Here is a 68,943-nt window from a genome sequence, read left to right as displayed (position 1 = left end):
CCGTTGTGCGATTGCGCAACGCAATAATTTACAAACTCTTCAACTACAGCCCTAAGTGAGAATAAGTGAGAAATGAATTCAACTTATGTTAGACAGCTATCATACTGAATACATATTTACTGTGAATGTATGCAAAAATGTATGGCATATGACTGTCTAACAGAAGTTAAATCAATTTCTCACTTATTCTGACAATGTACTTAACCCCAAATAAAAGAACCCCATAAAAACAGTTGTTAAATAATAGTGAAGTCACGTTGTAATAACAATAACTCATCTCTCTCGAGTTTTATTTTTCAGCTTTGCCAAAAGCAACTGTGTGAAGTGTCCTTCTTGGGTTGCCGTCCGGAGTTCTCCAATATGGCAGACCATCTCTTACATGCGCATGGAAGAGATGGAAAATAGCTCGAAATAAGGTTTGTGGTTGACACACATTTAAGAGAGGGATCACGTTTTGTTCAGCCGGATAATCTCCACATGTCATCCCTACTTTTATAATTTTTTAATCATAAATCTAGTCGCCAGAAGCAAAAGGCTAACGTTATGCTATAGACGAACTACAAGCCAGTACAGCAGCAGGGTCGCACGACTTCAACGTCACGCCAACTTAAGATCGTTTCAACTGACTTGCACTGAAACTGCATTTTGAACACTTTAAATATATTAACATTTTAAATTGTATACCCCGGTTATCTAGGCCCTTTTTGTTTTGTTTAATGTATACCACGTTTATCTAGGCCCTTTTTGTTTTGTTTTATGTATACATGTCACACTGTGGGAAACGATATTTCGATATTTCTGGATGTATAACACATGTATAATTTTTGACAATAAAGCTGACTTTGACTTTCGCGCGCTTGCATATTTTAACAAAGCTTTTCATTTTAGCCAAACTGAATTTAACTAGAAGTCATGGCTGTGTCAATTACCAGTCTGATATCGTTTTACAAAGATGACAAGAAGAGTGTAGATAGGAGAGAACCACTACAAGTCAGGACACGTAAAACAGTGAAGCCTAGATGAAGGTGTGCTTACCGGTGTTGTCAGGGCTAGCATGAGGGACAAGATTTATAGTGTCGGTGAGTAGTGATAGCAAGAGTACCGTTAACCTAGAGTTAATTTATTCACATTAATTCCCATCAACAAATCCATTTTATGTGTCACATGAAATCTTTATTTATTAGGCAAGGCAAGGCAAGTTTATTTATATAGCACTTTTCAACACAAGGCAATTCAAAGTGCTTTACAAAAAAAATGAAAGACATTAAGAAAATGGCATTTAAAATCAGTCATTAAAAAGAAAAGCTAATGAAAGAAACATTAAAAGAAAAAATTCATGGATAAAAGTTACAGTGCAGTTTAAGATATGAATAGTTCAATTAAAAGCAGCGACAAAAAGAAAAGTCTTCAGCCTGGATTTAAAAGTAGTAACAGTTGCAGCGGACCTGCAGGTTTCTGGGAGTTTGTTCCAGATGTTTGGAGCATAATAACTAAACGCTGCTTCTCCATGTTTAGTTCTGACTCTGGGGACAGAAAGCTGACCAGTCCCTGAAGACCTGAGAGACCTGGATGGTTCATAATTTAGCAGGAGGTCAGAAATGTATTTTGGCCCTAAACAATTCAGTGCTTTATAAACCAGCAGCAGTATTTTTGAAATCTATTCTTTGACACACAGGAAGCCAGTGTAAGGACTTCAGAAAAGGAGTGATGCGATCTACTTTCTTAGTGTTAGAAAGGACTCGAGCAGCGGCGTTCTGAATCAGCTGCAGCTTTCTAATAGATTTTTTAGTGAGACCTGTAAAGACACCATTACAGTAGTCCAGTCTACTGAAGATAAAAGCATGGACAAGTTTTTCCAAATCCTGCTGTGACGTTAGTCCTTTAATCCTAGATATGTTCTTTAGGTTATAGTAAGCTGATTTAGTAACTGTTTTAATGTGACTGTTGAAACTCAGGTCAGAGTCCATGACTACACCTAGATTTCTGGCTTTATCTGTTGTTTTGAACATTGCAGACTGAAGCTCAGCGCTAACTTTTAAACGTCCTGTCTTGGCACCGAAAACCATTACCTCAGTTTTATCTTTGTTTAATTGGAGAAAGTTCTGACACATCCAGTCATTGATTTGTTCAATGCACTTATTCAGTGTTTGAATTGGAGCATAGTCTCCTGGTGAAATGGTTTTGTAAATTTGTGTGTCATCCGCATAGCTATGGTAACTTATTTTGTTGTTCTTCATTATCTGAGCCAGTGGTAGCATGTAGACGTTAAAGAGAAGAGGCCCCAAGATTACAAATATTACACACCAGAAAACACAGAAATATCCATTAAATAAACATACAGTAGGCTATAAACAATTAAAGGGATAATTGGGAAGGCATTACAAATGTAAATATATTTTAAATAATAAAACAATCCCACCACCACAGGTATCTACAGGAGAAGAGGGAATTCTCTCCACAAAATGTGAATAACAATGTGGAGAATGCAGTCATGCGGCTGCATTAGCCATCTTTGCCATCCACAATTTCGGCTGCATTGACCCCCCCTGTCAGTGGACGAAGCCAAAGGCAGCTAAACGTATGCATTCAGTGGAGGAGCTATTTCCTCCAACCAATAACTAATTTAACCCGCTGACAAGAGAGCCCACCTCCGAAGATCGTGACTGGCTGAGGGACAGACTCGGGGGCAGGTTCTCAGGAATTTCTTGGCTTCTCTCCCCCGAGCCAGAAGAGGAACACTACAGCTTGGAAACACTTACTGTTCCTGAAATTATCAAATCTGTTGGGCATCAGGGACCTGAGGCAATTGTGGCAAGCATGGCATTGTCTGAAGAGCAACAGAGGGCAATTCAGGTGGCTACCACTGGTCAGCGAACCAACCCAAACTGGCATTTGTTCAGGAAAGGAAGGTTGACTGCCAGCAACTTTGGAGCTGTCCTAAGGTCAAAGCGTGTGACTGCTTCCCTTATTGCCAGGGTGCTAGGGCAACAACAGGCCCTTGATGGTGTTTTGTCTGTACAGTGGGGGACTATGAATGAATGTGAGGGCGTCAGGGCATTCACCACTGCAACCCAGATGCAGGTCCATGAGTCAGATTTGTGGCTCTCCCAATCAGGATTGTTGGGGGCATCTCCAGATGGTCTGGTAGGGTCTTCCGCTGTGCTGGAGGTAAAGTGTCCCTACGGAGTCAGGGAAATGACAATTAGTGAAGCATTGCAAATCAAGGGCTTCTGTGTCAGTAAGGAAGGAGAAACATTCAGCCTGCGTGAGGAACATCCTTACTGGCACCAAGTGCAAGGTCAGCTTCACCTCACTGCAAGGAAGAAGAAATACAAAAATTGTGAATTGTTTTTAATTTACATTTACTCGCCTTTGCAATGTTGTGGTTGTTAGAGTGTTAGGTTTCCTGTCCGCTCGTCTGTTGGGAAGATATCAAATATTAGTTTCATGGAAGTCACCCCGTCACATATAAGAGCATTAAGACATACAGTACATAGGCTAAAACAAAACATCTAAAGATATAACCTTGCACTTTGATAAGTCTCGTGAACATTTTCACTATTTTGAGATTTTTATAGATCAAAATTGAACTAAAGAAATAAATGGTAGATTAATCCATTTTGAAAATAGGTGTCAGCTGCTACACTAATTACAATAGTTATATTTCTTAATTAATTAAGATAAGATATTACTGTATTGATCCCAATTTGGGAAATGTTTGTGTTGCAGCAGCATAACAAGAAAAACTAAATATAAGTTATTATATATACAAAAGTATGTGAGGGATGGGATATTAAATTGAATATAAATGTAAAATGCACATGTGATTTTACGTCCAAGAGAAGCTATGGAGCCGAGAGTTCTCTGCCAGCCAGAGGTGATTTGTTATTTGTTCAATATGTCAAACTGATTTCCCTGAATACAATCTTTAGTTACATGGTGAAACGTTATGCTGCTTGTACTAATAAGACTTATCATATAAGCCACACAGGTTTTAATAGGATGTATTAATTATCTTTACTTATGTTGCGGTCTTTTCAGCAGCGCCATCTCTAAAACGGCGATACAGTCACAACCCATCATTTACATTTCACCGTGACATGGACAAAAATGTAACGTCAGCTTACCTCATGACACAAATCCAGACTCTCCTTTGGAAAACATTGGCCGGGAAACGATAGAACAACCATGTTTCATGCGAAGACCTGTGGCTGCAACCCGGAGCAAAGCAACAAACCATTGCGTAGCTAACTAGTAGCGCTAGCTTTAGCTAACGTAACGAACTGCCGAGTAAAATTGGAAAACACTTAATTAATTATTCTATAATTTGTAAAACTACGGAGTTAAAAACGACAATTTCAAAAATACTGATTCTAATGGTCAGATATAGATATACAGATACTAAGGATAGGCATGTACTTGCTTTCAAGCAGAACACAGGGGAAAACAAACTTAGCGGGAGTGTTTACGTATTAGGCGTAATGACGTACAACGGCCTCGACAATTTCTGTAGTCCTATTCAGCCACTCTGTAACAACCATCGTTTTTCAGACACGTAAACTCTTCAAAAAATCACCAGTGGGGTCACTGCTGATGTATTTAATGTCGTATAACAAAACGTGATTTATCTCTTAAATTTGTGTCAACCACAGACCTTATTTCGAGCTATTTTCCAAAACCCTATGGAAAAAATGCATTGCTTTTTGACGAAGGAACCGGAAGTGCTAAAAATGCTAACTTACTTCCGGGTTTTTGGACGCGTCACTGCGGTTCTCTATTGAGTGGTGCAGTGATGCGTCCTAAAACCCGGAAGTAAGCTGCACATTGGTTCCCTCCACAAAAAAGCAATGGGATTTCTCCATAGGATTCCACATGTCTACCCTACTTTTATAATTTTCTCATCATAAATCTAATCGATAGATTTATGATCGATATATTTATGATTAGAAAATTATGAAAGTAGGGTAGACATGTTGATATTATCCGGCTGAAAAAAACGTGCATTTATCAAATAGGTTTGTTTCCCACAGATCTTATTTCGAGTTATTTTTCAAAATCTTATGGAGAAATCCCATTGCTTTTTTGATCGAAAATAAATAATGAGTCAACTAAATAGCAAGAAAGAGTAATATTTAGATTTAGAATATATGCATATATATATATATATATATATATATATATATATGCAAAATCTATTCTTGGAATATTAAAAAGGAATAAAGTAATATCTCTTCTTAAAAAAGACAAAGCTGATGTGGTCTTCTTTCAAGAAACCTTTCTCTCAGATACTGAACATCTTAAATTGAAAAGAGATTGGATAGGTCAGGTGTATTTTTCATCATATAAAACCCATAGTAGAGGGACAGCTATTGTGATAAACAAAACTTGCCCATTCGAATTAGAAAAATTTGTTACGGACCCAAATGGTCGGTTTGTTTTGGTTGTCGGTACTATTTTTGGAACCCCAATCACCTTTTTAAATATCTATGCTCCCAATATAGATGAACCAATGTTCATGTCTGACATGGTGCTGTTCTTCAATACAAATTGTAAAGGATTAGGACTGATGGGTGGCGATTTTAACTGCACTCTTAACCCTACATTAGATAAATCTAACCAGTCCAAGAGCCACAATCTTAAATCCTCAAAGGTCCTTCAGGGGCTTTGTGCAGAATGTGGCCTTATTGACGTATGGCGTCAACTAAATCAAGATGTCAAAGATTACACTTTCTTTTCAAATGTCCACAACTCTTATTCTAGAATAGATCATTTTTGTATTCCCTCAAAATATATGCATAGGGTAAAAGAATGTAAAATTGATTCCATTAATATTTCAGATCCTGCAAGAGTTCATTTAACTATTCACTTGGAGAGTGGAGAATTTGTATCCAGGCGCTGGAAATTTGATAACTCCTTACTTAGAGACGAAAAATTCTAATTAAAAAAGCGAATGTGGATAAGGTACTATATAAAAGAAAACAATGACCCCTCTATAGATCCGAATATTATTTGGGAAGCTGCAAAAGCTACTTTAAGAGGACTTATTATCTCATACACATCTTTTAAAAAATGTGAAAAAATTAGGCTCAGACAAGAACTTGAAAGAGAAGTAGACAGATGTGAAGTACTTCATAAATCAACAGATGAAAACTGGAAACAATTAAACACAGCCAGAGCTAAATTAAATATTGACTACTTAACAAATGAAATCATAACACAAATGAATCTTATCAGACAAAAGAATTATGAATTCGGCAATAAACAAAGTAAACTACTTGCCTATTAAAGAAGGAGCATGCAGAAAGGGCTATAAAAGCAATTCGTCTGAAAAACAACAAGATAACCTACCACCCAAAACAGATTAACCAGACTTTTAATGAATTTTATAATAAATTATACAAATCTCAATGCGATTACTCACAAGATGACCTGGACAATTATCTCCATAACATTAATTTACCTACATTATCTGATTTAGATCAAGAGTATCTAAACTCATCAATTACAGAAGTAGAAGTTTTGGCTGCAATTAAATCTATGCCTATAAATAAAAGCCCAGGGCCAGATGGCTCCTCGGCAGAATTTTATAAAGACTTTTGGACTGAACTTCAACCTATATTTATGACAATGGTGAACAACTTCTCTCACAACAGAACACTTCCTCAATCAATGAATCTTGCATATATTACTGTACTACATTAAGATGGAAAAGACCCTTGAATTGTTCTTCATTTAGGCCTATAAGCCTCTTGGATCATGATTATAAGATTATCACCAAATTATTAGCAAAACGACTGGAAATTATTTTACCTAAACTAATTAGTCCTGATCAAACAGGTTTTGTCAAGGGCAGATATTCTTCTGATAATATAAGGAGACTTTTGAATATTATAAACCATTTGGACACCTGTCAGAAGCCATCTCTGCTTCTTTCTTTAGATGCCGAGAAGGCTTTTGACAGGGTTGAGTGGAATTTTCTTGTTTCTTACATATGACGCCAACAGCAAATTTGGAAAAGTCTTGTTCTTTTAATTTGTCACCAGGTGGCTTTAAATACTTAGAAATAAATATAACACCACACATGGATAATCTGTTTAAAGAGAATTACAATCCGCCCATTGACAAAATCAAACAGGATTTATCTAAATGGTCCACATTACCAATATCACTGCTAGGAAGAATCAATGTCATAAAAATGAATATTCTACCGAGATGTATTTTTCTTTTTCAAATGTTACCATGTTATTTATCCGCTGATTATTTTAAATCTCTCAATAGACACATCTCAAAATGTATCTGGTGTAATAAAAAAACCAAGAATCAAGTTATTTACTCTTATGAAAACAGAAACTATGGGGGGTCTTGGTCTTCCCAACTTTCAACACTACTTTTGGCCAGCTTTAAGAAATGTACTATCTTGGTCTCTGGGAAGAAAGGATTCACTATGGGTTCAGATAGAAGCCAATATATTTGACCCGTTGCCAGTGGAAACTCTTATATTTGTTCAAGATTTCAATAAGGTGAAAAATATGGCCAAATGTTTTACATTGGTCAATACACTTTTAGCCTGGAGGGACTGTTCAAAAAAAGCTCATGTTAACTCAGGTATTTCAATCTTTTCTCCTATTTTGAACAATCCTGATCTTAGCAAATATTTGTTGTCAATCTGTTAAGATCTCAGACACTTAGGATGTAGGACCCAATTGCAAGACCCGGGAGACAGAGGTAAAGTATTTGTTGGATACTTTATTTTCCAAAACAGCATTGAATAACAAAAAAGGTAACTATCAAATCTCTAGCCGAGATGACAAAAATAGAGAACAAAAAATGAAAGTGCTCACGTAGTGATGAATCACACTTTTCAAAAGCACAAGGAGCATAGACCTGACCATAGCAAGAGACAATAGCACACAGACCTGCACATGACAAGAGACGAAAACGAACTGACACTGAACACTGGGAGACAGGGGAATTTAAACACAGGGTAACAAGACACAGGTGGGAATAATCAGCGGCGGGACTGACGCTGATTAGCACACGAGACACCGAAGGGGTGACAGGTGAAAATAATCAGGAAATTAGACACACCATGGAAAACTAACGACAGACAGGAAAACACAGGGAAAAAAAGACCAGACAATATACAGGGAGGAAAACATGACAAGGAGAACAGAAAAACACCCGACCTATCGGGACCCTTAGCTCGAGGCAGGTGGCAACACTGGACTGTAACTGGATGAGAGATGGCAGAGGGAAGTGACGGGGCAGGAAGCGAGTTAGGAGACATGGAGGGAGTAGGCGGGAGTTATGGAAATGGAGAATGGGATATAGTGAGGAGGAATAAACGTAAAAAGCAAGGAAATACTAATTCGGATGAGAGTAATAGTAAGGGTGAAAGGAGAGAAAGAGTAGTCGGAAATAGGCAACAGGAGTTCATGGTGGTTGTGAAACTTGCGAAAGAGGGAGCTTCGTTTGGCGAGTGGAACCCTATACGGTTAACTAAATCGATTAGTAAAGAAATCGGGGAGGTAATGAGTGCCAAAGTATTGAGGGATGGATCAATGTTGATCAAATGTAGGGATAGAGAGCAACAGGGGAGGGCAATACAGATGAGTACCGTGGAGGGTAAGAAAGTGGAGTGTTCACTGTTTAGTGGTAAAAAGCTAGTCAGGGGAGTGGTGACAGGAATCCCCGTCAGAATTACAGCGGATGATGTGAAACAGAATATAACAAATGCAAAAATAAGTGATGTCAAACGCATGAAAGCAAACCGCAATGGGGTTAAAGAAGATAGTCTTTCGGTTCTGATCCCCTTTGATGAGAAAAGGCTTCCGGAAAAAATACTTATTGGATATATGTGTTATTATGTGAGACCGTATGTTCCACCACCAATAAGATGTTTTAAATGTCAGAGATTTGGACATGTGGCGGCAGTGTGCAGAGGGAAACAAAGGTGTGGCAGATGTGGTGGAGATCATGAATACGGCAAATGTGAAGAAGGGGTAAAGCTGAAATGTTGCAATTGCGGAGGGGAGCATAGTTCAGCGTACCGTGGATGTGAGGTTAGCAAGAAAGCAGAAGAGGTGCAGCGAGTCAGGGTGACGCAGGGAGTAAGCTATGCAGGGGCAGCAAAGACAGTTTCAGGAGGAACGCAGGTTACAATGGAAAACAAGAATAAGAGCAAAGAAACAGAAAAAGTCCACAACTGTGTTAAGTTGAAGGAGGACACTCTGATAGTGAGTAAAACAGAGTTTTTATTGTTTATGGCAGAGATTATCAACTGTTCAGCGCAGACTAAAAGCCGGAATGAAAGAATTTAAATAATTGTCAGATCAGCTGAAAAGTTCCTTGATGTGAAAGGGATGCAGTGGGAAAGTGTGAAAGATATACTAAATGATGATGTTCAACAATCTCAGACATGCAGTGGATCAACTTGATGGTGTTAGTTGTACTGCAGTGGAATGCCAGAAGTTTAATTGCAAATGGACAAGAGTTAAACAAATATAATGACAATCTGGGAGAGAAACCTAATGTAATTTGTATTCAGGAAACATGGCTGAAACCACAACTGGATTTTATTGTGAAGGGATATACTGCAGTTAGAAGAGATAGGGACTCTGGCAGAGGGGGAGGAGTTGCAACATTCATACAGAGTGGTGTAAGTTACAAAGTTATGCATGTAAGTATAGATCATGAAGCAATAGTTATAAGGGTATGGAATGATAGAGGACCTATAGATATTGTAAATTATCATAATCCGTGTGGGAAATTAGATCAAAGTATATTAGAGGATGTTGGGGGTTTACTGCAAGGAAAAATCATATGGTGTGGGGATTTTAATTCACATAACTCACTATGGGGTAGCAGGAGCACAGATGCAAATGGTGCAGTAGTTGAGGAATTTATAGATGACCACGGGCTAGTGTGTATTAACACTGGGGAAGGAACAAGATATAATTGTACAAAGAATATAGAAACAGTACTCGATCTGACATTTGTGTCTAGTGATATAGCAGGTATAAGTACATGGAGTGTGGTAAAGCATACTACAGTGGGCAGTGATCATTATCCTGTAATGACTAAAGTTGGGACCAACATACGTTTTGAAAAGGAGAAGAAAATTCCTAGATGGAAATTGGGAAAGGCTAATTGGGATGCTTTCCAAGTTGTAAGTACGAATAGATGTAAAACACTTCAAGAGGAAAATGATGATGATATAAATAAATTGAATGAGGAGCTCGTTAAGGTTATCATACATTCAGCTAAAGAAACAATTCCGGAAGTTGAAGGAGTTAGGCGCACCAAGAGTGTACCCTGGTGGAATGGTGAATGTAACAAATCCATTAAAGACAGAAATAAAGCATTCAGACAACTCAAACAACTCCATTCTCAGGAAGCTTTGAATCAGTATAAAAGGGCCCAGGCTATAGTAAGGGCGACGATACGAACGCAAAAACGCACTTTTTGGAGGCAATATTGCAATAGCATTGGAAGAGAAGTACAGCTTGCAGATGTTTGGGGCATGATTAGGAGAATGGGGGGAGTTCGAAGGAATTATGAGTTGCCAGTTTTGAGCAGAGGGGACATAATATCTGTCACAAACTTAGGAAAGGCGGAACTTCTAGCTCAGACATTTAAGAAAGTTCATAGTTCAGATAACCTTACAGAGGAAGCCAGGCAGTGCAGAGATAATACATTAATGGAAAACCCGAGAATATTGGATAGAGTAGAAGTGTTGGGGGATCAGGTGGACCTGCATTTTAGTATGTTTGAGTTGAGGAAAGCAATTATTAGTGCTCGTCAAACCACTCCTGGGAAAGATGGTGTTTGCTATAAAATGTTGGAATATATGACGGATAACTCTCTAGTCATTGTGTTAAGATTGTTTAATAGGGTGTGGGATTCTGGCCAACTTCCTTCGGTTTGGAAACAAGCGATAATAGTGCCCATACTAAAGCCAGGGAAAGACCCTTCAGATCCATCTAGCTACAGACCTATTGCCCTGACATCGCATTTATGCAAAATCATGGAAAGAATGGTTACAGAAAGGTTGACATATATCTTAGAAAGTAAAGCTCTGTTGTCCCCATATCAATGTGGGTTCCGTAGGGGTCGGAATACAATGGATTCTATATTGTGCTTAGAATCAGACATCAGGAAAGAACAGACCAACAAGGAAGTAGTGATTGCAGTCTTCTTTGATATTGAAAAGGCTTATGACATGCTCTGGAAGGAAGGACTACTAATCAAGTTAAAATCATTGGGAATTGGTGGTAAAGCATATAATTGGGTTATGAATTTTTTACAGGCCAGGAAAATACAAGTAAGAGTAGGTGCAGAATATTCAAGTGTGTATGATGTGGGAAATGGTACTCCGCAAGGTAGTGTGTGTAGTCCGTTGTTGTTCAATATAATGATACATGACATTTTTAATCAAGTTCATCCAAGTGTGGGAAAATCTTTGTATGCAGATGATGGGGCTTTGTGGGAAAAAGGCCGCAATGTAGCACATGTTGGAAAGAAAATACAAGCTGCAATAGTTGAAGTGGAGAAATGGTCAAATAAATGGGGATTCAAACTGTCAGTAGCTAAGACGCAAGTCATTTGTTTTACAAAACGGCATAAAATTGCTCCTGTATCATTACAATTGTATGAGCAACCTCTTGAACAGGTAAATACAATAAGATTTCTTGGTGTGTGGTTTGATGGAAAGCTAACATGGAGCAATCATATAGGAAAAGTTCAAAGTAAATGTAAAAAGGTCAACAATGTACTTCGGTGTTTGGTGGGACAGGAGTGGGGAGCGAGTAGGTCATCACTACTGAACATATATTGGGCACTCATGAGACCTGTATTCTATTATGGGTGTATAGCGTTCATGGCAGCAGCAGAATCAAACCTTAAAAAGCTGGATGTCCTACAAGCTCAGGCCCTGAGGATTTGTAGTGGAGCTTTTAAAACATCTCCAGTATCAGCAATACAGGTAGAAATGGGAGAAATGCCTTTAAGGATAAGAAGAGTAAAGTTAATGTTGGCATACTGGGTAAACCTTCAGGGGCATGGTGATAGTCATCCAGCGAAAAGTATTTTGAAAGACTGCTGGGAGCACAATGAGTCACATTTAACAAGTTTCGGATGGATTGTTGATGTTAAAGCGGCAAGTATACGATTGAATCAAAATACAGTATTGCCCCACAGTTGCAATCTCGTCCATTCCACCCTGGTTATTCCCATTGCCAAGTGTAGACCTCAATATACAAAAAGAGTTGAAGGAAAAGAAAGAAATACCAGTATGGCGCATAGTCCAGAATTATTTTGCAAGATATCACTCAGACTCAACAATCATATTTACAGATGGCTCCAAAGATCCAGAGACAGGGCGTGCTGGGGCAGCAGTTTATATCCCAGTGAGTAATTCACATATAAAGAAAAGGGTAACAGACCATGTGTCAGTATACACCACAGAGTTGATGGCATTGGTATTGGCATTGGAATGGATAGAGGAGAAAGGAATACATAATACTGTAATTGCATCTGACAGCTATTCAGCTTTATCGAGTATACGATCAGGCAGATCTTCATTTAGAATGGACATAATAAATGAAATATTTCTAATTTTGTATAAAATGCAAATCAAAGGAATAGCAACTCGTTTCATCTGGGTTCCTGCTCATGTTGGTGTGGAGGGTAATGAACAGGTGGATATTCTGGCCAAACAAACACTCAGAATTACGAATATAGACATTGAAGTTCCGCTCAGCAAAGCGGAGGTTAAAACATTCATACATATATATGCGCAAACAACATGGCAAGATCATTGGGACCTTAGAGACACAGGAAGACATCTTTATAACATTCAAAGGTATGTGGGTGATGGAAGGAAGGTGGGGTTTAAAAGAAGGGAGGAAAACGTAATTTCTCGGATGAGAATAGGTCACACAGGTCTCAATCATACATTAAGTATAATAGGAAAGCATCCAACCGGAAAGTGTACACACTGTAGCCAGCCAGAAACGGTTGAACATGTTTTGCTGCATTGCAGGAAAAATACTATTCAGAGAAATGTGCTTTTCCAAACACTGGAGAAAGCAAAATACATTGACTTTTCGCTATCAGGGCTGTTAGGGAAAACATCAGGCAATATGTATTGTGAGCTTATTACGTTTCTTAGAGAAATTGATAAATTTAAAATAATCTAGAGTTTTGGTTTTATTTATTTTGTTGTTTTTTGTTTGTTTTATTTTGTTTATTGTTTTCTGCATAGTCGCTTGTCCATACTCCAGTCCAGTTGGTGGCGGTAATGCACCTCAAATTTGGTTTGCCAACCGCCAATAAACACTAAAGAAGAAGAAGAAGAAGGAAAAACACCCACTACCAGACACACACACTTAAAACCGTGACACAATCAATATAAACAAATGGACGAAATCTGGTATAAAGCAATTGAAACATTTGTTTCACAAATATATAACATTGAAATCATTTAATGATTTAAGAGCAGAATATGACATTTCAAATAAGGATTTTTTCAGATACCTGCAAATCAGGAACGTATCCAATCAATTATTAAAAACAATAAATTGAGATCGGGATTGTTGGAAGAGGAGGAGCTATTGATGTCATCGAGCACGATCAAAGGTAAAATTAGAGAATTTAATGCAGTTTTTTCTAAAAGAGCTCAGTCGTCCTTTCTAATTAAAAAAAAAAGATTTGGGTAAAGGACTTAGGGATACAGATAGATGAAACTACCTGGCTGAATATCTGTGAAAGAACACATTTTCCATTCACAAGCAATAAAATCAAAGAAGCAAACTTTAAATGTCTCAACAAATGTTACCTCACACCCATAAAGATGCATAACATTTCCAAAGAAAACTCTCCAAAATGTCCAAGATGTAAAGTAAAAGAAGGAACATTTATGCATCTGTTTTGGGACTGTGATCTCTTGAAACATTTCTGGTATTTGATTCATGCTCTCACAAAAGCTGTTTTAGGCATCGAAATGAGCCTAAATCCATGTTTTTTCCTGTTAAATGACATGCCAAACTTGAAACGGAACCCCAAACATTACAGAATACATATTAACATATTTTGTCAAGAAATGTATACTTTTACTCTGGAAGAATGAACGTCCTCTAACATTTAAAGTTTTCATTGTGTACTGTGATATTACAATATAAATGAAATGGCATCGATTACTCTACACTATAATGAAATAAAAAGACTTGTAAAAAAAAAAAAAGAATATATGCATATATGCACATTCAGGACTCTGACTGGGCCTGGCTGAGAAGGCGTATTTTCTTCTGTTGAAGCCATTCTGTTGTTTATTTACTTCTGTGCTTTGGGTCGTTATCCTGTTGCATCAACCATTTTCTGTTGAGCTTCAATTGGTGGACAGATGGCCTTAAGTTCTCCAGCAAAATGTCTTGATAAACTTGAGAATTCATTTTTCCGTCGATGATGGCAATCTGTCCAGGCCCTGAGGCAGCAAAGCAGCCCCAAACCATGATGCTCCCTCCTCCATACTTCACAGTTGTTGGGATGAGGTTTTGATGTTGGTGTGCTGTGCCTTTTTTTCTCCACACATAGCGTTGTGTGTTCCTTCCAAACAACTCAACTTTGGTTTCATCTGTCCACAGAATATTTAGCCAGTAGTGCTGTGGAACATCCAGGTGCTCTTTTGCAAACTTCAAACGTGCAGCAATGTTTTTTCTGGACAGCAGTGGCTTCCTCTATTTTATGACCAATTTATGCAGAAATCCAGGTAATTCCAAAGGGTTCACATACTTTTTCTTGCAACTGTATATGAAAGTATTTTCAAAAACAAATAACCCGGTGATGGAGTGTTTCAACATACTGGATTTTCTTGGTTTTGTTTATTTATCCATTGTTTTCATTTTATCACACTTAATAATAAAAATTACTTACATTTATATAGCGCCTTTCATATACCTAAGGTCGCTTAAGGTACATATATCGATGAAGGTAACTTACACTGAACAAAAATATAAATGCAACACTTTTGTTTTTGCTCCCATTTTTCATGAGATGAACTCAAAGATCTAAAACATTTTATATATACACAAAATAACCATTTCTCTCAACTGTTGTTCACAAATCTGAAAAAATCTGTGATAGTGAGCACTTCTCCTTTGTCGAGATAATCCATCCCACCTCACAGGTGAGGCATATCAAGATGCTGATTAGACAGCATGATTATTGCACAGGTGTGCCTTAGGCTGGCCACAATAAAAGGCCACTCTGAAACGTGCAGTTTTGCTTTATTGGTGGGGTCTGGGGGGGTCTGAAAACCCGAGGGTTAAACCCTAGCCCTGACATGTCACCCATCTCCTTCGCATAGAGTTGATCAGGTTGTTGATTGTGGCCTGTGGAATGTTGGTCCACTCCTCTTCAATGGCTGTGCGAAGTTGCTGGATATTGGCAGGAACTGGAATACGCTGTCGTATACGCCGATCCAGAGCATCCCAAACATGCTCAATGGGTGACATGTTAGGGTTAGGGTTTAACCCTAGGGTTTTCGGACCCCCCCAGACCCCACCAATAAAGCAAAACTGCACGTTTCAGAGTGGCCTTTTATTGTGGCCAGCCTAAGGCACACTTGTGCAATAATCATGCAGTCTAATCAGCATCTTGATATGCCACACCTGTGAGGTGGGATGGATTATCTCGGCAAAGGAGAAGTGCTCACTATCAGAGATTTTTTCAGATTTGTGAACAATATTTGAGAGAAATTGTTATTTTGTGTATTTAGAAAATGTTTTAGATCTTTGAGTTCATCTCATGAAAAATGGGAACAATAACAAAAGAGTTGCATTGATATTTTTGTTCAGTGTACATAGATAATAATACATTTAAGTGGTTATTTACAGTTTCTTGTTGGAAGTGGAGGTGTGTTAAACAGTTGGTAATTGGTATATTAACAAAATGCCTTCATATTGAACATGAGTCAAAAGTAAAGTTAAAGCAATTAATAAAGCAATGAATACAAATATAACTGATGGTAATTATTGATAAAATATATATATTTGTTGCTCCTGAACACATCATCAGCACATCATTGGTTACAAATGTGACCTAGAAATGAGAGGATGATCACAGCGGTGCATGCTGTTCATATGGCTAACTGTTTATGTAAATGTCATTGCAGTAGATATCCTCTGATGCGGAGATGTTGCGGTACACAGAGTCTTGTTGGTCTTCACCTGCATACTCATTGCGTTGACAGGCACGCCGCTGTTTGGTGGGCAACTTTTCTGAGAGCACCAACTCTTGGTTTGCATAAATCTAAAAAAGAATCAACAAATATAAAAAGAGAATTTATACTCTGATCAAAATTCATATGATTATGCACATAAAAATAGTTATTTTTAAATGTGATCAGTAATTCAAGAATTCCTTCTATTTATGGGTTCAATTGAAGCGAAATGTGATATACATATTCATTGGCAGTTTTGCCAGTATTTAACCTCAGTATTGGACAAATTAAATTCTGACCTGATGATGGTGCTAGATGAAAACTCGGAAGGTCACCAAACTCAATAGGATGTAGCCTCTTGGGACCATATTACAACATTTCATGGCAGGAATCATTTTCATGAGTTCGGTCCCCACCTGACCTTTTCTCTGATGCCATAATCATACCACATTGTCCACTTGTTCCCAATAAATTTCTAAATCTTGAGAAGGTATCTTATTCTCAAATTCTCAAAACATAATCATGCTCCCAGGAGGACGAACACTTGTTGTCAGATCCATAACTTTTCTCAAACAGCCTTATAAATGATGTCTAAAAATCATAGAATATATTCTAGGCCAACTGCAGTGATATGCAATACATCCTTTTCATAACACCCAAAAACTATACTTTACATAATTATATTTAAGTTATCTTACATCTGCTTCACCCAGCACTTCCTCTATTGCTGCTTCATTGGTGTTGTCTCTGTTGACATTGGCTCTTGTTCCTGGAAACACACAACATAAGAAATGGTTACACAACTTGTCGATGTGGTTGCCTGTGTGTGTTCATGCTTTGTGAATCCTTCTGACATACCTCTCCGTTTGTCCATTCTGCATTTATAAACTATAACCAGGGCGAATGTCAGTGTGAGCAGCAGAGCAGGGATGATGTAGACCACTGGGTGAAAGAGAACTGCTTCAGGGGGAAAAAGCAGACGAGAGTCAAAAGATAAACCTCCTGAAAAAACTATAAATATACTTATTTTACAATAAATAAACTCTGAAAAATCTGCTTCACAATCACACTTACACATTCTGTTGATAGGTTTTCCAGTGATATTTGATCCAACAGTGCTGCTGGAGACCACAGTGATGGAAGAGACCACATTTCTGGTAGTCTGATGCTCAAACGCTGTAAGAGAACATTTTCTTATTACTACACTTAATAAATATTCTTATTTTTAGCATTGCTTAGTGTGGAACTTTAAGGATGGCATTTTTCGTTGGTCAGTTGGTCAGCCCACCAACTTGATCTGGACTGAAATATCTCAACAACTATTTAAAGAATTGACATGAGATTCTGTAAATACATTCACTTTCCCCAAAGGATGAACATTTACTGGATAAATTGGCTCAAAACTTTGGTTCAGGTGATGTATCCTGACACTTTCTTGACAGTGGTGTTCTCAAGTGACCTGGAAAAGACCTGGAAAGGGTTATTAACGCCTTTGTTACCTCGAGGTTGGACTACTGCAACGCTCTGTACGTGGGTATGGACCAGGCCTCAATTAAACGCCTGCAGCTAGTTCAGAACGCAGCTGCACGTCTACTCACTGGCCACAAAAAGCGTGACCACATCACCCCAATTCTGGCCTCACTACACTGGCTTCCAATTCGGTTCAGAATTGACTTTAAACTCCTTTTATTTGTTTTTAAAGCCCTAAATGGGCTGGCTCCGGCCTATATAGCTGAACTCCTCCAGCGCTACACCCCAGCCAGAGCCTTAAGGTCGGCTGACCAGCTGCTGCTGATAGTGCCTAAGGCCAGGCTCAAAACCCGAGGGCACCGAGCCTTCGCAGCAGCTGGCCCTCGGCTCTGGAACAGTCTGCTCCTCCATGTGAGGTCGGCCCAGACCCTAGGGGTTTTTAAATCTACGCTTAAAACACACTTCTTCTCTCTGGCCTTTTAGTCAGAGCGGAGCACGACTCCTGCCTTTTCCCTGTGTTTTCTATATATCTTTTGTAATTTATTGTCTTTTATTATGAATGTAGTAATGTGTTTTTAAGTGATTGTAGTATTTATTACATATACAGCACTTTGGCCCAAACAAAAATCGCTTTTAAATGTGTTTTATAAATAAACTTTGATTTGATTTGATTTGATTTGATTGAAGTGGATAACATGTAATAATTCTGGTGGTTCCCAGATTTGTATATACAGCAATCATCAGGTCCAATTTAAAATATGTCCAGTCCTATACTTTATGGTGAGTAATGATGTTTCTTCAGCACGTTTAATGTTAAGTGCTATTTAGCTAATATTAGCATGCTATCAAGATGTGCCAAACTCAATATCACTGGGGCTACGTTAGGGCATGGGAATCATACCATACCGTTTAATGATATGCTTTTATTTATATGAAAATCTAAAACAAAATCAAATATAATATTTGTAGCATGTCCCATGTAGTTATCTGACCAATACGTTCCCAAAAAGTTGAATACAAAAGTTTTTTAGTTTGTGTTAGATTTCTTGTAATAATGTATTCTGCTTATATTTTATAAGAAGGTGAACATTAAGCCAACTCAAAACAACCTGTTTCACAGGCCTGGAGAAGACAAGTCAATGGTTGCGTGGGGCACATTACAAAAAATAAATAAAATTCATATATCTTTGCTCTTGTACTTTACATTTTCTATACAGTCTAGCCTCCTGGCATGCAACTGGCTGCACACAAAAACCCTTGAAATTGCAAATAAACTTAGCAGTGATAATACAAACTCACATACAGTAAAGCCTATTTCCCAGATTTGTAAAAAATATGCATTAATAGCTTTATACAGCAGATTTCCAAACAGAGGAATTAAATCCAGTGCTAACTGTATCCTCGCGGCTGGTTTGTTCCCATCACAAGGTTGCTTAAGTATTACCTGCTGATAGTTGAATCTTGACGTAGTTTCCAACATTCCACTGTGAGTCTGATCCACACCAGTATGTCCCAGAATCCTCTGCTTTCAGCTCCGTGATCATCACAGAGAAAGAGCTGGAGGAAACATCATCTTGCAGCGTGAACCTGCTTTGAGTCTTCACCATCTCTCTACAGTTTTTACGGGTGTATCCCTTACAGAGAAACTTCCTGTTATCCCTGTTTTGTGGTGGGTAGGGGCAGTGCATGGTTACTGGATGTCCCACAATGCCTTTCAGCTTGTTTGTCTTGACACAGCACCACCCTGTGAAAAAATAGGAGGTGTAAGATAAAACTGCAGCTTCTGTTCAGCTCAGAAAATAAATGGATAAACAAATCACAAAAGTGTAAATTCAAAGATTTGGTTTTTAAATCTTTCATAATTCTGTTTACAAAATCCATGTGACAGAAAGTTGTTCTCTGGCTGATTAACATACATAACATAACATAAATAATGGTTAAGGAGGATGTCTCACCTTGGACTGCTAGCTCAAAAGCTTCAAACAAATCCAGATTGTTTTTTCTATGGACACCACAAAGGTACGAGCCAGCATCCTGTTTGGTCAAACTGGTGATTGTCAGTTTGAACCTTCTTGACGCCTTGTCATCTGTAAGTCTGAACCGTCCGTTTTGTTGGTTGGGAGACGTGATTAAAGCGTTCTGCAGACACCCGGAAGGCTGGTTTCCTCTGCAGAAGTACTTCTCACTGTCCTTGTTCTCCGGCTCATACGTACAGCTGAATGATGCTGAACTCTCCTCGTTACCCTGAACTGTGCTGGTTGTGTCACAACAGCTGTCTGTTGGAGAAACAAACATCTCAAACTGTTGTTACAAGCTTGTAATGTTTGCGCTGTTATGTTACATTTTCTTTGTTTCTTCTTCATGTATTGTGTCTTGATATTTGTCTATGCGGATGTTACACATGGAGCTGCTGTGAAGCAAGTCAAATTTCAGACTCGATCATTAAAGTATTATTGTATCGCATCGTAAGCACATAAAACACCTTCAGATTTTTCTGCATCAATTTTATAGCATGATTGATTGAAAATGTTATTAACAGATTGCAGAATGGGTACAATATAGTACAGTTCAATACCCACAATTGTTAAGAGGATGCAGACCAGAGAAAGACTTTCGTCTTGTTTACATCCGGGTCCCCCATTTTGATTCATCATAGCATATATGACACACATGACATACACAGATAGATTACATTTTCATTTTAGATTCATTTTCAATTCATCATAACATATATGACATACAAATAGACAGTACTGTTACATCTAGACATTTATGACATACCAGATCTACAAATATACAGTACTGTTTGTGAGTACAAAAAGAGTCTAAAAAGAGAGTCTAAAAATAGAGTATATACATTGGGGGGGGGGGGGGCAGTTTCGAATTGCAGTCTCCCGTAGGTGCTTTTTTAGAGAGGTTTGAAGGTGGGTAGTGATTCACATTCCTTTACAGCTGTGGGTATGGCGTTCCACATTGTTGTGGCGTAATTACGAAACGTGTTTCGTCCCTTGTTTGAGCCAAATCTGGGTTTAACATGATTTGTGGAGCTCCCTCTGGTGTTGTGGTCGTGGTATTCACTGACCTTTGGGAAGTATTTTGACATGTACATGGGTACCTTAGTGGTATAATGTATCTTGTAGACCAGGCCCATTGCAAGTTGCTGTACTCTGTCGTCTACTCTAAGCCATCCTAGGTTGTCAAAGTGGGCAGGGGTGAGGTGGGTTCTAGCAGTAAGGTCAAGCAGTAGTCGGACCAGTTTGTTTTGTGATGTTCGTAATTTTGTTTTTAGCGCCTTTGAGGTGCCCTGGTACCATGAGGTGCAAGCATAGTCGTAGTACCCTTGAATGAGCGCTCCTGCCAGAGTCTTCATGGTATTCTTGTTTACCAGAGAGGAGATCCGGTACAAGAATCTATTTCGTTGGTTGACTTTTTTGATTACATTGGATGCCATTCTGTCACAGGAGAGATTGGCCTCTAGTATGGAACCTAGGTATGTAATTTCATCTTTCCTTGTGACAATATTGTCACCCACTGTAACTGAGAAGCCGTCGGTCTTGCTGAGTTTGTTTTTTGAACCGAAGAGAATGGACTCTGTTTTACCCAGGTGTAATGATAGTTTGTTATCGGCGAGCCAGGTGCAGATTCTGCCGAGTTCCAAGCTGAGGGTTTTTTCAACATGCAACCTGCTCCTGTCAGAGACCAGCAGGGCTGAGTCGTCCGCGAACAGGAACAAGTTGCAGTCACAAGCTGACGACATGTAATTTGCATAAATTAGGAACAGTAACGGTCCTAGTATGCTTCCTTGTGGAACACCACAGCTCACTGGGAGGAGGGGGGGGGGGGGGGGGGGACAGAGTACCACCTCCACCATCTGTTCTCTCCCCTCCAGGTATGATTGCATCCAGCTCACCGATAGTCTATCAAAACCAATTGCTTTAAGTTTGTCAATAGGAATGGAGTGATTGACAGTGTCGAAGGCCTTTTGTAGGTCCAGCATGACCATGCCGCAGTACTTGCCCGCGTCCACCTCTTGTTTGATGTGGTCGTTCAAATAGAGAAGGCATGTGTCAGTGGAGTGGGATGTTCTGAAGCTAGATTGGAATTCGTAAATTAGATTTTTTTCCGCGAGGTACTTTTCGACCTGTTCGTATACTATTTTTTCCATGACTTTCGAGATGGAGGTAAGAATAGAAACAAGGCAGTAGTTGCCTGGGTCCAATTTGCTGCCCTTTTTGTGCAGGGGGGTTACTCTCGCAATTTTGAAGTCTTTGGGTACATGTCCCTGTTTTATGGAGAGGTTTATTATGTGTGTGATGACTGGGGTGATGGCGGCTGCTGAATCTCTGAAGAATTTGGAGGGGATATTGTCATGGCCAGTGGCCTTGTTAGGTTGGAGGGCGCTCAATATTTTGTGTACCTCAGCTGTTGTTACCATTTCTAGTTTGAAATCATCTTTGCGGACCCCTAGATTATTGTAGTAGGCTAGGATGTGTTCTACCCCAAAATGCCCTGAGTGGGAGGGTAGTTTATTTACCAGTGTTGTGGCTATGTTTGTGAAGAAAATGTTGAAGTAATTGGCCGCATCCAGCTTTTCTCTGATGAGCGTGTTATCTGTCTTTATGTTTGAAAATCTGGTTTTAAGTTTTTTACTGCAGCCTAGTTGATTATTGAGTAATTTCCAAAGTTCACGAGGTTTATTTTTGTTTTCCTCAGTTTTGTTATTGATGAAATTCTTTTTTGCAGTTTTGATCATGGAGGTTACGTCATTTCTTAGTCAGTTTCTTTGTAGTTTGAGTTCAGTCACGTGGGCTTGGAGTTCACTGCTCGAGCTTTTGGTAAACTTTGACTGACTTTTACGAAACTCAGAGCATTTTTTGTCTCTGGTTTTCATAGCGGTCAATATTTCGGAGTGCATCCACGGCTCAGCGCGATTTTTTACCCTGGTAGTTCTTAGGGGGGCCATGTCGTTTAGTACTGTTGAGAATTTGGTTTTGAAACCAAGCCATGTTTCTTCAACCTGATCATATGTTTTTGTATATAAAAACACTCTGCAAATGTCTTTCAGTTAAATGTACTAGAGTGAAAAAGTTCAATAATGCCCCTGACATAAGTGCAGAGAAGGAGAGATGACACTCAAGAAAACTTCAATTACAGTGTAAACAGCTTATAGTGATTACGTTTAAACCCTAAAACACTTACTGTATATATCGATCCAAAAGCTTGGTAAAGAATAATTCAAATGCTGTTAAAAGAATACGCTTGGGATGTAGTAGTAATAGTCCACTTACTGTGTTCATTTTGGGTCATTTCATACATAACAACATATGGGATAATGTTTTAAAACAGTAAAAGGTGTATATATTTACTTCCATCACACTGTATTTCTATAACTGCTTTTGTTTTCTAACTCTACCAACAGCACCGTGTTATCGTGTAACTGACCTATACAAAATGTAATTAGTAGGGTTATTTAAAAAGCTGAACTGTACTTTGAAACAGTCTGTAAAAGTAATAAAGCAATGATGCTGTCTGTGTCATTAATGTATATTCATGTTATGAACACACAAATCTAAGTAAGATGGTACTATACATGAGAAAATAACACATTTTGTTGGTTATAATAACCATCTGCTCGTAGCAATGCATTTTACCCTGAAAGATTTGGGCACAATTAGGTTATAATAATACATTAAAAACGGTTTTATGCACAGATTGAGAAATTCCACCTCTGTAAATGTAATAAACCATTGCAGCACCCATGGCATATTATGGTGACAACCTGTAGTAAAGAATGAGGTCCGGACATGTAGTGGAATAAAGAATCACACTTAAATTCAGCACTTGTTTAAACCTTTTTTTGCCTTACCTTCAACTACACCCAGCTGCACTTCAGAGTAGATATCCTTTCCAGTCCTGGTCACCCCACACCAGTATTTCCCAGCATCCGTCAAACTCAGATCAGAGATGTTCGCTGTGAATAGTCCCTTTCCGTCATCCTCGATGGAGAATTTGTGTTTATTTGCTTCTGTCGTCTTAATAAGAACATCATTGTCGTTGCCGCACTCGTTCTTGCACAGGTACTTCTCATAATCCTCATAGCCCTGTCCATAGGGACAATATACTACAGCCTGTCTTCCTTCATATCCAAACACATGGATCAACGCTGCTGCGCTCCTCACACAGATCAGAGCAACTGAAAAGAAAAAACACAAAATAAATAAAAAATCATAGAAATCATCTTTAACTTTTATTTATCTCATCTCATCATGTAGTTAAAAATGCAAGCTGGCTGTATAGCTAAAAAAAAAAAGATTCTTCCAAATGTAATTAGCATAAAAACCGATTAATGCATGTAACTTACTGCACAGAGTGAAAGGCAGGTTCTCAAGGCTCCACATCCTCATGTTATTGCATTGCAGTTTCGAAGAAAAAGAAACAGAATGAAGAAGTGGGAACATGTCACACCCAAAATACAGAACGTGTCAGCATGCCAGTCAAATGTTGGACCTTTTTCACTTCTGCATTTAGAGCAGTGCACTGTAAAAAATGGCTGTGAAATCCACAGTTATTTACAGTGTTTGTGCGCAGTAAATTACTGTATACCATTTTAGAGTATAATACCGCGTTTCCAACTAAAAATTACAGCAACGCTGGAGTTACTGTAGAAATAGCAGTAGTAACGTCCCAACTGTATAAAATCACAGTAACCAACAATGTACTGTAAATAATCACAGTAACCAAACAACAATGTACTGTAGAAGATCACAGTAACCAAAAAAGAAAGAACCAACCGAAAAACCCCATTTCAGTCAGACAACTCACGTGTTCTTAATATGTTTATTATAACATTTGAACATCTTTGCTGTAAAAATCATAAATGTCCCCTCTGTGGGACAAATAAAGTTATTCTGATTCGGATATTCTGAGACATCCTGTAATAATATGTACTCCCACATGGACAGTTTACTCAATTATGCATTGATTTGGGGTTCAAAGGGCTCATGATTCAGTGTTATATTACATAGGAAAGGACATGCGATTTTTCAATAAAGAATCTGCTGAAAATTCAAAATAATCTTCGTATAAAATAAAAAAATCCTATAAAAAGAGGTGTGTATTACTCTTCCAGTGTTGTACGAGAATGTTACATAGATATTAAGTCATTGGGTCATATGACGTGAAAGCCACTGAAAGGAAATTAGACTTTTCAATAGAGAACTGCTTACATTTCTCAACAGTAATCAGTTCATCGGGTCACAAGACATTGAATCTATTAAAGGTCCCTTGTCAGGCTTTTCCGGTTATTAGCCGTCCCCTTGTGTTATGAAGGTTTTTATGCATGTAAACGGTCTGCAGAGTGACAAACCCTCAAAGTAGAGTAAAACTCTAACACAGAAAATACCTGTCTATGCTGCCCCAGAACGCCTCGTTGGAGATTTCTCTTTTTCTTCCTGGGTACAGTGACGTGCCCATACCCAAATGGACCAATCTGTGGAGCCGTTACGCTACGTCCGCGGAACCGTTACGTTAAGTCTGTGGATTGGTCCAAATGAACCAATCCGCGGACTTCCTCACACACACACACTCAATCTTTTCTCAGCTGCAGCTCCGCCGATTTCTCCTCCCTGAGACGGCGGGACACGGCGAGGCTGTGAGTCGGTGTGTGAGCACACACTCAAACTCCCATCCAGAGATGCTGGATGAGAAACCAATGTGATTTTGGAAAATTGCACAATATAAATCTATTCTACTAGACCTCAACAATGGAATTATGATCAGTAGAAATGGCCATGACATGGGACCCTTTAAAGCAGTGGTCGCCAACCAGTCGATCGCGATCGACCGGTCGATCGCAAGTGTGCTGTGGGTAGATCGTTGACCGTAAAAAAAAAGTAACAAAAGAAAGAAAAATAAAATTAAAATAATAATGTTCGAAAAATACGTTTTTAGATGTAAACCTATCATCCACCACCCCGTTAGCAGGTGCCACTTGATTAACGTATATTTGAGACACCTCAATAATATAATACATTAACCGTGCTTTACGTGAACCTCATCATGACACAAGAGACGACGGCAGGACTGTAATTTCCCGTGTTCAGTGAACGCAACAGAGGCAACACACCAGACCAATCAGAGAGTTGCATGGAAATACACGTGTGCTTGTGTCATTCAAACTCGGCTCTGTGTGTTTGTGGCGATAGCGCATTTAGTGTGATAGAGAGGGAGTGAGGGAGAGAGAGGGACCGGTGCTAGCGGGGACCGTGATGTTAGCATCTGGTTAGCTAGCTGCACTAACGGACATAAGGAGCTGTTTCCACAACAAGCTGGAGGAGAGTCCTCTCCTGTCAGACTGAGGGGCTCAGGTGAGCTAAAGGACTCTTGAGTGTTTAGAACAGTTTTTTCACAAATTATTCAAAAGATTATTTCCGCGGCACACCTTCATATGATCATTATAGTTATACAAACAATAAGAGAATAAATGAAAAACAGGTATGACATAGCCTACTATATGGCAGTAAAACAAGAATACAGTTTAATGTGATTTGTAAAATATCCATAAAGATAAAGTAAATCTGTTTACAGTTCTGTTTCATCTGGGTGCTGAGAGAGGTATCCATAGATCTCTTCATGTTGCTCTCAAAGTGCACCAGATTGATGCTTTGAACTTCAATATTTAAAAAAAAATCTTCCCGGGGGAGCATCCCCCCGGACCCCCCTTGAGGAGGTGAGGTCCGCCCCCCAATAGCACTTTACCCCAGCCTATATGCCGTGAGCTGATTATGGAGCCTTCATTGTAACAGTAATTCAGATGCAATTAGCCTATATAAAAGGCCTCAAATTGGAAGCATTGTCTGGGCCGTCTTTTCCACTCAATTTTGCAATAGGTAGATCTCGCCTTTCACCTAGGCAGAGGTCGGTGTTCTTGGGCTTAAAAAGGTTGGTGACCACTGCTTTAAAGGAAATTCAAATATCCAACCTAAGACTAACTTCACAGTGGTGTAATTCTCCTATTAATTATGAATTTATCCAAATATTGTTTTATTCTTAGTATGCCTATAGCTTGAATTTCAAATGTATATTAATTTCTTTTTTAAATGCAAAGACAATGACTCTTATGTCCTGTGTCAGTGTTATACAGTTTATACACCTTCACCAGCTCCTCTTCCACGGAGTCTCGCACTAGGTCTGGTCCCAGTCCCCGGGCCCTGCAGCTCAGATTATCGGTGGAAATGGCATACGGAGCCTCGTCTTCAGCGCCAGCAGTGACTCTGTGTCGGCATGCAGCTGCTCGATGTGCCGGTGCAGCTCAGACTTCCAGCTGTGGATCTCATGCAGTCTCTCCCCCAGGCGACGCGTCCCCTCACCCTGAGTCTTGAAAGTGCCTGCCTCTGTGTCCTGGTGCAGAGCTTTGGACTCTCTTTGGATGATCCAGGCTGCGTGGCTCTCGGTGCCGGCCTGCTGGAGGATGCTGTGGTAGTTGGAGAACCATTCAGCAGGGCCGTATTTAGCGGAGCGGTAACCGGCTGTGGCTGAGCCCGAGGACGGCTGCGGGACATCCGGCTTTACAGAGAGGTCTCTCTCCTGGACCCCCTGGGCCACAGCTCTGGTGTCATAGTGGGACCTTGACACTAAGACCTCGGAGCTCATTCTTTGCCAATTCAATTACAGCTAAAACAAATACGTGAACAGATAAGGTGAATTAAGCCGATGTTGTTATAAAAGCAGTATCAGTTATGTGTCCCCACTCAAGTCCTTAGGCAGACCAAGCTGTGTGTTTGTTTGGTGTTGCCTGGTTGCTCATCTTGGCAGGAGCAGCTTTGGCTCAGGTGACTAGTTACCAAAGTGAAATGGCAACCCTAGTAACTATTTAAGTCTTACATACATAGTTGGTTATATAGTAATGGATCATGAATAATACAAATATCTAGGATCCACTCAAACTCTAATTAGTGTACAGAGTAGTTGTAGCTTGCTGCTGTTCTCTGTACTTCTTTGTAATGTATTTTATTCTTGCTGAACCTGTGAACTTACATCCTCTTCACAGGTGATAATAAATATAATAGAGTTTGTAATAATTACATAAATAAAAGTAATGTAATAAAAAATACAAACACATTACTCGATATACATTTCTAAACACATTCACCATTTCCAGGTTACCTTTTGATGAATACCAGAACAAGCAGAAGGCTTCATTGTGCGCCATGTTTTTGTCTCTAGGAGTGTAAGGATTATTGTCGCCTCTTGAAGCCACTACTGACATTTAGTTTAAGTTTTGTTTTCTACAGAATTCAGATCACACTCCCATCAAATCTTTGTTACAATTCAGCACATGCTGACTTCATTTCCTGCAGGAACACACATTCATACAACACACATTCATACAACACACCAAATTCAGTCATAGTTATGTGTGTATGACTGTGTGTGTTTGAACATGGTGTGTATGTAATGCACACCCTTTACTTTGAAATGATAAATTGTGACCAGGGCAAATGCCACTATCAGGAATACAGTAGTTACAATAACAACTTTAAAAGCGTTAGTCAGTATAACAGAATACAGTGCACTTCCTAAAAAAAGGCACACAAATAGCACATTCATCACATATATTTTCAAACCATCACAGCAGAAGTGGCACTTAACACCCCGACTGAGTTCAAAGCATTTGTTTCATGTTCCTGTTTCATTTGAAACAGGGTCATTGTCTCACTGTTGGGTCATAAGAACACACACACACACACACACACACACACACACACACACACACACACACACATACACACACACACGCACACACACGCATGCACACACACACACACACACACACACACACACACACACACACACACACACACACACACACACACACACACACACACACACACACACACACATACTTTTGATATGTTTGACAGTGCTATGTAAAGTGGCTGACCCGTGCAAACACGCTTCAACGGCCCAAAACACTTACATGAATGTGTTTCTTCATTTGCACGTTTTATTTGCCCTTTTTATTTTTTATCTGCATCGTGGTACAGGTAGCGCTTTTCTCCTAATGGAAGTTTTTTGGGCCTACCGTAGTTATGTGTTGATTGTTGAAATGCTGTTATGAAACAAAGGATCATTACAATGCAGGGATATATGGGGGTTTAACACTTAATTGCTTAGATTTCTCTCAATAAATTAAGGTGAACTGTTTGTTTCTCACATACAGCAAAGTACAAAATGTACAAAATATAATGTGGGTATCACACCTGCAGTGTCAGCAGTTCCTCATTTTAACCAATAGCGTGCTAGAACACCCCTTGTTGTTAAATACCAACCAACTATGTGCTATATGTGCTATATGTGCTATATGTGCAATATATGTATATGCCGTTAATAACTGCAATATATACCTGGCTGCTAAATCCTTAGAACTGCTACAAGATGTGTATTTTGTAAATTGTGTAACTTTTTATTTTATTATATTTTTTATTATATTATAACTTTTTTTTTTACTTTAATACTTTTTTTGCTTGCTTCTACGTAACATTAAGCTGCCTTTGGCTCTTTTTCTGCTGTAACAACGTACATTTCCCCTCTGTGGGACTAATAAAGTATTCTGATTCTGATCCTTGTGAGATCAACATTTTATTCACATGTATACAAGCTTCAAATAAATTGGGCTCTTTAATTCAGGAGCAATAACTCTCTTCTGTGTGACGATAACATGTTCTTTAGTTGAGTCCAAAGACATGCAGGTTAGGTAAGCTATGATGTGTGAAATCAAATGTAACCCCAGAATTTTTTTATCGTGCTTTATCCAAGTTAGCCCTCAACTAAATAAAGGTATATTGACTAAGTAATAAGATATTTTAATTAACAGATTACAGAGATGTGCTCATAAATTCCTTGGAATTAAGTCATGCAGAATGAAAGATTAATTAAAATCTTAGTCTATTAAACCAAAAATAAATAATGAGTCAACTAAATAACAAGGAGTAATATTTAGTTTTAGAATATATACATATATGCACTTATATGAAAGTATTTTCAAAAACAAATAACCTGGTGATGTAGTGTTTCAACATAGACTGGATTTTCCTGGGTTTGTTTATTTATCCTTTGTTTTCATTTTACCACACTTAATAATACAAATTACTTACATTTATATAGCGCCTTTCATATACCCAAGGTCGCTTAAGGTACATACAGTATATCCATGAAGGTAACTTACATAGATAATAATAAGTTTAAATGGTTATTTACAGTTTCTTGTTGGAAGTGCAGGTGTGTTAAACAGTTGGTATATTAACAACATGCCTTCATATTGAACATAAGTAAAAAGCAAAAGTAAAGTTAAAGCAATTAATAAAGCAATGAATACAAATATAACTGATGGTAATTATTGATAAAATATATATCTTTGTTGCTCCTGAGCACATCATCAGCACATCATTGGGTACAAATGTGACCTAGAAATGAGAGGATGATCACAGCGGTGCATGCTGTTCATATGGCTAACTGTTTATGTAAATGTCATTGCAGTAGATATCCTCTGATGTGGAGATGTTGCGGTACACAGAGTCTTGTTGGTCTTTACCACTCATTGCGTTGACAGGCACACCGCTGTTTGGTTGGCAACTTTTCTGAGAGCACCAACTCTTGGTTTGCATAAATCTAAAAAAGAATCAACAAATATCAAAAGAGAATTTATACTCTGATCAAAATTCATATTATTATGCACATAAAAATAGGTCTTTTAAATGTGATCAGTAATTCAAGAATTCCTTCTATTTATGGGTTCAATTGAAGTGAAATGTGATATACACATACATTTGGCTGATTAGAATAATTATTAATCATTTTAATGTCCCCCCGGCCTTTCATCTGCCACCATGATGTCACACTAAGGAGAATCTACCATAATGCTCATCATGCTTTAAGCTAAATGCTAACATCTGCATGCTAACATGATCAATGTCAATACTGATATGCTACAACATTTGCTTATCAGAACTAAGACTGATGGGGATGTCCTGAGTTTTGCCAGTATTTAACCTCAGTATTGGACAAATTCAATTCTGACCTGATGATGGTGCTAGATGAAAACTCGGAAGGTCACCAAACTCAAACGCATCCTGCAGCCTCTTGGGACCATATTACAACATTTCATGGCAGGAATCATTTTCATGAGTTTGGTGACCACCTGACCTTTTCTCTGATGCCATAATCATACCACATTGTCCACTTGTTCCCAATAAATATCTAAATCTTGAGAAGGTATCTTATTCTCAAATTCTCAAAACGTAATCATGCTCCCAGTAGGACGGACCCCTGTTGTCAGAACCATAACTTTTCTCAAACAGCCTTATAAATGATGTCTAAAGATCATAGAATATATTCTAATAGGCCAACTGCAGTGATATGCAATACATCCTTTTCATAACACCCAAAAACTATACTTTTCATAATTATATTTAAGTTATCTTACATCTGCTTCACCCAGCACTTCCTCTATTGCTGCTTCATTGGTGTTGTCTCTGTTGACATTGGCTCTTGTTCCAGAGGCCTGTACTACGAAGCTGGTTCAACCTAACCTGGATATGTTTGAGTTAGCCGGTTGGCCTAATCCAAAACATACGCGCTCTCGCTAAACGGTACTACGAAGCGGGTTATCAAGTGGATCGCTCAAGCCAGCCTATCTAGTTAGGTGCGCATTCACATGAAAGGGGTGGTATTTGGAGCATTCGACCAATCACAAACATGGAGAAGCGTACTGACAGCGCAGCGTCATACTTCCTGAATGAAAAGTCAACTATAATATTAGACATATGAAGAAGTTAAACTTTAAACATCCATGACTTAAACACTTTATCCAGGATAACAGCCACATAGATGCACCTGCAAGGTGAATACAGCTGGTAAAAGAAAAAGTGTTTGAATGCGTACATTAACAGGTTTATGATATCACTGCCCCGTCTAAGACACGAGTGGATCTGACTTTAATTATATTTGTCTCGAGTGTTTCGTCAACTTAATGTGTTGCTTAAAATAATACTTCTGCATACAGTATGTGACACTGTGAGTGTTGCACGGCCAGATACGGCTCAGCTGACTCAGATAAGGACATATATGATACATTATGATGTGATATGTACTTGGATGTGGACTGTACTTAATGTTACTCTGATCCGGTTACTTATGTTGTGGCAGATATTTAAGTAAGCTTTCTTAACGCTTATGTTTTAATCGTCAGATTGCTCTGAACATGGGAGGTGATATTCTATTAATGTTCACGTTCACACAGTCGGTGATTTTTGCCGGCCGTCTTTCCTGCAACGGCAGCTTTTCTGTATTTCCTTTCTCCTGTAATATGACTTGATCGCTTTAAACTCCGCACACTGAGCTCTGATTGGTCAGCAGGCAGTGCTTTCACTGAGTTGAGCTCTTTAGCCTGCAACCTAACCTGCTCCGGGGCAGGTTAGCCGCACAGCATAAGTTACCATGGAGATCTAGCCTGCTAAAAAGAGAACCAGCTTAGTAGGACCGGAAACCCCGAATTTCCCCTGAAGTTAGCCGGCTAAGAGAAAATCCTGCTTCGTAGTATACCCCCCTGGAAACACACAACATAAGAAATGGTTAAACAACTTGTCGATGTGGTAGCCTGTGTGTGTTCATGCTTGTGAATCCTTCTGTAAGTTAAACATACCTCTCTGTTTGTCCATTCTGCATTTACAAACTACTGTATAACCAGGGCGAATGTCAGTGTGAGCAGCAGAGCTGGGATGATGTAGACCATTGGGTGAAAGAGAACTGCTTCAGGGGGAAAAAGCAGAAGAGAGTCAAAAGATAAACCTCCTGAAAAAACTATAAATATACTTATTTTACTATAAATAAACTCTGAACAATCTGCTTCACAATCACACTTGGACATTCTGTTGATAGGTTTTCCAGTGGTATTTGTCAGTTGTCATTTCCTTTATCGTGTGTCGATCGGGTTGTTTTATTGCACAACAAAATCATGTAAACATATTATGTAAATAACCCAATTTGTGTTCTGTGAAACTGAAAGGATATAATATATTATTTTGAAGGCGAGTTGACAGGAAGTTGTTGTTGCTATGGAAACAACATTACGGAGAAAACGTAATATCTTCTACATAAAGACGGATAAAGTAAAGAACAAAGCCTGAAAATATCAGTACAGTATCATAGTACTTTAACATCATTGTTTTTGTTACTTTCGTTGCAGTTGTATGTCTTAAATGTAATTTAAATGTTGCCTTCGTGTGTGGTTCCGGTCTTAACGAATAAGATGTGGTCCGAACAACTGGTGGGGCGTGGCCTTTGTCGAATAAACAAGAAATACACATTTCGATCGCTTCTTCTGTCGTTTACATCAATCTTTTGGTATATTTGGCTCCATAGGAACACTTTGATGGACATTCAGTGCCAGTGTGTGAGGTTGTGGTTGCAATGCCGATATGCGGACACGTACAGCGAGGACTACAAAAAGACACATGAGGTGACTGGGGATGTGTGTTCAAAACATTGCAAGCTTGAATAAATCATTTAAACCATTTATTTTTGCCAGACTTATTACTGAATATCATTCTTAATGTGATACCAAGTCCATCTGAGACCTGTGTATACCTTCAGACAGCCTACAAGTGAAGCACACGTTATTTACTCACAGTTTGAAAGCAGCGTGGAGAAGTCTTCAGCTGTGGAGCTGTGATCCGCTCAGGATAAACTGTGATACGACTTCTGTGGCTTGTTCTTGTTGTCAGTCTTGTATCATGTATCGTTATTAATATGATGTCGAGTTGATTTGAGAGCCGTTTATACTTTCATACCGTCTGTTAGTGAAACATACAGTCTGTCTGAGTTGTTTACACCCATCTCCAATGCAGCGTGGAGAGCTGTGGTAAACAGTGATCCGCTCAGATTAAACTGTGATACGAGTTCTGTGGTTATCAACCAGCGATCATGTTTAATATTAAAGACTACACACACATGTATCCCTTATCAAAACGGTATTCTGCACTTTGCCGCACTTATCCAGATCAAATTTGACTGTTTACTCGTTTTGCAAAGATAGAAGCAGAAATGTCATTGCTACATTTGCAGGGATATTTAGAATTTAAAATGCTGCTTGATCGTTAATTTTGTTCTCGGCAAACAATATTATGAGCTCTATTCAAAAATATTATTCAGTGTCCATCGACATGAAAATAACAAAAAAATTCATGCTGGACTCAAACCCTAGTCCCAATAGCAAAAATCCCTAGTGCCATGCACGTTATGAGTGAGCCACTGATCAATGCGATGTATTTTATCATCACAGGTTATTTTCTCACATTAACATTGTTAAAAGAGTCAGAACAATTCAACCCGATCATCTTTTATAATGTGAGCGAATGTATGTACACTTTAAGCCATATAATATAAATATTATAGTAGGCATTTGCTTTGAAATAGTATATACTGACTGAGCATCATTAAGACCCACCGAGATCAGATATCGAGCCTACATTATTTTGTGATAAGTGGTCATTTTACGTATTATGAATTCTAGTGCACACATTAAGTTCACATATGCAAATCAGGCCATGTGTTTCGTTATGTAGTAGCTATAATCATCACCTGTCGTGGAAATACAACAATAACAAGGAATTCATATTAAAAGTTACACAGAAATAGATAAAACACACAAGAACAAAGACCACATGGATAAACGCATACACGTTAAGTTAGAAACGAAAACATGTTAACAACAGTATGAAAAAGTATGAATATATGTGTTTCTAGTTCTCAACGTAGCCTATGTGAGTACCCTCGTCATTCGGTGTCGCTGTATCGAAATTTAACCAAGTAAACAGTCACATCTTATCTGGATAAGTGTGACAAAGTGCAGAATACAGTTTTGATAAGGGATCAATGTGTGTAGTCTTTAATATTAAACATGATCGCTGGTTGTTTGCGCAGAAGTCGTATCACAAGTTATCCTGGGCGGATCACAGCTCCACAGCTGAAGACTTCTCCACGCTGCTTTCAAACTGTGAGTAAACAACGTGTGCTTCACTTGTAGGCTGTCTGAAGGTATACACAGGTCTCAGATGGACTTGGTATCACATTAAGAATGATATTCAGTAATAAGTCTGGCAAAAATAAATGGTTTAAATCAGTGGCGGCTGGTGGAAAATATTTTTGGTGGGGCTATGGAAATGGTGACAAAACTATACTAGGGCATTTAAAATCAGGAGACTAAATACGAACATTGTGTGTGTGTGTGTGTGTGTGTGTGTGTGTGTGTGTGTGTGTGTGTGTGTGTGTGTGTGTGTGTGTGTGTGTATGTGTATGTGTGTGTGTGTGTGTGTGTGTGTGTGTGTGTGTGTGTGTGTGTGTGTGTGTCATACTTGCCAACCCTCCCGATTTTCCTTCTGACAAAATCAGGTTTACTCACGACTGTTTCCACTCGGACTTTAATACAGGTACACCATTGTTTGGTTTCCATGGTAGCGCGTCTCTTTAGCAGCGCGCGCAACTCAAAGTCTGAGAGGGTGAGGAAGATGAAAACTGAACAAGAATCGACAACTCGACCCTCTGATCACTCCTTTCCTATAAAATACAGGTCCAGCCCACACATATGCTCCATGGTGCCACAGGCCTTGCCCTTACAACTACAATAAGCATGCAAATGTTAATCTACAGCTCCGGCGATCCACTAGCACCGGAGTCTACAACTGCACACGCAGCCATCCCCTACTGTAGCGTCACCTTGGATATGAGTCTAAACAGACACCCAGGCCAGGGCGCTGAAAGGGCGCCCTTTGAGCATCAGATCTGACGACGCTGATTGGCTGAAATTATGTTTCGGCGGAATAGTTTACAGATAGCAACAGTCAGCTTGTTGGTTGCAGCTGCTCTGGCTGAGGGCTCTTTTCTACCGCCCGGACGAGAGAGGGTAATGATACACACTGCGGCCAGGCAGGAAACATGTGACTTATCAGTAACTTTAGACATCGTAAAACAATTTTAAACAAGATTTAATTGTAGATTATACATTTTACTGATACCAACTATATAATATTTACCTTGTTCTTTAAAAAAATAAAAAAAATAAAAAAAAAATATTTTTGGGAAAAATATTTTTTTATGAATTTTTAAATTTTAATGATAATCAAACATGTGGGAAGAGGGGGGGCGGCGCCACTGGTTTAAATGATTTATTCAAGCTTGCAATGTTTTGAACACACATCCCCAGTCCCCTCATGTGTCTTTTTGTAGTCCTCGCTGTACGCGTCCGCATATCGACATCGCAACCACAACCTCACACACTGGTACTGAATGTGCATCAAAGTGTTCCTATGGAGCCAAATATACCAAAAGATTGATGTAAACGACAGAAGAAGCGATCGTAATGTGTATTTCCTGGTTATTCGACAAAGGCCACGCCTCTGATACATCTGCCTATACCGTTATAGAATATCACCAGTTGTTCAGACCACATCTTATTCGGTAACACCGGGCCATCTTCGTGCAAAGTTCACAATTACATCGGGTGTCAATTTCGGGACAGTATGACGCGGGCTTTAATAATGTATTCTGCTTATATTTTATAAGAATGTGAACATTAAGCCAACTCAAAACAACCTGTTTCACAGGCATGGAGAAGACAGGTTGTGTGAATCTTGACGTAGTTTCCAATATTCCACTGTGAGTCTGATCCACGCAGTATGTCCCATGAATCCTCTGCTTTCAGCTCTGTGATCATCACAGAGAAAGAGCCAGAGGATACATAATCTTGCAGCGTGAACCTGCTTTGAGTCTTCACCATGTCTCTACAGCAGTGGTTCCCAACCGGTGTGCCGCGGCACACTGGGGTGCCGCGAGCACTGTCCAAGTGTGCCGCAAAAAAACGTATTTTTATGTTCCACATTTTTTTCTCACTTAATAAACTTCACTTCATATACACTTTATTTTATTACATGTACAATGGAGTTCATAAGCTAATAAAACATATATTGCTCAGAGTTAGAAATATTAAACAGCTTAAGTTCTCATGATTTACGTCAGCCGTCATTGTTAACGGTTTGCAGAGCAGCTTTTTATCCTCGCGCCAAATAATTTCAAGATGGATCTTTACGTAGTGACAATAAATAAAGAAGCACCCCAGCCCTCAACAACACAGGCAGGGATGACAGAACATGATGGAACAGCAGTGCAAAAGAAGTCTAAAATAACATTAATATCAGCCACAAGTTTAAACAGCAGAGCTCAGGATGAACTCGCAGAGCTATCTATGGACCGCTCCCTGAAACTGAAGCACGGGGAACTACGTCTGGATATATGTCAACATCAACAACTGCACCTCCTCCACTGCTCCTCTGTCCCAAGGCGTCCCCCAGGGTTCGGTGCTTGGCCCCCTCCTCTTCATCCTTTACATGCTCCCCCTTGGCAAAATAATTTGTCGCCACAACCTTCAATTTCACTGCTACGCCAATGACATCCAACTTTATATCTCAACAAAAACCATCACCCCCACAACACACTCCACTCTCACCAACTGTCTCTCAGAAATAAAAGCATGGATGCAAACAAACTATCTCCAACTGAACAGTGCCAAATCAGACATCATCATCATCGGCCCCCCATCCCGTATCAAACACATCCAGAATTTCAACTTCACCATTGACAGCCACACTCTATCTCCCCCCCTCACATCCGCGACCTCGGAGTCATTTTCGACAGTCAGCTCAAATTCAACCACCACATAAATCACATCACCAGGACCGCCTTTTTCCACCTCAAAAACATTGCCCGTCTCCGCCCATCACTCTCCTCCTCTGCTGCTGAAATCCTGATTCATGCATTCATCACTTCACGACTCGACTACTGCAATAGCATCCTCTATGGCATACCATCCAACCTCCTCAATAAACTCCAACATATCCAGAACTCTGCTGCCCGTCTCCTCACCCACACCCGCTCCCGAGACCACATCACTCCCATCCTCCAGAACCTCCACTGGCTCCCCGTCCGTCAAAGAATCCACTTCAAAGTCCTCCTCATAACTTATAAAGCCCTCAACAACCAGGCCCCCCCCTACCTCACAGACCTGCTGCACCACCACACCCCTTCCCGCTGCCTCCGCTCATCAGAAGCCAACCTCCTATCCATCCCCACCCGCACCAATCACCGGACCTGGGGGGACAGAGCCTTCTCCGTCGCTGCCCCCTCCCTCTGGAACTCACTCCCACAACCCATCAGAGACTGCACCGACCTCACCACCATCAAAAAACTCACAAAAACTCACCTCTTCAATCTGGCTTTTCATGTGTGATTGTTTTTGTATTATTTGACTTTAACTTTAACTATATATTTATTTGTTGTTCCTTTCTTCTCTTTTCTTTCTTTCTTTCTTCACTATTATCTGTAAAGCGTCTTTGAGCACCTGTAAAAGCGCTAACAAATTAAATCTATTATTATTATTATTATTATGTTGGCTGCTTGTGGGACAAGAGTATCCATCCCTCTCAGAGAGTGCCATCAAGGTGCTTTTACAGTTTTCAACCTCCTACTTGTGCGAGCTGGCGTCTTCCTCACTCGCATATGTCAAAAAAAAGACCCGTACCCGGCTGTCAGCGGAGCAGGACCTCCGCGTTGCGCTGTCCACTATCCCCCCACGCATCAAGAGACTCTGCTCACAAAAGCAGGCACAAGTGTCGCACTAGCACCGTGTAACGGTCTGAGAAATGTTTATGTTTGGATGTTGATTTGTGTGCCTTTCTTATAAATTTATGATTTATGATTTTGTCAATCAGTATTATCTGGATAGCGAAATGCAGAATGTTTCATATTTGGGATGTGGTTGATGAGTCACATGACCACAGGTCAGAGGGCATTGTTTCATCCCTCCAATTCTATCAAGTTATTATTTAATCTAAGTGATCATAGGCCTGCCTCTTTTGAAATCCAAATGTAAAATAATAACTGTATTGATATGTATTCGTGTTTTTACACAGGTAGGCCTACTATTTTCAGCCAAAACAAAAGAGCCTACTTAGTAGGCCTGTTTATAATATTGAATTCATCATAGAAATGGTGTTGACATTTTTTGTCTGGTTCTTGTTATTATGTGTGAATACATTATTTGTTCTATAAAATGTTCTATTCAATTAAATACACATTTGAAAACCAATTTATGGTTTATTTATGGTTTTTATTTTAAGCTCTGAAGTGGTTTTTAAATCTACAAAAAGTTGGGGTGCCTTGGGTTCGAGAAATATTTTCAGGGGTGCCTTGGTAAAAAAAAGGTTGGGAACCACTGCTCTACAGTTTTTGCGGTTGTATCCCTTACAGAGGGGGATGGGAGGATATTTGCATGTCTGTGAGAGAGACAATGCATGTGTTTGACACAGTCACACTGAGCTGTAGACACAGAGATGTTATTGAAAGGTTGACTAAATGACAGTGTTTGTGAGACAATAAACACACAGAAAGTCAGGTTAAACCAATTCCACAATATTGAAAAGTACTGAATATACTTCAATAAAGGCTTGATAACTGCAACAGAATATATGACTAAGGTTAATCACAGAGTAATCAGACACAATCAGAGTGTACATTGTGCTTTTGTCAGCTAATTTCCAAACTAAACAGGGTGACAGTCATCCTTCACCTGCTTAGAATTACACAAGCTTTACATATTCTGAAAGCTTAGATTGTTTTCATCGTAACAAGCCTTGAACAAGCCTCACTCCCTGATAGCCCAATAGCGACGCTTGGTCAGGGTCCCGTGGCGTACAGTTGTTCGAGTCTCCTTCATTACATTACATTACATTACACTACATTACATTGCATTTAGCTGACGCTTTTATCCAAAGCGACTTACAATAAGTGCATTCGACCAGGAAGATACAACCTTGAAGAAAACAGAATCATATAAGTACATCAGGTTTCATAGAGCCAAACATTTCAAGTGCTACTCAACTGGCTTTATATAAGCCAGCCCTTTATTAGTATATAAGTGCTTTGTTAGTAATTCTATCGCTCGTAGTGGAGTCGAAAGAGATGAGTTTTCAGTCTGCGCCGGAAGATGTGCAAGCTATCTGCAATCCTGATTTCAATGGGGAGCTCATTCCACCATTTTGGAGCCAGGATAGCAAACCCACAAGTTTTTGCTGATGGGAACTTGGGTCCCCCTCGCAGTGCGGGTGCAGCGAGCTGTTTGGCCGATGCAGAGCGGAGTGCACGTGCTGGGGTGTACGGTTTAACCATGTCCTGGATGTAGGAAGGGCCAGATCCATTCGCAGCATGGTACGCAAGTACCAGTGTCTTGAAGTGGATTCTAGCAGTTACCGGAAGCCAGTAAAGGGAGCGGAGGAGCGGCGTGGTGTGGGAGAATTTCGGAAGGTTGAAGACCAGACGAGCCGCTGCATTCTGGATGAGCTGCAGAGGTCGGATGGCACATGCAGGTAGACCAGCCAGGAGGGAGTTGCAGTAGTCTAGGCGTGAGATGACGAGAGCCTGGACCAGAACCTGCGCTGATTTCTGGGTCAGCTGGGGACGTATCCTCCTGATGTTGTAAAGCGTGTATCTGCAGCAGCGGGTTGTAGCAGCAATGTTTGCATTGAAGGACAGTTTGTTATTTAGGGTCACACCCAGATTCCTTGCAGTCTGAGTCGGGGAAACAACAGAGGTGCCGATGTTGATTGTTAGGTCAAGAGTGGGACAATCTTTTCCCGGAAGGAAAAGCAGTTCAGTCTTGTCAAGGTTGAGCTTGAGGTGATGAGCAGAAATCCACTGAGAGATGTCTGCTAGGCAAGCAGAGATGCGTGCAACGACCTGGGTCTCTGAGCGGGGAAAGGACAGAATTAGTTGGGTGTCGTCAGCGTAGCAGTGGTATGAAAAACCATGCGGGCTTATGACAGACCCGAGCGAGTTTGTGTACAATGACCAAGAACAGAGCCCTGAGGGACCCCTGTAGTTAATTGACAAGGGTCCTTCAGCTTCATAAACGGACGCAAAGAGCTTTCAACTGATTGCAATTTATTCCCCTCGGCGGCGGTATTTGACGCTCAGGGAAGCACCGCATCGGTCCATGTCGGCGGCAGTTAAAGGCAATGTGAGCGTCCATTCTCATTGGATAACGGAGGATTTTACACCCGGAAGTAAGTATTCTCCTTACTGTCGATTGATTTGACAGTGATATCTGCACTACTCATCAACTCAAAAGCAACAGACTATCCTTGTTAATTACACAACATTAATTGGTATAAATTGTGTACAATGCTTTTGTATTTTCCCCTTCAATTCTGAGAAACAACTTGTTTTCTCTGAAATGTGGAGCGCCAAAGAGACTACACTACCCACAATCCCCAGCTATTGTTGTGACGACGCCTGTCCGCTTTGACAAACCTCGTGATAAGTCAACAAGCTGAATCGGTTTGACTGTCTCCTGACTTTCCTTAAAGAGCAAGAGAGCATTTACTGCATGAGCAGCTCGAGCAACTGAGGGAAGAGGAACCATGCAGAAAGGAGGCCAAGGCTGATCCAAGGCATGCCAGGACCAAGTCTGCCAAATCGACCGACGACCAGGCAGGGTGTGTAATCTGTGGGGACGAGAAACACAGGAGAAAGCTTTACTTCTGCAGGAAGTTTAGAGCGCTGGAGCTAACGGAGAAAAAGAGGGCAGTGATGAAACTGGGAGCATGCAGGAGATGTGGGGCGGTGGTGGCGAAGTCGATGGGGACTTGGCTTGGCAACTGGAAGGTCACCTGTTCAAGTCCCGGCAAGACCAAGTGCTACCGAGGTGTCCCTGAGCAAGGCACCGTTCCCTACACTGCTCCCCGGGCGCCGTTCAAAATGGCAGCACACTGCTCCTAACACTAGGATGGGTCAAATGCAGAGAAAAAATTTCCCCACGGGGATTAATAAAGTATATCAAAATCAAAAAAAAAAAAAATCAAAAGATGTCTTGAGGTTCATGATGGAAGGTTATACAGCAAACCTGGCTTTCTGTGTAAGAATCAAGACTGCAGGAATGAGCATGTTCCCGACAATCACTTCTACCTATGTCCCAACACCAAGGCCAGGAGAAGCCAAGCAAGTCAGAATAAAAGCGGACCTGGTTCAGAGGGAAATAAAGACAGGAGATGTACAGAGAACCAAGAAGACTTCCTCAACAAGCTACATCCGGAGTTGGCAAAACAGTTTCGGGATGTGTTCTCAAATACTGCATCAAGAACCCTCAGCACTAGGAAAGACCAGTTAGGACTTCGAGAGGAGAGTGGATTGGAAGAACCACTGGTGCTGATGATGATTCTTGAAGTCACGGCCAATGCTGGAGAAAAACTTGGGACACTAATTGATTTGGCCTCTGACACAAACTATATAACTCACAATGCTGCAAATAAACTGAACCTAAGGAGTGAAGAGATCACACTTGTCATCCATGGAGTTGGGGGGATGAAGGTTTTCGTGGAGACCCGAAGATACCTTCTAAATATCAAAGTAAATACTCCCAAGAGCACCCTCAAATCACAGCAATTGGTTTGTTATGGTCTAGACAGCATAGCAGATGTCCAGGGAAGTGTAACTCCAGAGCAGCTACAAAAACTATTTCCAGACATACCACTCAGTGAACTAAAAAGACCCAGGGAAATAAGTCTGCTGATAAGCCACAGAGAAGGTCAACTAGCACCTCAAAGAATCAGAGCTGTTGGAGACCTAGTCCTATGGGACGGACCTCTGGGGAAGACTGTTGGAGGAACTCACCCTGAACTCTTTGAGGATGTTACTGTGTCGGCTCACATGTCCAAGAAACATTTTTCCAGGTCAATGAGGGCAGCTGCTGTACAAGACAAAGAGGTAATTGGAAGGCAGCCTCCACCAAACAACCAGGTCGTCATCAGGTTCTGGGAGTCATGGACTTCAACCAGCAACCGGGACTTCCTAGAGTGGTGGAAATGGGACAGCATTGGTGCAGCTTGTGAGCCAAAATGTGGAGGTTGTCGCTGTGGTAGCTGTCAGCCAGGTGGAAAAGAGATGTCTTTCGCTGAAGAAAGAGAACTGGAGTTTGTAAAGGACGGCCTTTCTTATGTGACATGTGACAATCACAGCAAAGAACCTCATTGGCACGCCAAATATCAATAGTTGGAGGATCCCGTGTCATTGCCAAACAATAAGCGGGCAGTCGAAGCCACATTCCTCAGAATGGAGAGACAACTAGCCAAAGCACTTGACTGGAAAGACGCCTACACCACACAAGTGCATGGAATGGTCGATCGCAAGGCTGCAATCAAGTTGTCTAAGGACATGATCAGAAACTGGGACGGGCCTGTCTGGTACGTGAGTTACCTCATCGCTCCCAACCCACACTCCAGTAAGGCTTGTGTGGAACAGCAGCCAGAGATTCAAGGGCATAAGCATGAACAATCTGCTAATGAAAGGTCCAGACGTCCTCAACCCTATCCGTGCTGTTCTCCTAAGATTTAGGTGTGGAGTTCATGCTGCTCTGGGTGACGTGAAGAAAATGTATAATTCAGTGTGGTTGGAAGACAGAGAGATGCACCTAGAGACTCTGAAGATCAAGAGCTGGAGGAATATGCAGTCACCAGTGTAAACATCGGAGATAAACCTGCTGGGTGCATCGCAGAGCTAGCTTTGCGGGAGACTGCTAACCTGCCTCCCTTCACCCACCTTGAAAAGGAGCGGCAGGTACTTCAGCAGGACAGCTCATGGATGATATACTCACTTCACACAACAATCGTGAGCAGCTGTATACCATCACAGCAAATGTGCAGCAGATCCTAAAGGCCGGAGGATTTGAGCTCAAGCCATGGGTGTTCTCTGGTCAAAGTGGGAGGAAGAAATGTGGCAACGAGTTGGAATCGGATCAGAGGATGACCATGGTTCTACCAAACCAAATGTGTGAGGAGAACAATAAGGTGCTTGGCTTAGGCTACATGGTGGAAGAAGACAAACTCCATGTCATGGTTGGAATAAACTTTTCCAGGAGAAAGAAAAAGATGCGACTAGGTCAAAACCTTCTACAGGAGGAAATCCGAGCCCAGACACCAAACCCTCTTACGAGAAGAGAACTGCTGAGCCAAGTGTCAGGACTGTATGACCCAGATGGACTGGTAACTCCTGCTAAGCAGAAACTCCATGTTAAAAAAAAGAGTTTAAAAAGCTGAATATTAAAAAAATTATAAAATATTTTTAAAAAGTTGAAGGTTTCCCATCGATTCATGAAAAGGCTGAATAGTTTAGTATTTGAATGGTTTCTGTAGCTGAAAGTAAGCTGAAGTTATGGAGAACCAAAGTATTGGCTGAAATAACTAGAAAATGCATTACCCGCAGAAAATGCGTAAACTGTGAACATTTGTGGCTGAATTTAGCTGAAAATGCAGATAGAGCTGAATATGTTATTAGCTGAATGGTAGCTGCTTTTAGCAACAAAAATGCAAAAAAAGCTTAATATTTAAAAGAAAAGGTTTTAAAAAGGTATAAACAACTAAATGTATATTGTCAATGTCCTGAAATAGCTGAATTAGTTAATAGTTGAATGGTTTGTGCAGCTGAAAGTAGGCTGAAGGAGTTAGATATGAAATGTAAGTAGTAATGAATGAATGTGGACAAACACCTGTGTGTGTAAGCCCAGAGATCAAAGGTTTCCATGGAGATGTGCTGTGAAAGGAGAGCCTTTCCATTGGATCTGAAGGAGAGTTTTTGTCTCTTCATGCCCTCAAGAGGCATTTTGTTTAATATGTTTCCTTAATTTTTTTTAATTTTCAAACCTATGAGAGGTTTTCTTAAGTTTTTCATGAAAAAATATGTCTGAGGAGTGTAGGGTTTGGGAATTATGGCAGGTTTAAAACATTTTTTAGGGAGAATTTCAAGCACTCCTGCACTCTGTTTTGTGATCAAAGCACTCTAGACTTAACGAGCTGCGCAATAGAGAACCGCAGTGACGCGTCGTAAAACCCGGAAGTAAGTTAGCATTTTTAGCACTTCCGGTTACTTCCTCAAAAAGCAATGCATTTTTTCCATAGGGTTTTGGAAAATAGCTCGAAATAAGGTCTGTGGTTGACACAAATTTAAGAGATAAATCACGTTTTGTTCTACGACATTAAATACATCAGCAGTGACCCCACTGCGGATTTTTGAAGAGTTTACGTGTCTGAAAAACGATGGTTGTTACCGAGTGGCTGAATAGGACTACAGAAATTGTCGAGGCCGTTTTACTTCATTACGCCGAACATGTAAACACTCCCGCTAAGTTTGTTTTCCCCTGTGTTCTTCTTGAAAGCAAGTACCTGCCTATCTTTAGTATCTGTATATCTATATCTGACCATTAGAATCTGCATTTTTGAAATTGTCGTTTTTAACACTGTAGTTTTACAAATTATAGAATAATTAATTACCAGTGTTTTCCAATTTTACTCGGCAGTTCGTTTCGTTAGCTAACGTTAGCTAAAGCTAGCGCTACTAGTTAGCTACGCAATGGTTTGTTGCTTTGCTCCGGGTTGCAGCCACAGGTCTTTGCATGAAACGTGCTTGTTCTATCGTTTCCCAGCCAATGTTTTCCAAAGGAGAGTCTGGATTTGTGTCATGAGGTAAACTGACGTTACATTTTTGTCCATGTCACGGTGAAATGTAAATGATGGGTAGTGACTGTATCGCCGTTTTAGAGATGGCGCTGCTGAAAAGACCGCAACATAAGCAGTGTTGAAAGTGTGCCGGTCCTACCCGGTCCTTAGTACCGGTAAGAGATTTCCAGGCGGTCCGGAGGACCAGGAAGAATTGACAGCTCCACCCGTGGAATTTATACTACGAAGGGCAGATATTTTGGTTTGGATTACTGGTCTGGGGGAAGCTCGCGAGTGTGTGTGTGTGTGTGTGTGTGTGTGTGTGTGTGTGTGTGTGTGTGTATATACGTGTGTGTGTTTGTGTATTTTTGCGTTTGTGCGTATTGTGTTTGTGTCCCAGGGAAAACACTAACGAGAAACACCGGCTGCTGTTATGCCTGCTGTGACCTCAAGTTACTCCGTTCTCCGCTTGTAATTATGCCGTTACAAGCTTCTAAGTTGTATTTATCATCTGAATTTGCCAAAACAAGTTTCATATTCTGAAAGCCAAGACTTTGTTTATTTAAAATCAAACAAAACACCCGAACCCCGAAAAACTATTTTTTTACGCAAATCCACGTTTATTTTGAAATGAGCCGTTGCGACTTCCGACTGATTTCGATAGAGCGGGTCACATATTAGCTTTTCCCCACTTGATCAGAACAGCGGGAGGAGAAAAGAATGGAGTGACTGAATGACAGCTAGAAAATTAGGCAACGTGGTAATTAAAGCAAAAATGCAAACGACGACTCTTCAGATGTTTAAGAGAAAGGAGAGAGATGAAGAAACTCAGAATGTGCTTAAAATTTGAAAAACAACGCCCACAGATGACACAGGTGATGATGCTTATTTAGCCCAGAGAATGGACATGAACATGGCCATGATGAATATAATAAGTTAGCTAACTAGCAAACTGTATATCTCTATATAGGGTGCCCAACCAGTCGATCCCCAGTCGATCTCAAGATGTCTAAAAGTAGAACAACAATATTCTGTTTTATCGTTAATGTCCTACAACAGGGGTGGCCCAACTTTGTGGCTCAGGGGCCACAATGATGTATCAATTTGACAGCCGGGCCGGGGGGCATTGTTTGGTTCCGTCTTGATTCATGTCGGGCTGAGGGTTGTTTTAATCTCATTCTCCCGCACGCGGGGCGACGTCCACGCGCAGCTGCGACGACCAGGGAGGAAGGGACTTTTCGCGGCGCGCGCGGCGTGTGGACAGTGGGGGATAACATAAATAAAAATTGGATCGTTGTATTTTAGACTTTAAGGTTTTTTAAGATCAGCGCGGGAACCCTGGCTCATTTATACCAATATTGGACGGGCCACATTAAACACATCAACGTGTTTTTTCTACACGGACCACTATTGCGGTAAGCATGTTGTAACTTCCGGTTGTTGTTGTCATCTCCGGGTATCCCGTGTGCCTGTTCTGTTGCTGATAGCTTATTATCTTAACTTAATCGATCGTTTTAAAACTCTTGATCACGGCAACTGCCTGACGTTGTAATCACACGTTACTACAGCTTAAGCACTCACAAACTCTCCTTCTCTTCTCTTTTCGGGTTTGCTAACGGTAGCTACTTTAGCTTGATAGTAGCTAGCCATGGCTCTTTCCCCACCCTCGGGTGCTATTTCCTGCTCTAACTGTCTCATGTTTGGTTACTCCCCTACCTCCTTTACTGGTACCGATACATGTGTTAAATGTAGTATAGTTGTTAGATTGGAGGCGGGAATCATAGCCATAGAAGCCCGGCTCCGCATCTTAGAAAATAACTCAGCTACAGTAAAGCCCATGTTAGCCGGTGCGGACCGGCAAAAGGTAGCTCCTCTTAGCCGTCCCCCGGCAACTCCCGAGCAGCAGGGAGAATGGGTGACTGTTCAGAAGGGGCATAACGCGAAACCCGCAGGTCCCCACCAACCCGTTCACGTATCTAACAGATATTCCCCACTCAGCGAGACACCCGCTGAGAAGCCAACTCTGGTTATTGGTAGCTCTATTATGAGACACGTGAATTTAGAGACCGAAGCGTCCACAGTCACATGCATTCCGGGGGCCAGAGCGGGCGACATTGAGGCGCATCTTAGACTGCTGGCTAAAAATAAACGTAAATACAGTAGGATTGTTATTCACGTCGGTGGTAATGATGTTCGTTTACGCCAATCAGAATGCACCAAACTTAATGTGGCGTCGGTGTGTAGTTATACTAAAACAATGTCGGACACCGTAATCTTCTCTGGTCCCCTCCCCAATCTGATCAATGATGACATGTATAGCCGCATGTCATCATTTCAGCGCTGGTTGTCTTGGTGGTGCCCAGCAAACAATGTGGGCTTCGTGAATAATTGGACAGCCTTCTGGGGAAAACCTGGTCTGATTAAGAGAGACGGCATTCATCCTACTTTGGAAGGTGCAAATCTCATTTCGGCAAACATTTCAGGGCTCTGTGGACTTAATCCATGACAAACTGGAGTTGAGACCAGGAGGCAGAGTCGCAGTCTTACACGCTTCTCTGCGCTCTCTCCTAGGCAGTCATCCATAGGAATCCCGAACCCAATAAAATACCCAATATTAACAGTGTGTGTGTCTGCCCAAGGACAATTTAAGGTAAAACCTAATAGAGGTGTCATACATAATAACCTAATAAAAGTAAATGTAACAACTACTACAGTGCAACAAAACAGGAAGATTAAATGTGGTCTCTTAAACATAAGATCTCTAGCATCTAAAGCAATACTGGTAAATGATTTAATATCAGATTATAATATTGATATATGCTGTCTCACTGAAACTTGGTTGAGACATGAAGAATATGTCAGCATAAATGAGGCCACTCCACCCAGCCATATCAATACTCATATTGCCCGAGGCACGGGCCGAGGAGGTGGAGTTGCAGCAATCTTTGACTCAAGTTTACTTATCAATACTAAACAAAAATTAAATTATACCTCCTTTGAAAGCCTCATTTTCAGTCTTACGCATCCGACCTGGAAAACTTTGCAGCCAATCTTATTTGTTACAGTGTACCGTGCACCAGGTCCTTATTCAGAATTCTTATCAGAATTATCTGAGTTTTTATCAGCTTTGGTACTTAAAACAGATAAAGTAATTATCGTAGGTGACTTTAATTTTCATGTTGACGATGATAAAAATAGCCTTACTGTTGCATTTAACTCTATATTAGATTCTGTTGGTTTCTGTCAGAGTGTAAATAAACCAACCCACTGCTATAATCACACTCTTGACCTTGTTCTGACTTATGGTATTGAAATTGAGCAACTATTAGTCGAACCGCATAATCCTGCTTTATCCGACCATTTCTTAGTAACTTTTGAAGTACTGTTACTAGACTACAAAGCATTAGCCAAAAGCTCCTGTAGCAGAAACCTATCTGTTAGTGCTATAGCCAAATTTAAGGAAGAGATTCCACCAATACTTAACTCGATAGCATGTCTGCATGTAGGGGAGGAAACTTATACAAAATGTACACCACCCCAAATTGATCATGTTGTTGATAGTGCTACAGATGCGCTGCGAATAAAATTAGACTCTGTTGCTCCTTTGAAAAAGAAGAAAATAAAACAACATAGACTAGCTCCATGGCATAATGCCGAAACCCGCAAAATAAAGCAAAAGTCGAGACAACTTGAAAGGATATGGCGTTCCACTAAACTTGAAGAATCTCGTTTAATTTGGCATATTACACTCAATGAATATAAGAAAGCACTGCGTAAAGCGAGAGCAGCATACTACTCTTCATTAATAGATGAGAATAAGAATAATGCAATATTTCTTTTCAGCACTGTAGCCAGGCTGACAGAGAGCCACAGCTCGACTGAGCCTTCTATTCCCATAGCACTCAGTAGTAATGATTTTATGTGCTTTTTTAACGATAAAATTGTTACTCTTAGAAACAAAATCAATGACCTCTTGCCTTTAACCAGTATAGTGTTATCAACAGCTCCCGGAAACGTAAGTTCTAATATTACACTAGATAGTAAATTAGAATGCTTTTCAGCCATAAACCTTGAACAATTAAATTCAATGATTCTCTCTTCTAAACCATCAACGTGTATCTTAGACCCGATTCCAACTAAGCTGTTAAAAGAAGTTTTTCCATTAATTAGCACTTCTTTATTAAATATTATGAATATGTCTTTATTATCAGGCTATGTTCCACAATCATTCAAAGTAGCAGTGATAAAACCGCTTCTTAAAAAGCACAACCTCGATCCAGAGGTTTTAGCCAACTATAGACCTATTTCTAATCTTCCGTTCCTCTCAAAGATTCTTGAGAAAGCAGTCGCAAAACAGCTGTGTGATTACTTAAAAAACTATGATTTATTTGAAGATTTTCAGTCTGGCTTTAGAACACAACATAGCACAGAGACAGCTCTGGTTAAAGTCACAAATGACATTCTAATAGCCTCTGACAAGGGACTTGTCTCTATTCTTGTCTTGCTCGATCTTAGTGCTGCATTTGATACTATCGACCATGATATCCTATTGCAAAGACTAGAGCACTTAGTTGGCATACAGGGAACTGCTTTAGGCTGGTTTAGGTCCTATCTATCTGAACGCTCTCAGTTTGTACGTGTCAACGATGAATCTTCCATGCAAACCAAAGTTAGCCATGGAGTGCCACAGGGCTCAGTGCTTGGACCTATTTTGTTCACCCTATATATGCTTCCGTTAGGCAATATTATAAGGAATCATTCTGTAAACTTTCATTGTTATGCGGATGATACTCAACTATATTTATCAATCAAGCCTGATGAAATTAATCATCTAAATAAAATTCAAGACTGCCTCAAGGACTTAAAAACGTGGATGACCTTACATTTTTTTATGTTAAACACGACCAAAACTGAAGTTATTGTACTTGGCCCGAAGAATCTATGAAACAAATTATCTAAAGATATATTAACTATGGATGGCATTAATTTGGCCTCCAGTGAGACTGTAAGGAATCTTGGTGTTATATTTGATCAGGATTTATCCTTTAACGCCCACATAAAATCAATTTCAAGGACCGCCTACTTCCATCTACGTAACATTGCAAAAATCAGGCATATCTTGCCTCAAAACGATGCAGAGAAACTAGTCCATGCATTTGTTACTTCAAGGCTGGATTATTGTAACTCCTTATTATCAGGGTGTACCAAGAAGTCAGTCAAGTCGCTTCAGCTGATTCAAAATGCTGCAGCTCGTTTACTAACCAGAGTTAGGAAAAGGGACCACATTACTCCTGTTCTGGCTGCCTTACACTGGCTCCCTATAGAACACAGGATAGAATTTAAAATTCTTCTTCTCGCCTACAAAGCCCTTAATGGGCAGGCGCCATCTTACCTTAAAGAACTCATTATACCCTATTGTCCTACTAGGGCATTGCGTTCCAAGAATGCAGGGTTGTTGGTTGTTCCTAGAGTCTCTAAAAGTACAATGGGAGCCAGAGCCTTTTCTTATCAAGCTCCACTTTTGTGGAATCAGCTTCCAGTTTGTGTTCGGACGGCAGACACCCTATCCGTTTTTAAGAGTGCGCTTAAGACCTTCCTTTTTGATAAAGCTTATAGTTAGGGCTGATTAGATTCAGCCCCTAGTTTTGCTGATATAGGCTTAGTTTGTCGGGGGACATCTTACTTCTTCCTTCTCTCTGTCTATACCTGTGTACTCTCATGTTCCGATTAACCCAGCTTCCCCAAATTTCTTTCTTTTTGGTGTCTATATACGCCGGGATCCGGAGTCATGGATGATCCTGCGGTCCTGTGTCATGGATTGCGAGTCCTGGATCTTGAGTCGTGGCTGTGGTCCTGGATCATAAGTCCTGGATGGATATACTCATGGATTCATCTTCCTATTATACACACATGCATTTCCAAACATTTGGACTACCTATGTTGCAAATGTATTATCTTTTCAATTTACACACGGCATCTATTGCACGTCTGTCCGTCCTGGGAGAGGGATCCCTCCTCTGTTGCTCTCCCTGAGGTTTCTCCCATTTTTCCCTTTAAACTGGGTTTTCTCTGGAAGTTTTTCCTTGTACGATGTGAGGGTCTAAGGACAGAGGGTGTTGTATTGTCATACTGATATTCTGTACAAACTATGAAGTCCACTGAGACAAATGGAACATTTGTGATATTGGGCTATATAAATAAACATTGATTGATTGATTGATCAACGGGCCGCATGTGGCCCGCGGGCCGTAGTTTGGCCACCTCCAGGCCCGGTTCTACGGGGGTGCATAAGGGTCCCAGTTGAATGTTATGCACCCTCACTTGAAAAAGAGAAGGGAGTGAAAAATATTACATATACAATAACAATAATAATAATAATAATAATAGTAGTAGTAGTAGTAATATGAAGAAGAAGAAGAAGAAGAATATAGTTGAAAATAAAATAAACTGTAATTGTGTTCAAATATTGTGGTCAAATAACTATAGTTAATAACCCCCCCCCCGTCAACGATTGCCGCCGTCTTGGTTCAAAAAAGGTTGGGCACCCCTGCTCTATATAGTCAATGGCTATCTTACTCAGAACACAACATGTACACAGCATACTATTTTAACATTAAATATTTTGCTTTGATATCTTCTATTTTAATCTGCACATTGTGGCATACATTTTATTTTATTAGTATTTTAATTTATGTAACCAATATTCTGAAAATTCAAAGAAAGACAGAGACTTGTACATTTTTGACTGTCTGCTGAATTTAGTTATACATCTTTATTCTAATTTGTAACAGTTGAGGCCCAGAGGGAGGAAGAGGAGACTCAGCCAGAAGAAGTGGCAGCAGGTCCCTCAGAAGCCACCACAGGTGATGCTAGCCCTACTGCATACCCTTCTATATGGAAAGAAGAACAATATGAACAATTCAAACATGAATGGATGGATGTATGCTCACAATGGAAGGCTAGGCTGTACCCCATGCCATGATGTGAAGGATCTGGGTGTCATGGCCTCCCGTGGTGTTAATATTACTATTCAGTGGGCTGATGGAAAGATAATCCCAGCTGGTCAATCAAGGGATGTCCAGCTTTCATCACTGCGCAAAAAAATCTGCGAACACGAGAACTCTGCAGCACATAATGAAGCAGTCAAGATTATTCAGACAGCAAATAAAGATATTCTTCTGAACATGAACGCGAGTAGCCTTTCACAGACTTTGAGATTCTGATTGACCTGCAGCATGCAAATTCTGCTGATTTGGGACGTTTTTTGCATAGCAAAACTGTCTGTGTTGACATAATTGAGCATGTGTCATCACAGATGAAAAAGGAACTTCTAAAAAAGATAATAGAGACCAAGAGCAAAATCACAGTATTGGCTGATGAGTCAACCAGTGTTGGGCACAAATCAACACTAATTGTGTTCCTGAAGGCTAGTGTTGATGGAGACATGGAGCCCATTGCCTTTCCGTTGGACCTGGTTGAGCTGGATAGTATGTCTGCTGCTCATATCAAGGAACAGATTATGGGTTGCTTGCTTAAAAATGGCTTCACTGTTGAGTTGCTGAGAGAAATCCTCATTGGATTTTGCAGTGATGGGGCCAGTGTCATGCTGGGAGTGAAGTCAGGTGTTGGGAAGTTGCTCCAGGATGACTTCCCAGGCATCATACTATGGCACTGCCTTAATCACAGACTGGAGCTTGCTGTTGACCAGGCACTGGATGTGACAGGGGGAACAAAGGACTTCCAGGCATTCATGGACAGCCTATATTCATTATATAGCCAGTCACCAAAAAACATGCGGCAGCTGAGTGAATGTGCTCACAACCTGGACATCGCCCTCAGGAGGATTGGAAAAGTGTTCAGTGTTCGATGGGTAGCTTCTTCATGGAGGGCAGTCTCTGCAGTTTGGCAGTCTTATCCAGCCTTGGCACAACATTTCCGTGAGGGATCAGAGGATGATACAAGGGACAGCAGAGAGAGGGCCAAATTCAAAGGTCTGCTTTCTAAGTTGTGCTCCATCAACTTCCTGAAAAGTCTTGCACTGATGGCAGATGTTCTGACTGAACTTAAGAACTTGTCAGAAATTCTTCAGAACAGGAAGACCACACTCCCAAAGGCCCATGACATCATGACGACGTATGTCAAACGCATAGAAAGTTTCAATCGCTACCCAGGACAACATGCAGTTGATGCCAGTCAGGCAGAGGAAGTGATGGAATTCAAGGGAGAGGAGTTAAGAGTTGGCAGGTCTCCCATCATTGACTCTGCTCAGTTCACCCGAGCAGTGGCAGACAATATGAAAGAAAGACTCTTCACAACCACAGCAAACAGAGCACAGGCCAGTGTTGCAGCCAACCGAAAAGAGGCTTATAACAGCCTTATCAATCAAATGGCAGTCCTCAACCCTGACAACTGGGACCATGACAATCCTCGATTTGGAGATAATGAGGTGAGGGCTTTGTGTGATGTCCTACATGTGAACCAACAAGAGGCCCATCTTGGATTCACAGAATACAAGGCCAGTGGAGGAAGAAACATTCCCAACAAAATGAAGAAGTTGCTCATGGCAGTGGCACTGTCTCCAAGCAATGCTGACTGTGAACGGGGGTTCAGCACAATGAACAACATCATAACTGAGTATAGGAGCAAACTTACAGCAAAAAATGCAGCAAATCTCCTCTTCATCAGCTCTGTGGGACCACCATGCAGACAGTGGGATCCACTGCCTTATGTGAAGACCTGGCTGGGCAAAGGAAGAAGAGCAGCCCACTCAACAAGCTGCATGGCTCGCCGGTACACAGAAGAGGAGAGCTACTTCAGCCCTCTGTGGAAAATGTGGAAAAGTGTGTAGTTTACCTCCCTCAACATGCCTTGCTAATGGTCTGTTAAGTTTTGACACAAGTTGTATGCACAATTGAAAATAAATAATTGACTATACATATTGTCAAGTGTTTCTAATTTCTACCCCATAAAGGCATTAAAAATTTGAAGTTTGTGTTCAGGGATGCATGAAGCTGGGGGCGGGAGGAGAACAATATGAACCAATGAAGGTCGGGGTAGCATTATAGTACCTGCAAGAAATTCAAACCACTTTCACCTCTGAACATAAGTAAAGATAATGAATACATCCTATTAAAACCTGCGTGGCTTATATGATAAGTCTAATTAGTACAAGCAGCATAACGTTTCACCATGTAACTAAAGATTGTATTCAGGGAAATCAGTTTGACATATTGAACTAATAACAAATCAACTCTGGCTGGCAGAGAACTCTCTGCTCCATAGCTTCTCTTGGACGTAAAATCACATGTACATTTTACATTTATATTCAATTTAATATTCCATCCCTCACATACTTTTGTATAAATAATAACTTATATTTAGTTTTTCTTGTTATGCTGCTGCAACACAAACATTTCCCAAATTGGGATCAATACAGTAATATCTTATCTTAATTAATTAAGAAATATAACTATTATAATTAGTGTAGCAGCTGACACCTATTTTCAATATTGATTAATCTACCATTTATTTCTTTAGTTCAATTTTCATCTATAAAAATGTCAAAATAGTGAAAATGTTCCCGAGACTTATCGAAGTGCAAGGTTATATCTTTAGATGTTTTGTTTTAGCCTATGTACTGTATGTCTTAATGCTCTTATATGTGAAGGTGTGACTTACATGAAACTAATATTTTATATCTTCCCAACAGACGAGCTGACAGAAAACCTAACACTCTAACAACCACAACATTGCAAAGGCGAGTAAATGTAAATTTAAAAAAAATTCACAATTTTTTTTATTCCTTCTTCTTTCTTGCAGTGAGGTGAAGCTGACCTTGCACTTGGTGCCAGTAAGGATGTTCCTCACGCAGGCTGAATGTTTCTCCTTCCTTACTGACTCAGAAGCCCTTGATTTGCAATGCTTCACTAATTGTCATTTACCTGGCTGCGTAGGGACACTTTACCTCCAGCACAGCGGAAGACCCTACCAGACCATCTGAAGATGCCCCCAACAATCCTGATAGGGAGAGCCACAAATCTGACTCATGGACCTGCATCTGGGTTGCAGTGGTGAATGCCCTGACGCCCTCACATTCATTCATAGTCCCCCACTGTACAGACAAAACACCATCAAGGGCCTGTTGTTGCCCTAGCACCCTGGCAATAAAGGAAGCAGTCACACGCTTTGACCTTAGGACAGCTCCAAAGTTGCTGGCAGTCAACCTTCCTTTCCTGAACAAATGCCAGTTTGGGTGGGTTCGCTGACCAGTGGTAGCCACCTGAATTGCCCTCTGTTGCTCCTCAGACAATGCCATGCTTGCCACAATTGCCTCAGGTCCCTGATGCCCAACAGATTTGATAATTTCAGGAACAGTAAGTTTTTCCAAGCTGCAGTGTTCCTCTTCTGGCTCGGGGGAGAGAAGCCAAGAAATTCCTGAAAACCTGCCCCCGAGTCTGCCCTTCAGCCAGTCACGATCTTTGGAGGTGGGCTCTCTTGTGAGCGGGTTAAATTAGTTATTGGTTTCAACAGTCACATTAAAACAGTTACTAAATCAGCCTACTATCACCTAAAGAACATATCTAGGATTAAAAGACTAATGTCACAGCAGGATTTGGAAAAACGTGTCCATGCTTTTATCTTCAGAAGACTGGTCTACTGCAATGGTGTCTTCACAAGTCTCACTAAAAAATCTATTAGAAATCTGCAGCTGATTCAGAACACCGCTGCTCGAGTCCTCACTAACACTAAGAAAGAGGATCACATCACTCCTGTTCTGAAGTCTTTACTCTGGTTCCTCACTAACACTAAGAAAGTGGATCACATCACTCCTGTTCTGAATTCTTTACACTGGCTTCCTGTGTGTCAACGAATATATTTCAAAAATACTGCTGCTGTTTATAAAGCACTGAATGGTTTAGGCCCAAAATACATTTCTGACCTCCTGCTAAATTATGAACCATCCAAGTCTCTCAGGTCTTCAGGGACGGGTCAGCTTTCTGTCCCCAGAGTCAGAACTAAACATGGAGAAGCAGCGTTCAGTTATTATGCTCCAAATATCTGGAACAAACTCCCAGAAACTTGCAGGTCCGCTAAAACTCTTACTACTTTTAAATCCAGGCTGAAGACTTTTCTTTTTGTCGCTGCTTTTAATTGAACTATTCATATCTTAGACTGCACTGTAACTTTTATCCATGTATTTTTTCTTTTAATGTTTATTTTATGAGCTTTTCTTTTTAATGACTGATTTTAAATGCCATTTTCTTAATGTCTTTCATTTTTTGTAAAGCACTTTGAATTGCCTTGTGTTGAAAAGTGCTATATAAATAAACTTGCCTTGCCTAATAAAGATTTCATGTGACACATACAATTGATTTGTTGATGGGAATTCATGTGAATAAATTAACTCTAGGTTAACGGTACTCTTGCTATCACTACTCACCGACACTATAAACCTTGTCCCTCATGCTAGCCCTGACAACACCGGTAAGCACACCTTCATCTAGGCTGCACTGTTACGTGTCCTGACTTGTAGTGGTTCTCTCTCATATTTACACTCTTCTTGTCATCTTTGTAAAACGATATCAGACTGGTAATTGACACAGCCATGACTTCTAGTTAAATTCAGTGTGGCTAAAATGAAAAGCTTTGTTAAAATATGCAAGCACGCGAAAGTCAAATTCAGCTTTATTGTCAAAAATTCGACATGTGTTATAGGCTACATCCAGGAATATCGAAATATCGTTTCCCACAGTGTGACATGTAGGCCTATACATAAAACAAAAAGGGCCTAGATAAACGTGGTACACATTAAACAAAACAAAAAGGGCCTAGATAACCGGGGTATACAGTTTAAAATGTTAATATATTTAAAGTGTTCAAAGTGCAGTTTCAGTGCAAGTCAGTTGAAACGATCTTAAGTTGGCGTGACGTTGAAGTCGTGCGACCCTGCTGCTGTACTGGCTTGTAGTTCGTTTATAGCATAACGTTAGCATTTTGCTTCTGGCGACTAGATTTATGATTCAAAAATGATAAAAGTAGGGTTGACATGTGGAGATTATCCGGCTGAACAAAACCTGATCCCTCTCTTAAATGTGTGTCAACCACAGACCTTATTTCGAGCTATTTTCCAAAATCCTATGGAGAATTTGTATTGGTTTTTGACAAAGGAACCGGAAGAAGTTTACTTCCGGGTTTTACAACGCGTCACTGCGGTTCTCTATACAAACTAATGTTAAAATCTGAAAAAAGGCCTCTCTACCGAGCTCCAAACTAAGTTAAATATCTCAAAAAGTGTTAAAGATATGAAGAATCTGAATGAACGATATTAAGAAGAAGATGAAGGGGAAGAAATAAAGATTTGAAGCACAATATTGTGAATGCTGTAAACAGCATTCACAGTAATAAAGAATCGAAGAAACAGCATTCGCACTGTTTCAATAAATAAAGGTGTGCTCTCTCTGGCTCTCTCTCTTTCTGTCTCGCTCGCTCACAGAGGCTGTGTGCTCCTCCGTGGCGATGATGGCTTGCATTAAAAAATGAAAATAAACATAGGCCTATTTGTAAAGTGGGGGGACACAAACGGGATTTCGAAAAGTGTCACGGTTAAACTCCTTATGAAGTGGTGAGGTGCCGCTCCACATTGCTTTTCTTCCCGACTGCAACGCTGTGTGTGTGTGTGAGAGATTTTTACATATGTCTGAAAATGATTTTGGTTTTAGTTGTGTGTGTGTGTGTGTGTGTGTGTGTGTGTGTGTGTGTGTGTGTGTGTGTGTGTGTGTGTGTGTGTGTGTGTGTGTGTGTGTGTGTGTGTGTGTGTGTGTGTGTGTGTGTGTGTGTGTGTGTGAGCAGGCTCGGATTGGCCATCGGGAGATTCGGGACTGGTGGGCCGCTGCCGTTGGTGGGCTGCTGCCTTTGGTGGGCTGCTGCCTTTGGTGGGCTAGCTGGCTCTGGCATAGGTGGGCCGTGGACTTTCACAGCGCCGCTACCGCAAACACCTGCCGTTGCGAGGCTCCGGCGGGTCCGGCGCAGCGGCGCTGTGAAAGTCCACCGCCGTTGCGAGTCTTCGGCTGTAACAGTCCACTACCGCCCACGAGGACCCAGGTTCGATTCCGGCCACCAGTGGGGCGTGCCCCCTACTTTGAGACACGCTGATTTAGAGCAACAATGCATCTATCTTAAACAATCAACAAGAAAATAGTTTCCTGTCTTATGAAATCTTATTGTCTGACTGACTGAAGCAAAGAAAACACACCCACCTCAGCACAATTCAGGACTAACTGAATATATTAGTGTGAAGTATAAACGATTCCTTTTAGCTTATTGTGAATGTAGTTTACAGGCACATTTGGAAGAGAAGTTCAATCAAAATGTCACATTGACGCCACAAAGGGGCAGTACAAGCGGACACTTCAACATTCAGACAAGGTTCATGGTACTGTAGAGTAAATGGTCTTTTATTCTCATCTAAAATTAATCATGATATTAAATCTGCCAAATGAATACATGATTCAATATGTGTTTTTATTTTGTCTTGTCTGACAGAAATATGTTCATTTCATTTTTGTTAGCTTATTTTTTTAACATATATATATTATTCTGAAATGGGCCGATCTGCATAATAAGTACTTTTAGTTTTTCATGCGTATATATTGATTCTAATACTTTTGTTCTTTTACTTTTGATTGCAGGACTTTTACTTTAACTGAGTATTTCTACACTCTGGTACTTCTACTTTTACTCAAGTACGAGATCTAAGTACTTCTCCCACCTCTGTGTACGAGTATGGCTGCATTATTATACACAACAATGAACTGGTGACCAAATTATTTTGGAAAGAAAGTTTGCTTTGGAAAATATATGAATCAAAAGCTCAATAAGCATTGTAACTTCAGTTCCTTATTTGTTTTAACAAGGTTTTTTAGAAGATAGTAGAAAGTAGCCTTCAGGAAAAACTATGAAATATCAACACCTGGCATTTGTCATTTCCCCTGTATAGTAGTAACATCCTTCAGTTGAGGTACACCTTTTAATTAAAATGTCATTCTCACACCTGATACCTACGCATGGCAACTGCTGGCAAAATACTAAGCTTGTTCTAACAGAATCAAGGTCAGAAATACATGTTGTTTATCCCTTGACACGTTTTTAAATGCATCCATCTTTACTATAATTATGATTTGTCATCTATTGGGAACTTTTTATTCTTATAAAAAGGAGCAAGTTACAAAAATAAAACGTTTAACATTGAATAAAACATCTCACTCTTGTGCCAGACACACTAAATTGCCATTCATAGTCACAGTGACACATAGCAGTAAAAATCCCCTAGTATACCCTTTGTCAACAATATATTATCCAGCTATATACAAAACATGTCTCTGAAGTGATTGGCTGAAATACCAAACAGATCATGCATTGGAGCATCACATAAACCCCTCTGTTTCCGTCCTGTTTCATAAGTGCTGATTATCTGTCTGTAGCTTTAAATGGGCTGCACTGGCCACGCCCCTCTGCGAGGTGTTTGGTTTGAAAAAACACAACAGTGGTGCTGTGACGCATACTAAAACCCGGAAATAAGCTGCGCATGGGTTCCCTCGACAAAAAAGCAATGGGATTTCTCCATAGGATTCCACATTTCTACCCTACTTTTATAATTTTCTAATCATAAATCGAATCGATAGATTTATGATTAGAAAATGATGAAAGTAGGGTAGACATGTGAATATTATCCGGCTGAACAAAACGTGCATTTATCTAATAGGTTTGTTTCCCACAGATCTTATTTCGAGCTATTTTCCCAAATCCTATGGAGAAATCCCATTGCTTTTTTGTGGAGGGAACCCATGCGCAGCTTACTTCCGGGTTTTAGGCTAGTTGCACAAGATGGCGTCTATCAACTTCCGGCGGGCTGGGTGTGCGCCCAGGACTCGTTCTCTGTCACCTTTAGGACAGCCGCCTGACCTGGCTCTTCTTCTGTACTGGTAATAGGGGAAAACTTCGGAAAACATTAAAATATTGTCGTCTGTTTTCGTTTCATGTTTGCTTCCTGTTTAGCGCTCCGCGAACTTGAATGATGGAAGGATCAAATTCTGTTAACGTTAGAGAAACGTGGGGTTTGTCAGAGCCGAACAAAGTGTGTTGCTGTTGCTTAGCAACAGGCCAAAGGCGACGGAAGCCCCAGACGTCCAAAAGTATTAACACAGAAGGGGGCGAAAGCGTGAAAGCGAAGTCACAAAATGATGTTGTTACGTATCATCGCTCATTTTTAAGAGGGCATACGGAAATCACTGGCATTTTCTAGTGGGTATACGGCGTATACCAGCGTATCACGTAGACTACACCACTGGTGCGCGCACCAGTACTGCCGGTCTGTGGTGTTGTGGAGTTTGAGCGGGTGGTTAGCGATACATACAATAGATAGCGAGAGAGAGATAGATCGATTAATAGATAGATAGATAGATAGAGAGAGAGATAGAGAGAGAGAGAGATAGAGAGAGAGATAGAGAGAGAGATAGATAGATAGATAGATAGATACATAGCAAGATACATAGCATACCAACCCAGTCTCATGGCATTTCGTGTTCACCAACACGATTTTTAATCTATTGATTCGTGTTCACCAACACGATTTCCCCCTTTTTTTCGTGTTGCACAGCACGATTTTAAAAGCAATGCAGCTTATTTCTATTGGTAGTCTCACGGCATTACGTGTTATAGGAAGACCGGAAGCTGTGTGGTTCATGAAAAGATGTTCTTACTCAATAGCAAGCCACAATTATTGCTTTTATTTGATCTCACCAGAATGCGTGACTCCACCACTACTCCTTAACACCGCATTGCGTGGTGGAGTCACGACATTTACGTGCCAATGTAAAGTGAATGAGGCTCCTTTGTCGTGGTGCACACATGCATTTCTACAACGTCCTGCAGCGAGCTTTTTATTCTATAAAACGTTTTTAAAATCTACTTTATAGCTTGTAGTAACTCACGGGAGGCTTGTTTTATTTTATTTGTATTCATAATAAAAAAAAAATGTTCGTCAGAATGTATGGTGCATTATTTACCAAATTCGTGTTCTCAAAAAACAGTGCATTGTGTGTAATACAACTGTGATTTTTATTAAATTAGTTATTTTTTAAGGAAGGCCAGAGCTTCAGCTGTGTCAAATAGATTGTTCCCTTTAGTTTACGTTATTTAAAAGACAATTATATTCCTATTTGATCAATAAAGGGGTATTGTAGGCCAATATTAGTCATTTAAAAAATATATAATGATGATAATGATGGTGAAAACCACTCCCCCCACATCGGAATGACGATGGCTACTGACTGTATTTTAAATGCTTTTTGTTTAATAGTAATAATAATCATTTTTATTATAGCAACAATAAACCAGAAGAAGATTCCGTCATTACCACGGCAACGTTACGTCGCGCTTGACGGCAACATGACGTAGCCACGTTACGTTACCCACAATCACCTCACTTCATTAATTTCATCTGACAACGGACTACAGTAAGTATCTAAAATCAAGGGGAGTTTATTTCTTTAAAACACAAAATAATATTGCTTTTATTTATTCCACTGTAGCACAGTCTCTATAGCGTTTCATTCCTGGATATTAGGTTGAGTTTTGTAGTGTGTTTAGCTTTTACAATTGGCTACGCGCAACCTACTGTAGCGGCCACGTCCAGCTACCAGCTACTAGCGGCCTCCGGCCTTCCGGTCAAAGTTTTTAGCTGGATAGCATTTACAGTTTATACAGCTACATGACATTAGCTGTCCCCGGCACAGTTGGATATTGGAGGTGCCTGCTAGAAAGATATGTTTAAATGCATGTATTTGCACATGTGTTGTAAAGACAGTGTTCAACACAGAGTTTTAATAGTGGCTAAAGGGCATCGGCGATGGAGTGGAACAAAAATGTGGAACTGGAGTTTTTCCAGAGGATTTGACTGGCCAGTGGGGACCACCCAATGTCCCACTCTGAATCAGAAATACTTAATTGATCTCCGGGGGAAATTGGGATTGTTACATTGTAGAATTTAAATATATAGTAGAAGATATAAGAAAAACAAGTATGTCAAAATATGTGCATAATATAACAATATGCACAGTATAAATGCATAATGTATGCCAGAGTATTGCTCAGATTAATTATTATTGCATATAGAGTATTGCACAGATGTTACTGTTATTCTAAATAATCCTAATTATGTTTTTATTTTTCCCGTTTTACAGCTTCATTACAACACTTAATATCTCCAACACACACATATCCACACACACACACACACACACACACACACACACACACACACACACACACACACACACACACACACACACACACACACACACACACACACACACACACACACACACACACACACACACACACACACACACACACACACACACACACACACACACACACACACTGCTGCACAACTGAACTGATCCAATGCTGCTGTGAAAAAAAGAAGCTATATCCATGTTGGATAGAATATCCAATTTAAATAAAAAAATAACCTTAAGGGACAACTTGAATGCTTTTTTTCTTTTTTTTCTCTTAATGCATTGCATAAAGATCGGATCGGGAAAAATCGGTATCGGCAAATTGTCAAAATCAAATGATCGGAATCGGATCGGGAGCAAAAAAAGGTGATCGGGACATCCCTAATATTTGGTATAAGTATCACTTGCTAATATTGCTTTGGATACATATGATGATTCATAGCATGTTGCTATTATTAGTCGGCATATATTTTTCCAACTCAAAAGTGGTTCAGTATACTACCTTAATATCCATCATACCAGTTTTAGGGTGGCGGCTTAACAGCTGTTTTATTTTTTAGAAACACATCTCCAAGAGTTAAGGGACACCCTAACTGCAGTCCAGGTTCCGGAGGCAACAGACAGAACGGTCTCTGCCTGGGCACAAAGGCAGCTTCTCACAGATGTGAGAATGAAAACGGCTAGGCCAATGCTTTTTAATGCAAATCTCTCAGCTGAGAGAATAGCCATTCAGAAGTGCCACAGATGCTGTGCAGAAGAAGCGGCTATTAGGTGCCTGGACTGTGTTCCACTGGACATGGAGTTCCTCTGTGCAACCTGTGACATGGAGGCCCACAAGAGGAATATCTTCCATGACAGAGAGGCTGTGTTCAATGGATTTCTGGAGCCCATTCCCCCTACAACTGCTGTGGTGGTGGATGAAAATGGCCAGCCTCAGTTTTGTGAACAAAGTATGTAAAGATTAACATTACATTACAATGTCCCATTATAGTGTAGTTCCCATAATTAAGAGCAAATGGGAAGTGTACATAGCTGATTGAAAAAAGTATGATTGGTTTTGACTAGGGCTGCAAGATATGTGGAAATGATGCAACATTTTATTGAATATCTTGATAATCTGGAGAATTAAGGAAAAACTGTAAATACACCCTTCCTAACTTATTTTCTATATTGCAGTATGTCAACTGCCTGTTCCTACTCCAAGGTCAATCTGTGAATGCTCTGATGACGTCACAGTTACTCCTTGGAAGCATATTTCTGTGGTCACCATCAACGGTATGTTGTTCTGAAAGCCCTTCTTTTTGTACAAGTAGTATTGTACAGCAGAGTTTTACCACTTTGTGCAATGCAAAGATTTTTATCACCTGGTCATTTTCAGACAACACCCAAATGCCATGTCAAATAGCTAATACATCATATATGCACATCTATGTATAAAATACAATATGTTAAGGCAAACTCACAGTTTGATAACCGAAATACCTTTACTTTGTCCATTTGTTCACAGGACGATACAATGTCTGCTTGCCTCGGAAATCCTGTCCATCCTGCTCTGCAGAATGGACTCCTGAGGTTAAAGACCTGCTTTTGTATCGGTACTGGCCAGCTAGCACCAGCTGCCAGACGCTTTACAAATATGATGTGTTCACCTCATTCGAGCACATGAAGGTGACAGCACCAGCCATGTCCAGGCAGGCATTTCTGAAAATGTTGGAGCACAGATCTGTTCAAGCTGGAAGGGTAAATCTGCCTGAGTCACACGGAAACATACAAAAAACAATATGATATTACTGTATACCATATCATAAATTGTTGGCATTGCTTTCAAAACAATTACTAATCCACTTTTTTTAAATCAATATACAGACAGGTAGTATCTGTGCTGATACATTTCAGCGAAGCTTCTTCGAGTTTTGCTTCTGTCAGTACAAACAAGAGGATATGTGCCAGGTCCATCCCTTTGTTTGTCCAGCATGTTCTCCAGACATGTTGGCTGTCTGCTGTGATGGAAACCGCAAGCATTACCGCTTTTCCAAGTCAAAAGGGTATGTATAGGTATTAATGAAAATGATAAAGAACACACCGCTAATACAAATAGTAGCCCTTGGGGTTGTGTTTGAGTAGCCATAACAGACATTAAAACAAATCATAGTAATGTAGTGCTTTGTGATTTTTATTATTGACTTGTATGTTAACTTATCATGGACAGGACTGAGGAGTCGCCAATCTATGAGGGCTTGTTCCTGGCCAAGGACGAGGAAGTCGCAACATTTGTTGACCTTGTCAGAGGCAACATGAAAAGTGTACGTTTTTTTTCTTATTATGATAGTTGCAGTTACACCTGTGGTGTTCTTTTTTATATATGTCAAAACTCGTGTGTAATAAACTGACTTTATAGGGAAATGACAGTGCCGTCTGTGGTACTGCCAAATTCACCGCTGGCAGAGAGATGTCAAAAAAGTCTGGTGCCCAGATAGACGAGGAGGGCATTCAAGTGGCAGTTTGCAGGTATGTATTTGTAAGTGTGTCTGTGTGTGTATATGTGTTTGGTTCTTGAGTCCTGTCTCATTATTTCAGTTTTAATAGCAATCCAAGTCTAAGTCTTCGTAAGAATTGGAAGCATTAAACACTTTTGATTGTGGAGCGGAATTGATCCATCATTTGTAGCATCCAAGTGTTATTTTTTGTTATAGCCCCCTAGATGACAGAGATAAGTGCTTAAGCCAGGCCTTGCTGTGTCAGTTTATTATTAACAACTAGATTTTCTTCTGATTAATCAGACATGGGTTTCTCTTACGAGGACTGAACCACTTCCGTGGAGAAATATACGCGTACCCAATGTTTCTCCAAAAAGAGATGTCCAAGAAGGCAGATGTTGACTTCTTCTGTATGGATGTAACATGCAGGTAATCCTCACTGTCATATTGCACATCCACAACCATGTTTAAAATGGCCTATGCCTCAGCAGTCATTTTAGATGATATTGATATTGTTGTCATGTCAATTAAAAGTTTATTTTTGTAACACTCAATCACAAAATGCTGCTCCTGCTTCTTAGGTACTGGCCATACCTTAACAAAATAGCCGGTTGATTACCAGAGCTTCTGCCGTTGACAGAAATGAGGCCATTTCTTAGCGTGATGCATGCTAAAGCCCATACAGCAAAATGCGAGGTACATAACATCTTTAATGCAAAGGACTTTTAAATGTTGTGCATGGCATGCCTTATTGGATATCAAACACTTCTAAAGAAATGCTACATAACACTACTGTGTTGCAGGTGAGATGGGGTGGCAGAAGTCAGGACGGAGCAGGAAACACAGTGGGAGAGGAAGTAGAGCAGGTATGTTATTAATGGCATTATTCTAACTGTATGGATACAAGAAGTCTTAATAGAAAGCAGTACAAATATGTATGTGTCATCTCATTGACAAGCCTGTTGATTAGTTTAAAGCATATCCTTTATGTCTGAGTTCAAATGAAAGATAGGCAGCTCATTTGTTCAGCAACACTAAATGCATGCATATTGTAGGATGTCAGTACACAAGTTTTCTCTTAAACCATCCAGTTCAAGATCTATGATGTGTAGGTGATATTGTTATGTGATGGTGACCGAACATTAATTGTAACATTCATTATAGGTGAACAGCTTTCTCTCCAGGGCAGCTCTGGTCACAAAATACATGACAAAAGCAGGTTGGTATTAACACTACACATGTGATAAGGCAGCCCTGATAACTATTAAAAACATTATTGGTGTATTACTGTACTGTAATTACCAGTTCAACAACCTTTTAACGATTGGGTTTAGTTATGTCTATCAGGTTTCTCACTCAGTATTGCCTTTTTGATGTGAATACTTACTTTTTTGTTTGTGGATATATTTTTGTCTTTTTTAGGAAGAGTGAACATGCTCGCTCAACAGGCCATGGGTTGGAACAGAAGGAAGACGGACAACCCTCATCAAGTTTTAGCCCACAGATATGTCAAAGTAAGGGCAAATTACAATGGTCTTCTCATCTGACATTACATATTTATGAAGGATGTCTGCAATGTAACCTCATGGCTATATACATTATGTTCTCCCTTATCCACACCTTCCTCTTGCAAGTCAGATGGTGTTATGGAATGTTTCAATTGTTCTTCTGAAGGTCTTGTGCTGAAAACTGGTGTTCTTTGCATTATGGTGTTGCATGGTGCTTTTCGCTGACATTTTCTTTTTTTGGTAAAGATCACAGAGAGGACAAAGGTGGAAGCTACCAGCTTCAGCGACTTCAAAAAGGAGAACAACCTTGATCAGGAGACCATACAGCAGTGGGTGTATGATGTCAGGCAATGGGCGGTCACAGGTAAGACATACCACAGGTTTTCCATATATACATCTGTTAATTAATGTAAGTTTAGACACACAATATAAGTTGGCTATATGTTGAAACTGAGACTGTCACTGATTGTATCTCTTCTCCAATTGTTTTTTTGCAACTATTTAGAGAGAGTCTACGCCCCAGGGTGTACTGAAGGCTGAGGGTGGATTTTGAGAACATCACCGTCACTCTTTTGCGCAGGAAGCAAGATCTGTATCGTCAGCATGGTTTGTTGTCAAACTTAGTTATTGAAATTACACTTCAAAAACAACAAAAACATTCTGGCACCATGACACAGTTTTGTTTCCGTTTCACTTTGCGGACAGCAACCAGGCAAGGCAAAGAAAGAGGAAGAGAATGAGAGAACTGAAGAAGAAGCTTCGCGAAAAAGTTATGCAATACAACACAGGAGTGCAGGAAGAACAGATCGACGAGGAGTTGGCTTGCAGTCTGACAGAGGGCTACATCCTACCATGGGAGAGGCATGCAAATGGTAGGATAATTGCTATTTTGGCTTGTTGTTGTTTTAGTCTATACCAAAATATGACAGCAGAAAAAGCAATAGTGATACCTGCAAATATATAATATTTGTTATTAGTTTACATTATAGAGAACCAATGCTATCGCTACAAAGATTCGTGTCTCAGAAATGAAAATCATTCTGTAATAATATAATTTATGAATAAATATTCCTTGTCCACTACTCCATTCCTTTCCTCAACCTAAAGACAACACCTTCAGGTTGAAGAGGTCTGTCTTTGACCAGGTAATGCTGGTCAGACGTTTGGAGGAGGAGCAGAGCATCCTGGTGAAAGAGATGTCACAGCACATCATGTTCCTTCTGAAGGAAGTGCAAGAAGTGGAAGCACTCAGAGGACAGACTTTGGAGGGCATCAAAACCAGCAGTATGTCTGAGATCTTAACATTTGAATATTTTCATCCACTCTTCAACACATTGCATGTCTTACATAAGTAGAACACATCTGTCACTGTGTCAGGCCGAAGTGAAATAGTAAATTACTGAAACTATTCATTATCAAGATCATAATCGATTATTTTCTGTCTATTGACTAATTGTTAAGCACTATCAAACATTAATCAACATGTCCCATTTGGCACCCAATATATAGTAACATCCTTCAGTTTAAGATGGATTTACCTATTTTTATAGTGTTTTTACATATGCAGCATTCTACAATGCAAAGAGATTTGCAATTGTCATGGTTTGTTTACATTGAGCCCTTTTTCTGTGTGATTCTCCCTCTACAGATTTCGGTGACCTGACAGAGGATGCTGCACACGGGCTCAAAAGTGTCCTCAGTCGGAGGTGGCACTTCCTCAAAAGCCAACACAAACAGGCTGTACATGCGTACAGCGGTGTAGCCGCTAATGCCATGATCTTTAATTACTGCAGGACATTGAGGAGTCGGATGACAATGACTACACTAGCCCTGAGTCTGAGGAAGAAGACCTGTAAAGGTTTCTGCCAAGCAACACAGAGGCACTGGAGAGCTCTTTCACAAGCGACGTGTCACGTCCACACGCTGGCGCACGCCATAATAATGACAAAATACATTTAAAACACACTTAAAGCCATACAAAATAAAGACATTATAAAACACTATATATGAAACTATGCACTTGTTTCGCCCGACTGAGTTCATAGTAATGTGAAAATGTGTTTATATTTTGTACTTCCGTTTATTTAAAGCGCTTTGACTTGCTGATGTGTATGAAAATAAATTGCCTTGCCTTTATATTAAACTGCCTCTTATTTCTCAAACAAGTGCTATACAATGGTTGTTTTCTTGTCACTGCATTTTGTCATTCGTTGATTATGAACTATTAATGTGAATACATTTTAAATAGAGTTCATACATTAACATAATTCTTTATTAGTAACGTGCATAATGCAGTGTAAATACCAACACATTCTCACTCCCAACTCATACTTCTAATTTTGTATTATTTTCTAAACCACACAGTGTTATTTACTCAACAAT

The 68,943-nt window shown here is 40.1% G+C and overlaps 3 protein-coding genes and 1 long non-coding RNA gene across 11 annotated transcripts; 2 read left to right on the top strand and 2 right to left on the bottom strand.

The window, feature by feature from the left end:
• Window positions 1-15,779: 15,779 nt before the first annotated feature.
• LOC307028668 (polymeric immunoglobulin receptor-like) lies at window positions 15,780-24,194 on the bottom strand. Of its 2 annotated transcripts, none has more exons than XM_079663890.1 (8): window positions 24,051-24,194; window positions 23,556-23,882; window positions 19,645-19,965; window positions 19,134-19,433; window positions 17,294-17,395; window positions 17,078-17,179; window positions 16,918-16,988; window positions 15,780-16,308 (listed from the first exon to the last, which is right to left on the bottom strand). In XM_079663890.1, the coding sequence occupies exons 1-8, from the start codon at window positions 24,145-24,147 to the stop codon at window positions 16,144-16,146; spliced, it is 1,485 nt and encodes a 494-aa protein (XP_079520016.1). In that variant the 5' UTR covers window positions 24,148-24,194; the 3' UTR covers window positions 15,780-16,143. The 2 variants fall into 2 exon arrangements, with proteins under 2 accessions (XP_079520016.1, XP_079520017.1); XM_079663891.1 differs by having other exon boundaries at window positions 17,078-17,176.
• Window positions 24,195-29,804: 5,610 nt separating this feature from the next.
• On the bottom strand, window positions 29,805-33,606 carry LOC307028737. 2 transcript variants are annotated; one of them, XR_013805092.1, is made up of 4 exons: window positions 33,376-33,606; window positions 32,391-32,494; window positions 31,173-32,294; window positions 29,805-30,358 (listed from the first exon to the last, which is right to left on the bottom strand). It is a non-coding gene; the product is annotated as an uncharacterized lncRNA (long non-coding RNA). The 2 variants fall into 2 exon arrangements; XR_013805093.1 differs by lacking the exon at window positions 33,376-33,606 and having other exon boundaries at window positions 32,391-33,223.
• An 11,492-nt stretch (window positions 33,607-45,098) lies between these two features.
• LOC307040531 (E3 SUMO-protein ligase KIAA1586-like) lies at window positions 45,099-54,355 on the top strand. Its single transcript, XM_079683457.1, has 2 exons — window positions 45,099-45,306; window positions 52,071-54,355. Exon 2 carries the CDS (start codon window positions 52,595-52,597, stop codon window positions 54,125-54,127), a length of 1,533 nt encoding a protein of 510 aa, XP_079539583.1. The 5' UTR covers window positions 45,099-45,306; window positions 52,071-52,594; the 3' UTR covers window positions 54,128-54,355.
• Window positions 54,356-61,778: 7,423 nt separating this feature from the next.
• LOC307017848 (uncharacterized protein) lies at window positions 61,779-68,717 on the top strand. 6 transcript variants are annotated; one of them, XM_079647714.1, is made up of 17 exons: window positions 61,779-61,793; window positions 62,520-62,942; window positions 63,137-63,526; window positions 63,753-63,851; window positions 64,084-64,316; window positions 64,443-64,621; window positions 64,786-64,879; window positions 64,975-65,084; window positions 65,357-65,482; window positions 65,635-65,749; window positions 65,857-65,919; window positions 66,218-66,272; window positions 66,476-66,567; window positions 66,808-66,925; window positions 67,067-67,433; window positions 67,669-67,845; window positions 68,210-68,717. In XM_079647714.1, exons 2-10 carry the CDS (start codon window positions 62,912-62,914, stop codon window positions 65,666-65,668), a joined length of 1,296 nt encoding a protein of 431 aa, XP_079503840.1. In that variant the 5' UTR covers window positions 61,779-61,793; window positions 62,520-62,911; the 3' UTR covers window positions 65,669-65,749; window positions 65,857-65,919; window positions 66,218-66,272; window positions 66,476-66,567; window positions 66,808-66,925; window positions 67,067-67,433; window positions 67,669-67,845; window positions 68,210-68,717. The 6 variants fall into 6 exon arrangements, with proteins under 6 accessions (XP_079503840.1, XP_079503841.1, XP_079503839.1 ...); XM_079647713.1 differs by having other exon boundaries at window positions 61,792-62,942; window positions 67,067-67,167; window positions 67,267-67,433; XM_079647715.1 differs by having other exon boundaries at window positions 61,791-62,942; window positions 65,694-65,749.
• Window positions 68,718-68,943: the final 226 nt, after the last annotated feature.

This window comes from Notothenia rossii, assembly GCF_949606895.1.
Source record: "Notothenia rossii genome assembly, chromosome: 1".
In the NCBI taxonomy this organism is placed as follows: Eukaryota; Metazoa; Chordata; class Actinopteri; order Perciformes; family Nototheniidae; genus Notothenia; species Notothenia rossii.
Note: the sequence above shows the minus strand (reverse complement) of the source record. Positions and strands in the feature narration are given on the sequence as shown.

Excerpts from the sequence above, each read along its gene's own strand:
- LOC307028668 (XM_079663890.1), bottom strand. The coding sequence starts at position 24,147 with ATGTTCCCACTTCTTCATTCTGTTTCTTTTTCTTCGAAACTGCAATGC. Across the intron at positions 23,883-24,050 it reads CCTGCCTTTCACTCTGTGCA|TTGCTCTGATCTGTGTGAGG; the intron begins GTAAGTTACATG and ends TTTTCTTTTCAG. Across the intron at positions 19,966-23,555 it reads GCAGCTGGGTGTAGTTGAAG|ACAGCTGTTGTGACACAACC; the intron begins GTAAGGCAAAAA and ends TTTCTCCAACAG.
- LOC307040531 (XM_079683457.1), top strand. The coding sequence starts at position 52,595 with ATGAAAAAGGAACTTCTAAAAAAGATAATAGAGACCAAGAGCAAAATC.
- LOC307017848 (XM_079647714.1), top strand. The coding sequence starts at position 62,912 with ATGATCGGAATCGGATCGGGAGCAAAAAAAG. Across the intron at positions 63,852-64,083 it reads TTCTGTGGTCACCATCAACG|GACGATACAATGTCTGCTTG; the intron begins GTATGTTGTTCT and ends ATTTGTTCACAG. Across the intron at positions 65,483-65,634 it reads TGTATGGATGTAACATGCAG|GTACTGGCCATACCTTAACA; the intron begins GTAATCCTCACT and ends CCTGCTTCTTAG.